General features: G+C 36.7%; 1 pseudogene; it reads left to right on the plus strand.

Moving 5' to 3' along the window:
• Positions 1-24,769: 24,769 nt before the first annotated feature.
• Positions 24,770-25,959, plus strand: LOC112826365 (glutaredoxin-3 pseudogene; annotated as a pseudogene).
• Positions 25,960-72,089: the final 46,130 nt, after the last annotated feature.

The following is a 72,089-nucleotide window of genomic DNA, read 5'->3' on the forward strand; positions in this document are numbered from 1 at the left end:
CAGGTATACCCTTTGGCGTTAAAATGCTGGATCAGGAGAATATGTAAGTTCAGCCTTAGTGCACACTGACAAATAATATTCCAAAGTGATTTTACCTATTTACACTTCCACATTCTGGTCAATACTGGTTGTTTTATCCTTTTCTTTTTTTCCATTCTGATAAGGATGTATTTTTGCATTAGATTGTGGATTTAAACTGTGTTTCCCTGACTAACAAAACTAAGCACCTTTTCAGGGTTACTTGATTACTTTCTTTCGTAAAAAATATCTTCAGTTCTTTTGCCTACATTTGCATTGGTCATCTGTATTTTTCTTATGGATTTGAAGGTATCTTTTATATATTTCAGATAAGAGGACTTTTTCAGGTAGATGTCATTGCAAACATCCCTTCCCATTCATACATTATTTTCTCACTCTCTTAATGGTGTCCTTTAATGAACAGAAAGTTCTGGTTTTTAATATTCTAGTTTATTGATTTATCTCTTTTATGGTTAGTTATTTTTGTGCTATGTTTAAGAATTTATTTCTTTTATGGTTAGTTATCTTTTGTGCCATGTTTAAGAAATCTTATCTACTCCAAGACAATGAAGATATTCTTACTAAATTTAATACTAAAATATTTGTTTTGCCTTTTGTATTTAGATCTGCAGTCCATTTGGAATGTGTGCATATCTGTGTGTGTCTGTGTGTGTCTGAGTGTGTTTTATGGGATAGGAGCCAAGGTACATTTTTTTCTATATGAACATTCAGTGAACTCAGCACCTTTTACCAAAAAGGCCATACCATTTTCTTTACATTTACATGAAGTATTTTAAGTAGATTCACTTAGGTTTGGACAGTCCAAAGCAGATTTTTACCAAAGAACTTTCAAGGAAGGTGATTCAATAATTGATTAAATGTTACAGTGATAATTTCCTCAGGAGGAAATATTTGAAAGAACTGGGAGAATCTGGATGTCTAGAAACAAATTGTAACTTTTTTGCTGTGTGTTCAACTTGCATATAACTAGATAAAGTAGTTTTACAATATTTCTATGTCCAGGCATTTAGATTTATTCAGGAATATTTACTGTGTCTAATAATTACCAATACCTTCAGATCAGTAGCTCTTTCAAACTAACTCTACTATTACAGAGAATAGGTAAGGCTAATTTCCCAACATTGTCTCCTTTGATAATGATCTCACATTTGCTACGTATGTGCTTTATGAGGTATTAATATTTCATCAAATACAATTTTCTTCTCTTTAGAATATCACTATAGAGGAAGTAGCGTTGACTACAGATTTAGCCAGGTTTGTTTCCACAATGAATTTGGAGGAAAACAAGTACTTTCTGAGGACAGGTTTTCTACTCTTGTAAAAATGGAAGCAGTAATAATACCCATTCCATACCATTACTGTGATAATCAAGTGAGATAATGTTTGTAAAACACCTTGCCAAATAAGTGATGCTAAGGAAATGATCTTTTTGAAAGAGAGAGAATGTGGAGAAATGCAAATTGCTTGAGCTTAATAGTCAAATTGATCAAATCCAAATGCTGCTCTGAATTTTCAGTTTAAAATAGATTTGGCTATTCAGTCATAATGTACCTTGCTCCCCCTCTCCAAAATATCTGCAAAAATGTTGCAAATGACACAACTTGAAATAGTGACTAAAACTAAAATTATCAATTTACCAGAGTCACTGGAATTTGGTTAAGAAAAGCAAGAATTTTATTTATGTTTACATCATAAAAGAAAGCTGGGAAAATACTTCTCCATCTCATACTCCCCCTCTGCTCAAGACTCAGAAATCAAGAGAGTAGGTATCAGTCGAAAAGCTGGACAGCTATCCTTCAACATCTTTGGTATTTTATTGTATTGTGTGTGTCATGTTGTGTTGTGTTGTGTTGTGTTGTGTTGTGTTGTGTTGTGTCCCATCACATCCCACGTCAGTGCATCACATTCTATCCTGCATGGTATCATACGGTAGTATATTATTTTGTACAAAATGGCCAGAAAATAGTCTTGTCTCCACATGTCTTTATATATCATTCTGTTTTGGTCTTTTTGGTCTCCCAGAACAAGACAGAATGACACCTGACTACATTTGGCACTGGGACTAGCTTTAAATTGGGTTTCTACGTAGAGTCAAATAGAGTCAGCCAGTTTCATGATTCTAGTGTGAAGAAGGGCTCCTAGATCACTCAAGTAGGTTAGCGTACTATCCCCATCATCTATGTAAGTTGTTTGACACCACTGAGCTCTAACTGTTGGATAGATATTTAACAGCAAAAATAAATAATGCAAATGTCCTTGAGCAAGATCAAGGACAATCCAAATCTCAATGTTGTGTATCAATAGAGTCATCATTTTTAAAGTAAGAGTAACTGAAGAAAAAAAATATAATTCATCCTATAGCATAAGCAAAAGGAAACACCATCTTGGATAATTAAAAGAGAAAAAAATGCACCTCAAAATCATGGTGAAATCTAGGCATAGGAAATCTATAATACTTTCTGGAATGCTCAACATGATATAATCATAAATGACCATAAGGAAAAAAGAGCAATATATCATAAGAACAGATCAGGATAATAGTCTATATTACTAGGATGAGATAGGAAAACAGGATAATATGCAAGATAATTCTTCAATGACAACATTAAATCATCCATTGGAAGCAATCAAGGAACAGAAATATTACTAAATGAAATCAAAACAAGATACACTGAATATATTTGCAAAGTATTCTCAGAATACAGAGGAAAGGCACAAAAGAGTTACAATGATGAGAAAGATGTTGATAGAGAGAGGTAAGATACGGTGTATTAGATATTACTAAATTAATATTGACTTTGTTAAGTGTGCTATTGACATTATAGTTACATCAGAAGATGCCATTATTCTCATAAAATATCCCAAAGTACTTATGGGAAAAATGCCAAGCCTGTAACTTACTTCCAACTGACCAAGCCTACATATGCACACAGAAGTGTGTGTATACACATACACATATACATTAACTATATACATCTGTCTCTTGATCAATGTATTGATCAATATATATGTCATCTATCTCTTTCTTTCTCTGTCTCTCTCTGAAGCAAATGTGCAATCTATTACCAATATGTGAAAGGCACACAGGTGTTTGTTGTCTTATTCTATCCACTTTTTTATAGGTTTTATAGTTTTTAAATTAAAATATGGAGGGAAATAGTATGTTGTAAAAGGAGCTAATGTTTCAGCAAAAATTAAAGGAACATAATTTACATAATGAGAACAAAAGTTTGAATCATAAATAATTTTTTTTTAAATTTCACAGATATGAAAGGGTAACAAAACACATTGTAAATAATGAAACTTGGTTGAGCTCAGATTCTCCTAATGTGGCATCAAAGGCCAGATGATAGTGGAAATATCAACAAATATTTTATGGAAAATATTGCAACACACGATAGCTTCTATAGCCTATTATTTTTTGGTGAAGTAAATGAAAGCCATTCACATGTAAAAAATTAAACACTTGTTCTTCTTGGGAAAAAGAAGAATTCAAACCGACTGGGCAAGAAATCACAAGTAAGAGAAGGAATGACATAAAACAAAAGAATTAGGAATGGTTGTAACTATTACATAAAACATTGTTATAACTGCCAATAAAGTGCTGGACACCATGGTTAAAAGAAATATTTATAACAAAAATTATAAGAAAAAAACTTAGATCCATGTGTAGATTCTATTAAGAAAGACTGAAAAGCTGAAGGAGAGAGGAAAAGTGCATAAAGTATAAAAGTCAGAAGGTGCCATTTTTCCTTGAGTTTGATAATCAATAAAGTATCACTGAAGGGCTGTTATATTAAATGTTTGTGATAATGGTAAATAGTGTTAAAATCTAAAAGTGCTTACTCTCCAAATCAATACAGAACATAAAAAGCAAAGAAAACACAATCCAAAGACAGAAGAACAAAGAGAAAATGCATGTGTTAAAAAAACGAAGGTGCAAGCCAAGATTATAGAATTAGGACAAAGCATGATGTTGAATGTTCAGTGGAGAAGAGGGATAGATGGAACATGACAGTCTGTGTAGCAGGATCCTCACATTCACAGGAGAGCAGTATGTGGCTCAGAGCAGAGGAAGAGAAATGAAACACATCACTGTCTGAACAGGAAGTGGAAACTGACTTTCTGAGACCCAGTACTCTTATGCAAACTGCCCTTCTTTGGGTCTTCTTATCTAGATATTTCTCCATCCCTTTTGAAATGTAATTTCATCAGAGCCTAGAAGCTCTATCTTCTTTTATGTATACCAACTTAATAAAAGCTGTTCCTTTTAGCTAGTCATTTATCTTCCAGCTCTCAGACGAGATTTCGTTCTTCCCATGCCTGAATATCTGCAAAGAGCAAGCATCAACTTCAAAGGGAGGTGTCTCTCCCATAAAGGTGGGCAGTTCACTGAGAGTAAGAGCATAGCTGCTTGCGATCATTTTAAGCAAAGCTACTTCCCCATTTCCTCTATTTATATGGTTTTTTTTTAAACACTATATCTCATGTTTTAACAAAGGCAACACAGAAACAACCACTACCGAAGTAAGGAGAAAAGCATACATATATGAACTTTTAGATTTCTTAAAGATAACAATGGACCTGCTAAAAATGTCTGATTATGTTCCCTGTTCAAAATTACTCTATATGTGTACCAAATTTTAACTCTCAGAATCAAATTTCGCCCTAAAATTTTTGTTTAGAAGCCCATATTTATGATTATTCACAGCTTGATATTACCTTATCACCAATATAGAATTTAGTGCAAACACATTTGTATTAAGATAAAAGATTGCGGGGCACCTGGGTGGCTCAGTCAGTTAAGCATCTACCTTCAGCTCAGGTCATAATTTCAGAGCTCTGGGATCCAACACCAAGCCCTGCATTGGGCTCCCTGCCCTGCTCAGCGGGTATTGTTTTTCCAAAATGTATCATCATAGTTTGGCCATAGTCTGATTACCTTGGAAGATCAAGTCAATGCATACTTTTATATGAATAATTCATACAACATATGGTAAAATCTCTCAAAATACAGTCTTCTACATGTTTGTGCCACTGTTCATCCAAGTTCAGACTCTTCTTGAAAATACAGGCATTGTTTTCATTCAAACTTGTATGTGAAATCTGTCTGTAACTGTAACAACTGCAACAACATCATGGTTTGAATGCATGATCTTGAGAGGTAATATTGGATTATATATGAATTCTGCTTCAAGATTTTTATTTTTTTTATTTTTTTTATTTATTTATTTGAGAGAGCGAGAATGAGAGAGAGAGTACATGAGAGGGGAGAGGGTCAGAGGGAGAAGCAGGCTCCTCGCCGAGCAAGGAGCAAGATGCGGGACTCGATCCCGGGCCTCCGGGATCATGACCTGAGCCAAAGGCAGTCACTTAACCAACTGAGCCACCCAGGCGCCCTGCTTCAAGATTTTTATTTCAAGACACTTTGCCAGCATATTATTTTATGTGCAGCATTCATTTTTTGATGCATTTATCTACCCTGCCTATTTTAATTAAATCATCATTGCACTCTGATGTTTTTGCTAATTTTGGATGATGGATCCACCACTGTTTGTTTATACAGGCTGATTGGAAACAAGGCATTCATTATGTTGTGCCCGATAATTTGTTCACTTCATTATCACAGGGCACTTGCTGTAGTTGCATCTTTGTTATCATCAAGTTTTTATAAATACTGTGTTCTCTCTCGATTGATTTGTATCAGCAGCATAGTCTTTATGCCTGGAGTCACCAAATTCTTGTCATTTCTGCTCCCTTACAAAATGTTTGCCTAATATACAGAAAATTATATTTTCAAGAAAACCTGCATCTCAGACATTTCTTTAATAGATCTTTGATCCACAGATATGCTATTTGGGTAAATTAACAAACAGGCCGCTATTCCCACAGTGTATTGCATTCACTACTACAATCAGCTTCCCCAATGAACTGCTTTACATTTGTTGGCTTGTTGAGATCTAGTTATTTTGAAAACCTTCCCCATTCTTTACACCATCGCAAATCCTATTGTGGAAAATAAATCCCTACACACAGCTCATGAGCATTTAAAAAAGAGAGAAATGTTAATTTTAAAATAGACCTTTTGAGTTGACTGTCATTTCAGAAAACGTACTGGAGAGGCAGGTAAAAGAAATCATAGAGCTGTGATTTTATTAGTTCTATCTTGCAGTTATACCAATGGAATTGATATTGATTCTTTTGAATGATACACGAGGAAAACAGTCAAAATCTGGAGAGTCTGCATAAGACACTGGAAAGTAATAAATTGCTTTTCCCCTTAAACCATATGTATATATCAAAGCTGGGCCTCCGGAAACATCCAGATATCTCCTAAATAACCATCCTCACAAGAAGTCAGGGCCCTTTGCAGTGTTAATGGCATGTAGTCTGAGCTACAGGCATGGTGCTTGAGTCCTCATATCCATACAGCCAATTCATTCGATTCACATTCATTAGGAATTTGAAAGATATCTGACTCAAAGACCTTATATCATTTTATTTATTTTATTTTTTTAAGATTTTATTTATTTATTTGACAGAGAGAGACACAGCGAGAGAGGGAACACAAGCAGGGGAGTGGGAGAGGGAGAAGCAGGCTTCCCGCAGAGCAGGGAGCCCAATGTGGGGCTCAATCCCAGGACTCTGGGATCATGACCTGAGCCGAAGGCAGCCGCTTAACCACTGAGCCACCCAGGTGCCCCAGACCTTGTATCATTTTATTTGAGAAGACATTACCTACTGACAAATTCTACACTGCCAAAGATGCATGAACTTGGCAATTCTAAGTTATCACTCTGTGAGTACTGCAATCAGAATCACTGACACTATTATCCAAAATATTTACAGAGTATCAATTTGTGCAGACACTTGTGCTGGGCATTGCACAAAATAAATTACGGATGATTTAATTTACTGATGATTTTAAGTTACCTAATAACTTACTTGCTACTCATTAGGATAACTGAGACCCTATGCATAGAGAGGGTCTTTAAAAAGCCAGGAAAAAAAGGAATGACTTCCTTTCTACACTTTAGAAACTGCCAAAATTGTAACTCCTCTTTCTGGCTTAGCCTTTACATAAAGTCTTCATTTTAAAAACAATTAAATATTCCAAACATCCAAACAGGTTCTCATCACACAAGTGTACACATATTAATATTTTGTAATGTTTCCTTCCATTCGGTATTTTAAGAAGTAAATTAAACTTCACAGGTTAAGTGTCACTCTCGTCCTTGGTCTCTCAAATTCTCCTTGGACATAATCATTTATCCACAGTTAGTGTGTAAGATTTTCATGCATGCAGTATTTTTATAAATTTACCAACTGTACATCTATCTATAAACAACATAAATACTGTGTTTTACATTTCTATTTTAACGGTAGTATATTCTGCATATTATTTTGTCATCTGTTTCCACCATGATAACTTTAGATCCAGTTAATTCTTTTACATGCTACATGATTGAGCCACATTTTTATATCCAACTCCCTCATTTTGAGGGACAGATAAGTTGTTTTTACATTTTTGCTGTTAGAAAACTATTACTGTAATGCCATTCTTGTACATAATTGGAAGGGTTTCTCTATGGAGAGAGCTAGAAGTGGAACTTTCGAGTTTTATATAATATTCACCTCGATATCACCACATTTCTTTACTCAAGCTCTCTGGATACAATGTTTTCTCATATCATTGTCAAATGTGGTATTATTAGATTTTTTTTAACTTTTTCCAACTTGGTGGACATAAAATATTATAGATGCTTTATTTTAATTTGCGTTATTCTATTAGTGTGTCTAGGCATTTTATTGACCTTGATGCTTCCTTTCCAGTAAATTGTACTGTTATCTTCATTGTCCATTTTTCCACTGGTCATCATTTTTGTATTGATTCATAGGGGTCCACCATGTATTCTCTGCACGAATCTCTTACCGTTTTATATCAAGTGCAAATGTTTTCTTCCCATCTGTTATGCTCTCACATTGTGATATCTTTTGTCATATAAATGATCTCTCCCATGTTATTTTGAGGATATGATAAAAAATGGGGATACTTTTCCCCCCAGTGGCCTAAGAACTGTTCAGATTTTTTTTCACACTTGGTATTGCCACCTGTGTCACACAATAAGTCCCCTTTATATGTCAGGCCTTTCAGGTTTACATTCTGTTCTACTGGCTTACTTTTATCTGCCTCGACCAATATACCACTGTTTTAACTACTATGTCTTTATAACTATAGAGAAGAGTCCCATCGTACTGATATTCTTTAATATTATCTAGAGGTTCATATGCATTCTGTGTTAAGTCAAGCTTCATGGTAAATCACAATATGCACATGCTATACCTCATACTAATAAAATCTAATTTTATGCCATTAAATAAATATTAAAATGTTCTCCATAACATTTGCCATATTTTTGTCACATTTTATCTCTGTAATTATAGTTTTACCAGTTATCATCTGAGCGATTTTATCTATGTTTTCTAGCTGTTGTTTGTGTTTAGGAACACCTGCTTTGGGAATGGTAATTTTGTATTCGGCAAACTTGCTCAGGTTTTTTATTGGTTTGGATATTTTGTAGATTCCCTTGGATTTTTTTATGTAGACAAGTACATCATCTACAAATAATTTGTGTAAGATTATATTTGTGCTTTTAATGTTTTGGAGAGCCTACCAGCCCATATGGACATGGTTATTTTACTGTGGGAAGGTTTTTCGCTATTGATTCAGTGGCTTGGTGGATAGAAATCTATTCAGATATTTTTGTTTATACTTGATCCAATTTTTTTCAGTAATATATTTCTAAGATAGTATCCATTTTTTTCTCAAGTGGTCAAGTTTATTAACACAAATTTGTACAGAGTATTTGGGTAGTTATCTATAATTAGGTCTTCTACTTCCTTCCTTATATTTTGCTTCTTTTCCCTCATCTCTGCATTTTCTTGAACACCTTATCAGATGATGTGTCAGTATGATTAGATTTCCCAAAGATTCTCTTTATTGTAACTGCATTCTATTTCATTGGCTTTAACACCTTCTTTATCATAGCCCTTTACCGACATTCCTTGGATTTATTTTGTTGTGTTTTTCATAACTGCTCATCAATTTTCAACTTTCATTTTCTAACTAAACATTTAAGGCTGAAAATCACCCTCTGAGTACAGTTTTAACCCTAACTTATGTGTTAATATGCAGTATTTTTCGTTTGTATTCAGCTCAAAGCATTTTCTGGCTTTCATTATGATTACTTATTTTATCCAAGAGCTATTTAGAAGGATGTTCTTAAATTTACCAAAGATTTCTTCCTTTCTTTGCTTTCACTTAATGATCAGAAAACACAGTCTCCGTTTCTTGTTCTTGGCCAATTACCGTGTTTCACATTTCCTAGATCCTAACTAGTTCTCTCTTTGTCCAATAAAGTTATTGTTAAGAACATTGTCTTATATTTTCCTACTATGCCAGGAAATTAGTTTCTCCTGCTCCAAGTCTGCCCTTAGGATAAAGTCTTAAATGCTTGCCAGGCTCTGCATGGTCTTGCCACCACTTTCCTCCCCAGCTCCATCTCGGTCCTCTGGTTTGGGGTGTACACGGTAAACATTGCACCCTTTCCATTTCCAAATCATACCATACTCTTCCCTGCCTCTACAGCTTTATTCATGAAGTGTCCCCACCACTGTCATCTAGTTAAACTTCTTCATTTAGTGACCTCCAAGAAGCCCTATGTCTGTGGAAGGGGACCCCAGTCATACCACGTATTCCCTCTGGCGTTATATTCAGCACTGTGTTTTAGCTCGCTTCTCTATGTGTTTCTGCAAGGCTAGGACAAATTCCATCTTGGGCACTGTTGTACCCCAGGACATAAAATCCGATACATAGGGGTTCCACGCGTGCGCGCGCGCGCGCACACACACACACACACACACACACACACACACTTGAATTGCAACACTGGAATCAGCAGATAAATACAAGAATGCAGAGATCCAATTTCTCATTTTTAAAATAATCACATGTTTTTTTGACAAAAAACAAAGAACTTTTCTTGGAGGAGAAAGAAATCCCTTCTCAAAACGCAGGATTTTAATTACACTACAGCTTCTCTGGTATCGGCAAGGCGATAGCCACCAAATCCGGAAAGACATGTGAGAAGGAATATTTTCATCTCTGAAGTGGTACTTCTCCTGAGCACTGACTGATCTCTTTTACATTTTTAAGATTCTCACCTTTGCTGCTCATTAGAAAGAAAAAAATAATTCTAAGACCGCGAGTGTGTTTTCTGCATTATCTTGCGGGACTGAAAACTCTTTGCTGTTGGTAATTTTCTTAAATCTAATGGTCTCTTTATGTATATATTAAAAATTGACAAACACCTCTCTGTACAGTGTTTCATCTCCATAAGAGCCTAAGCCTTGAGAAAGGCTGGGGCCCTAACAGTGTACTATTATAACACACAAAAAAAGATGACAAGAAATCTCATTGCTGACCTCAGCCAGTCAGCTGACAGTACATCATCTTTCTTTTAATTCAGGAACTACTCAGATACTGTTTTCCATGTGTCTTATTTTGAGTCATTCTCAGTAATTTACTGCCATAATTTATAATCACTTTAGAGCCCCACAGGTTAATTACAGAATCTTCTGTGTAAAAAATGTATTTCTCTTTCTTTCGGGTCAATAACATAGCCTTTATTTCCCCTAGCATTCTCTGAATTTTCTACTATAGAACTGGTAAATGGACTGGCCCAGGGTGACCTATCCGTAATTTTATAGGCCTATTTCTCAACTCTCACCTAATTCCTTTCCAAACTGATGAAATTAGTTCTCATATCTTCTGTATTATATTGCAGTTTCAGTGACCCTCAATCATCTTGCTGTTGATGGGAAAAAAAAGTCTAACATTTTACATTCATAAAAATCTTCTAACCTTTTGCATAAAGAACAAAGTTCCACAACACTGAATGGGTGGGAAATGTGTGTATTTTGTAATTACTCCACTGGACACACACATACATACATAATCACTGCTTTCCCATAAAGTTATAATTATATTCTTATTAAATGGAAACCGTCTATAAAAATATCTTCATTATTAGTAGTACACAAATACATTCTTGTAATAATTGAAAATAAGTGCTTTAATGGCAACTCTTCCAAGGGGGGAAAAACACATTCTTGGAAGTTGAGATCATAAACTAGTATCTCTCAAGGAGTGAAAAATAGAATATAATTGAAATGACTTTTTAAAATTTATTTATATTTTATTATAACAGGTGATAATGGATTTTTAATCACTCTAGTTTTGATGATAGGAAAATTGAGGCCATTACTCTTCCAATAAAGCTAGATGCAAATACTGGATTTGCTTAGTGATATTTAGGTTTTATAACTTTCTTGTAGACTATTAAAAATAAAAGCAAATCCCTTTATTGTTAAAATTCTTCTAATGTAAAATAATGTTGTTAATGTGAGCCTGAATCAAGAAATTAATCACTACCACCCCTTATGTTTTCAATGAATAAAGAAACAAGAGATTTCTTAGAAAGCAACTCTCACAGTACCAACAGTACTGGCTGTGTGTGTGCTGTAAGGCTTAGTGATTAGAATACCGGCTCTGGAACAGATTGCCTGGTTTCAAATCCAAGCTTTGTTACATATAAGCTATGCAGTATTGGGCATGTTACTTGCCCTCCCTCAGCTTCATATTCACCTGTGAAGGAGGGATAATAATAATCTATATGCTCACAGAGGTGTTGGGGCTATTAAATGAGCTAAGTACTGAGTATAGTATCTAGCATACAAGGATACAACAGTCTTAGTTAGGGCACCTGGGTGGCTCAGTTGGTTAAGCGACTGCCTTCAGCTCAGGTCATGATCCTGGAGTCCTGGGATCGAGTCCTGCATCAGCCTCCCTGCTCAGCAGGGAGTCTGCTTCTCCCTCTTCCCTCTCATGTTCTCATTCTCTCAAATAAATAAAATCCTTAAAAAAAAAATCTTAGTTAATTACCTCTATTACAAAATTCTTAAATTGCATTTTTAATATAGTTTCTCACGTCAAAAATATCTAATCACCACTTACTTAATAACCACAGCATTTTAAAGAAAATGTCACCTATCAATTCTGATAAAATTTAAAATGAGCTCCTATAATTTGTTTAGCTGTTGTTTCTTTCCTATATTTCAATCCTCTTTAAAAAAAAAAAAAAAAAACTAATGGAGAGCTTAATCTCCAATGATGCTACTGCAAAATACAATGTTAATAGAGAAGAGGAAATAAATTACTATTAAAAATCTAGTTGTTGTGGACACCCTGCAGAATAGTGATGGCCCTTCCCAATGCCCCCCTGCCCAAATTCGGTTCAGATGTTGACTGAATGCCATACATGTACCAAGAAGGTTTGAAACATGAAACTTTCTGAGAAGAGCAGGGCAGGCTTCCCAAGCAGGCCCCAAAATGTCTTGAGAAAGCAGAGAAAGGAGACTGGCTTGGGTTGTTGTGATTAGTGGGTAAAGCTAGGTGAGGATTCCTACATTTATTATCGGAACTTCCCACCAGGCTCTAAAGGAGGGAGCACCAGGCTTTCTTATCAGCCCTCCCAGATATGGAGCAAAGGGGAAAGAGTTGCAGTGGGGCTTCAAACCCTCAGCAGTGAAATAACAAAAATGGAGTCAGTCTATTACATCAGTAACTGTAGACCCTAATTTTGCAGGGGAAAAAACAAAAACAATGAATAAAATTTACTCAATTTCATTTTTATGCTCTAATTTTTCATAAATGATGTCCTCTACTATGTTAAAAACCAATCCATTTTCTAAAAATATAGAACAAAGTTATATATGTGGCTAATGTAAGTTGGATATGTCAGGATTTATGGGATTCTATGAGGTGTGCCATATTTCTCACATGCTCTGCCATTTAAATAGAATTGAGAATCATCGAACCAGGTAAACTACTAAGCAAATTCCTCCTAATTTATTTACTTAGTCATTTGCTAAAATTAAAAATAAAGCAAAAGTTGAGGAAATGCTGAAAAGAGAATGGAGCTCAGTCCAAATAAGAGTTGGGGATTTTAAAAAAGCATTGTCTTCATTGTTTTTCCTGAAATGACTAGAGTTAGGGATCAGTGTGGGTGCACTGAAGAAGCCAGGCCAGAGAATTCTCTTTCTGTATTAAAATATGGGAAGAACCTACACTGGGTTAGAGCTCCACATCCTTATATAGTGGGTAAAATGGCTGGAAAAATCCAAGTGTTCATTCTATTCTGCCCCAGCACGGCACAGGTTACACACAGAGATGGAAGCTGGCACATTTCAGCAGTCTTAGAGACTTTCATTGGTTAAGAAGGTGTTGCTAGAACATAATGACACTGTGGAAAGAGCCAGCCCCACAGACCAGAATGTAATGGAAACTGAAAGATTTGGGTTTGCAATTTAACAGACATTTATGAATGGATTCATACAAAAAATAAGGCAATATTATAAAGATTACCTGGCCTTCTGTAAATTGGCATGATACAGTTTCTCTAGGAGTTATAAAAGTTTGATACAATTCTATTTTGATATTTTAGAAGATTGTGTCTTCCAGCATTCTAATTTTACCTTTTTTTTTGAAGAGTTCTAGCAATGTAAAATAAAAAAATCTACATAGGAATGGTTTGTGAATAAAATGTGAGGCAGGCAAAAAAGATTATGACTGATAGCCAAGCCTGAAACAATTCTTTTTCTCTTTGCCAGTGGTTTGATCCAAGCTATCTAATTATTCTAAAAAAAAAAAAGGTATCATGTTATAATTACCTATGGCATCTATTTTGAATCCAAGAACTGCTAAGAAATGAGCTTTATGTGCATGTCCTTCTGTTCTCCATTTGAGCCTGTTATCCTTGATGAACCAGAGGGATCAAGGTTTTGATATGAAGGCCGACTTTATATCTTGGAAAAGGAATGTGGGAGGGTGCCAAAAGAAAAGGAACGGGAGACAGAATTGTCCAGAAAGCAATTGTGACCAAAGGGTAAACCTTGGCAGGAAGGAAAAATAAGCTGTTGGAGATACATGAAGTCTATCTCAGTTATCAAGGAATGTCTATACATACGATTCAATAAATATCAGGGATAAAAGGGGGGAGTCTGGAGGGAAATCCAACAAAAGCAGCAGTGGACCTGAATGCAAGGCTTAATTTCTCTACTCTACGTTGGCCCATATGAAAGAGTTTGAATAAGATCCTGTCCACATTCTGAAGCCAATATTTGTATTTTTGCTTGTATTTTCCTACAACTGCCTATTTAGAGGATGATCACCTGTTATTTATCCTCTTTAATTCTATTTGGCTATCATATCTGTCTGATGCTTCAGCAACATCTAGCATCTTGGAACCAATTCCAGGATTTTGAACCCAAAGACAAGAAGAATACCTAGCAACTGCACTATCTCCTTCCCTTTGATATGCTATTTCTTTCCTATTGCATTCTGAATTGCTTCTCTGAAGCCCTGAATAGGTTGGTGTGTGATTAATGAGGTAGAAATGTATTGGTTCCACCATAAAGACTATTTAGCACCATAGGGAAAGAAATTGGGGCTTAACCAAATATAGAGCGATAAAAAAACCAATACTTATATGTATTTATTTATACTAGATTGTTAAGGGGAAAAAAGAAATCCAGTCAAAACAAGAAAGAGAGGGAAGCAATTACCAATGCACAGTACTTCAGTGTTCAGATTTGTCAAGGGATGAAGAAAACCAACCGTGACAAGTCAAAATGTCTTGCTGAATTTTTCTGAGCTCTGGTATGAAGATATTCTTGGCAGAATTAAAGGCATGCCATAATGGAGGGGGCAGGCAGAGGAAGATGTTCCTGACACAAAGATCAAGTGTATTAATTAAAGGTAAACCAAGGAGATACCATTTGTAAAAGCGGTTTTAAAAAAATAATACCCCAGAATAGCCTGGAGTATAGACGAAATGGCAGTTTAGTGTCTTGCTCATAAACCAACTGCATGACATTTTGCTATAAATATTCAGTGATTTAAAAATGTACATATACCTTGAACCAGTAATTCTACTCGTAGGAAATTTTCCTGAGGAAATTATAATAAATAGCAAAAAAGATTCATCTACTAGAATGATCACCACAGCACTATTTAAATAGCGAAAAATTGGATACAACACAAATGCTGAACGATAAGTGATTGGTTCAACAGATTATGACACATAATTATGCACAGTTTTGGCATATAATTCATTGCCACATCCATAAAATGGACTACTATGGAACAATTAAAAATTTCACTGGAGGAAATTATTGAATCATATAAAAATATTCCAGATATCATATGAAATGAGTTATAATATAAAATAACCAGAATTATTTAATTTTTATCTATAAAAAGTAATTCTCATACACACTTAAAATAGATAGCTATAAAATACAATTTTAAGCAATTACTTCTGGGAGCTTGGAGTACAGTTTTTTGGTTTTTTTTTTTTTTTTTCATTTATCTTCTCCATGTGTTAGTATACTTCATATAATGCTACAATAAATATATGAGTTTTATTAGCATAAAAATTTTAACGAGCATTATTAAAAAGTTACCAAAGAACAATACTGCATGATTCCACTCATATGAGGTATCTAAAACTGTCAGTCTCTTGAAGCAGAAAGAAGAACATGGTTACCAGGGCCTGGGGTTGGGGGAGAAGTTGCTGTTCAACAGGTATTAACTTTCAGTTATGCAAGACGAGTAAATGCTAGAGATCTGCTATATAACATGTGCTTAACAATACTGTACACTTAAAATTTTGTTAAGAGTAAATCTCATATTACTTGTTCTTATCACACACGCACTCACACATACACACACACAAAATGTTATGGAGAGGATTTCTGTTTCTAGCAAAGGTAGAGTAAGAGGAAACAGACAAATTCCCCTGCCTGCAACAACTAAAAATAAATACAAACAGGAAATACAATACGTAAAACAACAGTTCTCAAGATATGAGCTATCAAGTAATAAAAAGCAGGGATTCCCGAGAAAAGGGAAACAAAGGAGCTGAACCGTACATTGTTCTGGATTGCTATATGCAGGGAGTGTCTAGGCCATGGGGCAGAGAGGCAAACCAGGCAGAGCACAGCAGACATCCAGAGGTGAGGAAATGAAGATAAGGTGTCTAGGGTTCATAGGATGAATACTGGAGAGGACAGAGCTGCAGGAGAAGTCCTAAGATCTTCAGAGCATTCAGAGCAATACCTTTAAGTATTCAGCCAAGGACTGCTCAGCCCATGCATGTAAAGACATGGCACAAGCCTGGGAAATAACCACACAAAAAGGTTAGAAGTAATCATCCCTGGTGCCCACCCAGGAAAGGAAAAAGTGCCAGTTCCTGCAAGCAGAAGAGAAAACTTCTTAATTCATGAGGAATTGGAAAAAGTCCTCAGACATATTTTGCCACAATGATAGGGCAAGTTGCAGGCTAGACTAAAGGTTATTCTTGTCCCTTCTACTAAAGCTTAAAAGCAAGACCCCAAAGGATCAAACTGTTTTCTAGTAACTTAAATGTGTCTCAGAACAAAGCTGAACAATATTTATAAAAATACAAAAATAGTAATCAACTAGGTAAAATTCAAAATGTTAGGTGCGTAATCAAACACTGGCAGGTATGCAAACATATAGGAAAAAATGACCAATAAGAAGTAAAAAATAAATTAATCAAACAGGCCCTAAAATGAAACAGATGATAGAGTTAGAGGAAAATCATTATGATGGTATTCCATGTGCTCAAGAAGCTAGAGAAGGAAAACATAAGTAGAGTCATGGCAAGTATAAAAAGAAACAAATCAGACTTCTAGAGGTATAAACTACAACATCTGGTACAAAAAAATAATAATAACTGGGTGGGATTAACATTATCTTAGACATAGCGATACATCCATTAACTTGAGAATATGGAACAAAAATTATATAAAATAAAATACCAAGAGAATAAAGACTAAAAATAAAAATGAGCAGAGTATCAGCAAGCTATAGAACAACTGCAAGCAACCTAATATAAGTCTGATTAGAGTCCCGAAAAGAGAGTAGAAAAAAGGACAAACAAAAAGAGTTGAAGAAATAAGGGCTTACATGTTTTAAATTTGATGAGGAATATAAATCAATATATAAGAGAAGTTCAAGAAATCCCAAACTCAAGAAACATGAAGAAAACTATACTAAGCCACATAAAAAATCAAGCTGCTTAAAACCAGTGATAAAGAGAAAATCTTAAAGGCATCCATGGAAAAAAGGCACATCACCTACCTTTTATAAAAATTTTAACAGTATATTATGGAGCTTATAACATGTATCATAGTACAATGTATTACAACAACAGCATAATAGGTCTGGAGGGGAAAAATGGAAGTATATAGTTCAAAGTTTCTTGGAGTTGAAATGACATAAGATCACTTGTAGATAGACTGTGATAAGTTGAAGAAATCACTAAAATTGAGCACACACACACACACACACACACACACACACCTCCCCCCAACCCCCATACAAGAGACTCTTAACTCTAGGAAACAAACCAAGGGTTGATGGAGGGGAGGGGGGGTAGGGGGTGGGGTAACTGGATGATGGGCATTAATGAGGGCACTTGATGTAATGAGCACTGGGTATTATAGGCAATTGATGAATCACTGAACTCTACCTCTGAGACTAGTAATACACTAGATGTTAATTAATTGAATTTAAATAAAATAAATTTAAAAAAGAGTTATAGCTTATCAGGCAAAACCAGTGATTAATGACATCATAAAAAGTACTAGACTAATCTGAAAGTAAACAAAAAAAAAGAGGAAAAAGGGAACAAAGAACGGATAGGACTTAAACTCAAATAACAGGATAGACAAACTCAGTCATATCAGAAATCACATGTTCTCACCACACACACACACACAAAGCTAACTACATAAGGTCATGGACCTGTTAATTAACTTGATTTTTGTAGCTATTTCACAATGTATATGTACATCAAATCTTCATATTTTACACATTAAATATAGATAGTCTTTATTTGTTAATTATATTTCAATAAAGCTGGAAAAAATTTAAAAATCATAGCTACATGCAAATGGTCTGAAGATACCAATTGTAAGGCATAAAGTATCAAAATGTATGAAAGGGGAAAATCCAACTATATGCTGTGTTGTTGGGTATAAGAAAACATATTTTTAAATATAAAGACAAATAATCTGAAAGTAAAAAGATGTAAAAAAAGGTATGATACGCTAAAAAAAATTTTTCTTTAAGCTGGTGGTGCTATTTAACAACAGAGAAAGTTGATTTTAGTCAAAAGAATATTAGCGAGACTAAAGAAAGTCAATTCATAATTATAAAAGGGTCAATTCATCTAGAAAACATAACCTTCTAAACATTTGTGATCTCATAACAGAGCTTCAAAATACATAAGATAAAAACTGATGAAATTCCAAGGGAAAATAGACAAATCCATTATTATAGTCAGAGACTTAAATACTAGTGTCTCAACAATTAATAGAACAAATAAACAGAAAATCAATAAAGACATAGAAATCTTGAATAGCGACAGACAACTTGATCTAACTTATTGACACTAATAAAACGCTCCACCCAATAAAAACATACCTTTTTTCAAGAGCACATAGAACATTTATGAAGGTGGAACATATTTGAAGCAATAAACAGGTATCAGTGAATTTAAAATGATTTAATTCATATACAAAGCATATTCTCTGATCACAATGAAATTAAATTATTAATCCATAACAGAAAGATAACTTAAAATCCTCACAGATTTGGAAACCATATAACACTTTTAAATAACTATATATAAAAAAAGAAAAAAGTGAGAAAGTATTTTAAATTAAATTAAAATGACCAGAGAATGAATCAGAACTTCAGAGATGCAGCAGCAGCAGTAAATGGCTCTAATAACTACAAAGTTATACACAAAATTCTGTTATCAAAGAAGACAGGTCTCAATTCAGAGAGCTTCTCTTCCATTCAAAAAATATAAAAAAGGTAAAGCAAGTTAAACCTAACCCAAGCAGAAGAAAGAAAATATAAAAAAAAAAAAAAATCAGAGCCGAAAATCAGTAGAATAGGAAAAAAAAAATACCAGTGAAACCCAAAACTGGTTATCTCAGAGAATCAATAAAATTGAGAAATCTCTGCTACACTGATCAGTAAAAAAAGAGAAAGCACAAAAAATTGGTCACCTGTATCTACTTATGTTAAATTTAGAGTTAAAAACCTTTCCAAGAAGAAAACTCCAGGCTAATTTCCCTCACAGACATAGATACAAAAAACTTAACCAAAATTTTAGCAAATTGACTTTTAAAATGTAAAAGGATCATAAGCAAGTGGGGTTTATTCTAGGGATGCAAAATTATTTGAATGTTCAAAAAGTACTGTTGATTCTCAACAAGGATGGAAAAGCAATTGACCGAGAAAAGGATAATATTTTCAACAAATTGTATCGGAAAAACTGAATATCCATATAAAAAATAGGAAAAAAACAACAACTTTGACCCATGTCTGGTATCATATCCAAAAATTAACTTAAAATTGATTGTAGACCTAAATGTGAAACCTAAGACTATAAACCTTCAGAAGAAAACTAGCACACAAATTACTAATGGAAGAGATAAAAGAGGTGATATGACTACTGAGACTACAGATATTAAAAGGATAATCATGGAATAGTATGAACAACTTTAAGACAGTAAATTTGACAATGCTAATGAAATTGACAAAAGTCTTTGAAAGACAGAAACAACCAAAGCTCAATGAAGAAGAAATAGATTATCTATCAGGTCACTCGCAATGTGGCTGGCAGAGGTCAAATGTAGACACACAATATACTGAGGCCAGTTCTACAGAAGAGGCCTGCAGGAACTGAGAGAGGAGGGAGAAAGGAAACATGGGAGTCAGCCAGACAAGGCTTCCAGGAAGAGGAGATGCTCAGGTATCATGATCTCAGAAGGTCAGGATGAATCTGCTAAAAATAGGGGAACTATACGAACTAAGGCACAGAATCATAAACAAGCATAATGCAGTGAGAGAGTGAGAGAGAGAGAGAAAGGTTGTGAGAGAGAGAGAGAGAGAGAGAGAGAGGAGTCCACAGAGAGAGATGAAACTGAAGAGTAGGCCCCATCAGAAAGGCTTTTGTGTGCTGGCCTAAGGAAATGCAGTTGTATCCAGCTGGTTGGCAGGAGCTAGTTAAGGATTCTAAGAGGGAGACAATGACATTTTCAAGTTTGAATTTCAGAAAAATCACTTTGGAAGCAGTGTGGAGAGCAGTTAGGAGGAAAATAAGACTGGATGCAGTTAGATCAGGTGGAGAACACTACTTAGTCTCCACACACAGTGGTGACTTCTTCAACCAAAGAGAGCATGGAAGAGAGTTTGGATTCCACCAACAATTTGGAAGTAGAGTCTATAGACATTCAGACACTGTTAGTGAAGGAAATGAAGGAAGCTTTGCTACAACGAGGCACCTGATGTGGGCAATCAGGTGAATGGTGATACCATTCATTTAAGTGAGGACAAAAAACAGGTTCAGAAGGAAAGAAAGTTAGTTCAGTTTTGGAAACGTTGCATTCAGTGCACCTTTGGGATATCTATATGGATGTATTTCAATAAGCAGGATTCTAGGTAGATCTTAGAGCTCCTAGAACTCAGCAAAACTGATGTGTCACATTAGAAACTTTACTCACTCCTATAGACGATATTCATATTCTAGCAAAAGAAATAATAGTTATCATTTGCTGAGCACTTCTTTATATGAGTTATTGGGCTAAGAACCTCACACACATTACACTATGTAATCTGCAAAGAAAATCGATGTCAGTATTTTATACTTGTGTTATGTATGAGAAAAGTGAGGTCTGCCGATGTTATGCAATTTGCCCAGGAACACGTTATGCTGCAGCTGGGTTTCAATAATGCAATGCTCTTAATGACTATAGAATGCCAGAACCCTATATTTTGGGGCACCTGGGTGGCTCAGTCAGTTAGGCGTCTGCCTTCAGCTCAGCTCATGATCCTGGAGTGCTGGGATGGAGCCCAACATCGGGCTCCTTACTCAGTAGGGAGTCTGCTTCTCCCTCTCCCTCTGCCTGCCGCTCCCCCTGCTTGTGCTCTCTCTCTCTCTGTCAAATAAATAAATAAAATCTTAAAAAAAAAGAACCCTATATTTTAAAGGTGTTCCGAAAAATGCAGAATGCAGCTGTGTCCCTAACTCACCCCATGGATTGCCTCCAAAGAGCCTAGGAGTAAAAATAATCCTGAGAAAAAGCCCCTTGTCTTTAGAAAATAAAGGGAAACAAAGTAAGGAGCAACCGTAACATTAATCTAACATCCAAGTGGAGGTTCCCAGGAGGCAATCACTTGTCTCCAAGTTCCCTCATTATCCATGTTTTCTACTTTGTATCTTCAGATATGACTCCTAGCCTGACTGGTTTAACATTTAGTTCCAACTTTCTTTCCTGCATTGAATTGTGGACTCATGGCAAGTTATGACTTAGCAATTCAGCACTTTCATGAGAGAGGTGACACATGAGCAACAGTCTTGCATCTGTCTCTTACAGGGTGTATGATCTTAGGCAAGTCATTTAACCTGAGAGTGACTGTTCTCATAATTTAATGGGAATAATACATCCAAGCTCTCTACTTCAGCAAAATCTCCTTCAAAACTATATATTAAAATACATTGAAAACTATAAAACACAAGTAGAACTGTAGATGAGCACCTAAGATTTTTTTGTTTCCTCCTCTATAGTGTCTCAGTAACCTTCTATGTATAGTTTTCAAGGACAAACACCAGACTCAAAATTATCTGGTGTGATTTATTCCCTAATTTTGCTTTTCCTTGAAAAGACTCTCAGAAATTGCCTGTACTTTACAAAACAAAGAAAATACTATTTTCTTTTGCCTACTAAATTGCATAGCTTCCATCTTTCAAACTATTGCTCACAATCCAGTTATCAGTCTGTCTTCTCTGTTAAGTTTCTTGAATAAAAATGAATTTGATACACTGCTCCATAAAACAAAAACACTGGTATATTTCTCTATATACTTCATTACTATTTTTGGTAATAAAATGTAATGTTAAGCTACTGAGCTCTTAGTTGATTCATCGAACCTTGGTTCATTAATAGCTCCATTTATTAGTGACATAACTTTCATCAAATGATATCACTTCAGCACTCCATTCCCTTGTCTATAAAATGAAGCTAACAGTGACATTTGACGCATAAGGTGCTGAAGACTAAATAAGATAAAGAACATACGAAAGTCATTATGATGTCTGCCATAAATAACAGGTCAACAAATATCAGATAGTATTGTTCGTTAATATCATTGGTATGTACTTTATATGTGCACAGCAAAGTGCTAGCATACTACATGTTCCGCTTTTTTAAATCTCTATTTTTTCTTGCTTCTCTTATCTTCCTTATATCCCATAACCTCATTTCATCATTCAGTAATAATGTCTTCTTGTTGCCATGTCTAGTCTGAAAATAAATGAGTTTCCAGCAGCCTCCCCCCAAATATGCAAGCATTCTGTAATCAGACTATTCTTTACATGGAACTCATTAGCAATTACCTTTGTGCATCATACCTCCATTAATATAGGGATATCATGTCTGTTTAGCCTTCTCAACAATTCTGAGATAGCTGCGAATGATCTCTAGTTCTTCAGATTTTTAACTGATGTCCTTATGTTCCTTCAATTTGCATGACCAGATCATGCTTCCTTATTTTCCTCTAATTTGTTGTAGCAACAACATCAAGTGTATATTTTATTTTTTTTTAATTTTATTTATTTATTTCAGAGAGAGAGAGAATGAGAGAGATAGAAAGCACGAGAGGGAAGAGGGTCAGAGGGAGAAGCAGACTCCCTGCCGAGCAGGGAGCCCGATGTGGGACTCGATCCCAGGACTCTAGGATCATGACCTGAGCCGAAGGCAGTCGCTTAACCAACTGAGCCACCCAGGCGCCCCTCGAGTGTATATTTTAGAAGTTTTAGTAAATTTTATGGAATTGGGCCCATGCAATTATGCAGCTATATTCCTATAATCATTGTATAATTCAATCTTTTATACGTCATTTTCCCACAGTCTAATCTTTGCTTCAATCATGTGGCCTACTTTGACACCACTTTCTCCCTCAGCCTTGCATGCACAGAAATATTACTTGGTCAGTATATCCATACTGAATCTACTTATCAGGAGCAGGTTCACCTTATCCAGGCTCACAGGAAAGAATCTATAAAACTGAAGTCATAATTTACTAGTTTCCAAGGAAAATAGCACTATGACATAATTCGGGATACTGGCATTAACACAATCATCACATTCTCTGGTTGACATTATACATAGTGAACAGAAAATCAGATGCCATGGAGAAATTATTTTCACAGCTACTGAACAAACATGAAGTTTCATGAGCAGAACACTATCTCGCTCAGCAGACTTACATAGACAGCAACATCCAAAGTTGCCTCAAGCAAGGGATCAAAGTAATAAAAATCAGAGAAATCAAATGGTTAAAAAGAACAGAGGAAAACCTTTATAAATGGGACTTGAGTTTCTGACAGTCAGCTGACAAAGGTTTCCTCCTCCATGGACAGTGTTTTAATGAGCCCAGCTAAAGAATCCTCTCTCTCTCTCATTCTGTCTCTCTTTCAGTCTCTTTCTGTCTCTCTTTCAGTCTCTTTCCTTAGTTAGTCCTCCTACTGTAGGTGGACTTAATTCTTTCTTTAATTGTATTAAAATATTCAACTCAGAGTATCATTGTCTCCTTATGGCAATTTGGCATTTTTTTACTCTGATTTGACATCTGCCTGTTGATTTTATTGTTCATCCCCATAAATGTAATCTTACTTCCTTCTTATAAATTCCTGGGGAAAGTATTATTTAAATTTTGGTAAGGATTCCAAACTCACAAGAGTTTAGTCTGAGAATATTAGACATCTCATAGGAATGTTTTCTTTCATAAGAAAAAAATTACACACACACATACACACACACACACACACACACACACACCACATGAATGCTTTGGCATTATAAACAACTCAAAGACTGAACTGTAAAAGGAATCCACTTTGGGTTGGGGACATTTGTCTAAGCACGTTCCTGGCCTCTGTCTGTCTTTGACTCATCTTACTCCTAGGGAAGTGGCCTTTTTCAATTGGTAGTTTACAAAAGAATAACTATTTAGGCATACTCAGCCCAGCATTATCTTTCCTCGTTTGGGGAACAACCTTGCCTCCATGTCTAAGTGTTTGGTCTAGCTAACTAGGAGTGTGGTGGTAGGCATATGCCTAATTCTGGTAGGAGAAATTTGGCAGGAGAAACCACTTTACTAACAAATTCAGTCCTGCCCTCAAAGTTGGCCACAATGAATGTGCTCTTTTACCCTTACTTACTTTTAATATCTCAACTTACTCATAAACCGGGTGGGAGATGGGTATACAATTGGGTAGCCCAACCCTTGGAATTTCCAGATCCAGGGAAGGCTAAATTATTAGTACTCAATCCACAAGCCTATCAACTTCAGGTGACTTAGCAGCAAACTTTGGATCAGCAATTTACTATTCAGCCTAGAGAAGATTCTAAATTATTTGTTTAAGTATGTTTTATAGGGCGGCTTCCGCGCGCAACGGCCCGAGGCCCCGCCCCCGCCGGCTGCCCACGCTCCTTTGCTCCTGTCTGGCGGCGGCAGCATGGCGGTGGGGGCGGCTGAGGCGGCGGCGGCTGTGGTGGAGGTTGGCTCAGCCCAGCAGTTTGAGGAGCTGCTGCGCCTCAGAGCCAAGTCCCTCCTTGTGGTCCATTTTTGGGCGCCATGGGCTCCACAGTGTGCTCAGATGAACGACGTGATGGCAGCATTAGCCAAAGAACAGCCTCAAGTTTCGTTGTGACGTTGGAAGCTGAAGCCGTTCCTGAAGTATCTGAAAAATAGGAAATTCGTTCTGTTCCCACCTTTCTGTTTTTCAAGAATTCCCAGAAAATCGACCGATTAGATGGCGCACATGCCCCAGAGTTGACCAAAAATGTTCAGCGCCATGCATCTAGCGGCTCCTTCCCACCCAGTGGTAACGAGCACCTTAAAGAAGATCTCAACCTTTGCCTGAAGAAATTAACTCACGCCGCCCCTTGCACGTGGTTTAGGAAGGGAACTCCTCAGGAGCCGCGCTGCGGTTTCAGCAAGCAGAGGGTGGAAATCCTTAACAAACATAATATTCAGTTTGGCAGTTTTGATATCTTCTCAGATGAAGAAGTTCGTCAGGGCCGCAAAACCTATTCCAACTGGCCCACCTATCGCCAGCTCTATGTTTCTGGAGAGCTCATAGGAGGACTTGATATAATTAAGGAACTTGAAGCATCTGATGAACTAGACACAATTTGCCCTAAAGCTCCCAAATTAGAGGAAAGGCTCAAAGTACTGACGAATAAAGCTTCTGTGATGCTCTTTGTGAAAGGAAACAAACAGGAAGCAAATGTGGATTCAGCAAACAAATTCTGGAAATACTAAATAATACTGGTGTTGAATACGAGACATTTGATGTATTGGAGGATGAAGAAGTTCGGCAGGGGTTAAAAACTTACTCAAATTGGCCCACGTACCCTCAGCTGTATGTGAAAGGGGAGCTCGTTGGAGGTCTGGATATTGTTAAGGAACCGAGAGACAACGATGAGGGGCTGCCCGTGCGAAAGGAGAGAACTGGGGACTGGTTAACGCTTGGTGCCTGACTGCTGCAGGAAACCATCACAGCGGGGCCGCTCACGACTCCGTTCTCGGACTGCTGCGCACCCAGTTAGGCTCGGTGTATCCCGCCAGCTCGTGCTAAATACATGTATGTTTTGTTCGTTTTTCATCAAACCAGAATGCAATAAACATCTTCAAATCCGATTAAAAAAAATGTTTTATAGGCCAGTGCACACATTTTTTTTTTTTGAAGTTGGAGCACTGCAAAGCTCTCCACATGCCGTTTTAAGCACTAGTATGTTTCTGAGATCACACAGGTCTGAAGGACGCACTTTCCCTTCCCAAAGATATCCTTAAGCCAGACACTTTAATTAATTCTTTAGGGGCAATGTATTGAGGGAAGACTCCTGGGACCATTTTCACTTACACCACCGGCTTTTGTGTGAAGGGTGAGATGTGTTTATCTCCAAGACTCAATTACTCCTGCCTTTGCTCCGGTTGCCCACGTCAGGTCGTGCTGCTGGTAACAAAATTGTTTCAGGACCCTCGTGCAACAGTGAAGATAAAGTATGATAGAATTTTCTTCTTTTTAATGAGAAAGCTTTTCCAAGCTTGACAAAACAGTACTGTATGACCACTTTATTTTAGTCTTTATGAAGTAAATCTATTCCCAATCAATTCCCTCTGTTCACAGGTAGATTTAGCTTTTCATTAAGATTTGTTAGGATAGTGATAGTCAGTATTTGCCGAGTCTCCCAGTAAGACACTGAATTTATTGGCTATCTTTCCATCTTCTTTCAAGGCTGTTCAGCTTCAGCAAACAAATTTTAAAAAGTCATTTTTTCACTAAGAGATTGGTGTTGACTCCTTGTTAGAATTCTGATTACACAATACACCCTTTAAAGGTAAATTTCAGAAGTAGATACAGTTGCCAAAATCTTTGTCATTTAATTTGATTAAGGTATTATTTTAAAAAAAGACTAATTCCACCTCCTCAGATCTCTTTGACATTCAGAGAACTCCCATACAACCGGTCAAGTGGTCGAACGAATGCTTTGAGTGGCAACCTCATCAAAAGAATATAATCAGGAAAATCATCACCGAATATTTCCCTTCAGAATATTCTGTAAAGAATGGGAGGATTGTGGAAAGTGAGGCATATGACTAGACTTTCCAGATGGTGATGAGGACCCTCGTTCATTGTTGACATTAATCAAGCATATAATAGCCTATTCAACTCCCCAAAATTAAATAAACTGTTATTTATTCCCAAGAACTCAAGCGTCCTTTACAACCCAATCTTTTCCCACTTAGAATCAAACCACAGAGGATGTGTTTAAGACAATTCTCTTTATACTGCTTCCCAGCTACGAAGGCAGCTTGCATGAGGGAAATGTGGTATGCATGTGCGCTGCATTCACCCATCACATCTTCTGTATCATACTGACTAGTTGTGGCATCTCCTGAGTCAGGTTCTTTCAGGGGTTAGGCTATGTGCATAAAAACAGGGGCTCAGGAAGTCGCAGACCACAGAGCCTCTACTTCAAGATTCCAGACATCTTCTAACAGTCATCAATTAAAAATCTCTCCATATCCTCAGTTAGTGTAACTTTGGGGAAATAACCAGTCTAAAAAAGGACTAAGAAAGTAAGCTATCATGTGCAATATTGTTGTAACTTTAGACTGACCTTTATAATAGAAGAAGCAAATCATGTGTGGTGGTAAGGCTTGGGAGTAAAAAAAAAGTGAAGGTAATCTGTAAGGAAGGAGGACAGCATAAACTTCAACTGGGGGTGAAGTCCACAAGAGATAAACTCTCAAAATGCCTTCCCCTGCAGGGCAGCTCTACCCCTATATCACCAACATTGATTCTAAGACAGCTGTTTTGTTTTGTTTTGTTTTGTTTTTTTTACTCAGGAGTCCACTTCTTTCAGGCTCTTTGAAATCTTGGAGATAGCACTGTCAGCAGTAGATGAGATGAAGATTTACAGCTGGTGTCAGCAGCATATTAATGCCTTTGTGGTCTGTCGTGTCTTACGAGTTTCCACAGTGGTTCCACATAAATTTTGACTTAAGACATATTAGGATGGAGCAGTCTTTGGGGATACTGGACATAAGTCCCTGAAGTCAGATGGAGAAGGTGGGCAATGGGCAAAACATAGGGTTCCATAGTAGTCATTATAACTTCTTAGTGGTTAGGATCCAATAGCAGCTTAATCTACAAGAGTGCATGTTCCATAGAGTCATCTAAAGTTTCTCATAGCAGCACACTGACATTTTGGATTAGATCATTCTTTGTTGTGTGGGGATGTCCTGCGCACTGCAGGATTTTTTGGATCATCCCTGACCTCTGCCACTCAATGTCAGTAGCACTTACCTCTCCAATTGTAACAATCAAAAATGTCTCAAATGTTCCCTGAGTGGCAAAATCACCTCCATTTGAGAACCACTGCACTGAAGCAGCACTAGTTCATCCCACTAAATTTCCCATCATTTTATCCAGCAAAAAATATGCCCTCTATATCTATATCTACATATAGGTATGCCTATCTATATCTATATATATCTCTATATGTAGATGAACTGCTTTAAACTACTTTTTAGTGATCAGTTTTTAAAAAAGTGTTCTACAGGGTAAAAAAAATTCTCAAAGTATAAAAATTCTTTGTTTGATTTTCAGATGCAATTAATAGAGTCAGCCAGGAGGTCTGTAAAACCCTTGCTTATAGTCTCTGATTCAGTTTTTTGGAAGGAAATTTCAGGGGACTTTAAGTTATGTTTACAAAGTTACAGAAGAGTAATTAACATACTTATAGGGCAATTTTAAAAGGACTTCTGTTTTCCTTCTTTCATTTAAACCTCACAATTATCCTAAGCAAGCATTGTTTTGAATCTGTATAGAAAAGTCTAAGTGACTTGTCTAAGAGCATATAAAAGAATTCTGGAGGAGCCAGAGAGCAAGCAAGCTCATGTCCTTTGACTTTAAAACCAGGCATCTTCCAACAGAATACTAGGTGCCTCTGCTAATGAAACTTGAGGCAGCAAGCAAAATGTTATCACTAGGATCAGAAAGCTCAGAGAGAAGGAGGGGATCGGTGTCTCTGAATTCATATGCCAGGTTGGGTAAGTTTGCTGGTTTCTTTTTAGTTGTGGTACAAAACATATAACATAAAATGTACCATCTTAGCCATTTTTAAGCACACAGTACAATAGACTTAATATACGCACATTGTTGTGCAAGAGATCTCTAGAGTTTTTTCATCTTGCAAAATAGGAACTCTCTATCCACTGAGTGACAACTCTCTTTTGTCCCCCTACCCTGCTCCTGGCAACCACAATTCTGTTTTCTGTTTCTGAGAGTATGATGACTTTAGATACATCTTATAAATGGACTCATGAAGTATTTGTCTATTTGTGATTGGCTTATTTCACTTCACGTAAGGTCCTCAAGTTTGTTCCATGATGTAGCAAATGGCAGGATTTCCCTCCTAATGGATGAATAATATTCCATTGTACACATATACACCACATCTATCCATTGATAAACATGGGTGGTTTCCATATATCTTAGCTACCATGTTTGCTGCTGCAATGAATATGGGAGTGCAAATATCTCTACAAGATCAAGTTTTCAATTATTTTAGATATATGCCCAGAATTGGGACTGCTGAATCATATGGTAATTATATTTTTAGGTTTTTTATTTTGTTTTGTTTTGTTTTGTTTTTTGAGGAAGCTCCGTATTATCTCCCATAGGAGTTGTACCATTTTACATTCCTACCAATAGTACACAAAGCCTATAAGTTCTACATCCTAGCCAACACTTTGTTAGTTTCTGGTGTTTTGATACTGGTTATCCATTTTCTATTTTTTGATAGTGAAGTCATATCTCATTATGGTTTTGATTTGCATTTCCCTGATGATTAGTGATGTTGAGCATCTTTTCATGTGTTCCTTGGCCATTTCTAAATCTTCCTTGGAGACATGTTTATTCAATCCATTGCCTATTTCTAAATAAAAATATTTGGGTTTTTTGATGAGTTGTAGGAGCTCTTAATATATTGTAGAGATTAGGGGTGCCTGGGTGGCTCAGTCAGTTAAGCTTCTAACTTCAGCTCAGGTCCTAATCCCCAGGTCCTGAGATCGAGCCCCGACTCGGGCTCCCTGCTCCCTGGAGAGCCTGCTTCTCCCTCTCCTTCTGCTTCTCCCCCTGCTTATGCTCTCTCTCTCTCATGAATAGACAAAATCTTTTTAAAAATATATTGTAGATATTAACCCAATATCAGACAAATGGCTTGCAGATATTTTCTTCCATTATGTAGTTTGCCTTTCCACTCTTTTGATTGTTTCATATGCTACACAGAAGTTTTTAAGTTTGATGTAGTCTCATTTGTCTATTATTTTTCTTGTCTGTGGTTTTATTGTCATATCTAAGAGCTCATTGCCAAATTCAATCTCATGAAGATTTTTTCCTGTTTTCTTCTATGAGTTTTATGTTTTTTAGGTTTTACATTTAGGTCTTTATTCCATTTTGAGTTAATTTTTATTTATGGTTTAAGGTAAAGATCCAACTTCATGCTTTTGCATGTTAATATACAATTTTTTAACACCATTTATTAAAGAGATAATTATTTCCCCATTGTGTACCCTTGGCCTCCTTTCCAAAGATCATTTGACCAATATATGAAAGTTTATTTCTGGGCTATTTTGTCTTCACACCAGTACCATACTGTTTAGATTATGCTAGCTTTGTAGTATGTTTTGAAATCAGCATTGATGTTCTTTCTCAAGTTTGGCTATTTGGGGTCCTTTGAGATTCCATATGAATTTTAGGATTTTTTTTTCTATTTCTAAAATAATGTCATTAAGATTTATTTTGATAAGGATTTCATTGACTCTGCAGATCACTTCGAGGAGTATGCACATTTTAATAATGTTAAGCTTTCCAATCCATGAACCTGAGATATATTTTCTTTTATTTGTGTTTTCAATATCTTGCAGAAATTCTTTGTAGTTTTCAGTGCACAAGTTTTTTGAATCCTTAGTTAAGTTTATGTCTAAATATTTTATTCCTTTTGATGCTATTGTAAAGTGAATTGTTTTCTTAATTTCCTTTTGGGATTATTCATTGTTAGTATACACAAACACAAATGATATTGTGTGTTGATTTTGTATCCTGCAGCTTTGCTAAATTTCTTTATTAGTTCTAGAAGTTTTTTAATGGAATCTCCTGGGTTTTATACATATGTCATCCAGCACAGATAATTTTATTTCTTCTTTTTCAACTTGGATGCCTTTTATTTCTTTCTGTTGCCTGAGTGCTGTGGCTAGGACTTCCAGTACCGTGTCAAATAGAATGGCAAGAGTGTACATCCGTGCCTTGTTCCCGATGTTAGGCAGAAAGCTTTCAGTTTTTCACCACTGAGTATGATATTAGTTGTGGGCTTCTCATATATGGCTTTTATTTTCCCGAGGTAATTTTCTTCTACTACTAGTTTCTTGAGTCTTTTTATTATGGAAAGGTGTTGAATGTTGTCAAGGGCTCTTTCTATATTAACTGAAATACAGATCCTATGGTTTTTATCCTTATTCTGTTAATATGGTATATCACATTGATTGATTTTTATATGTTGAAGTAGCTTTGCATTCAAGAAATAAATCCTGTGTGATTATGGTATATGACCCTCTAAAAGTGCTACTGAGTTCAGTTTGCTAGTATTTGTTGAGGATTTTTACATCGATACTCATCAGGAACAATGGTCTATAGTTCCCTTTCCTTGTAATATCTTTGTCTGATTTTGGTATCAGGGTGATGCTGGTCTCACAGAATGAATTTCAAAGTGTTTTCTCCTCTTCAACTTTTTGGAAGAGTTGGAAAAAGATTAGTGTTAATTCTTCCTTAAATATTTGGTAGAATTCTCCAGTGAAGCCATCTGGTCTTGGATTTTCTTTACTGGGAGCTTTTTGATTATGGATTCAATCCTCTTACTCATTATATATCTGTTCAGATTATTTATTTCTTCTTGATTCAATCTTGGTAGATTGCCTGTTTCTAAAACTTACCCATTCTTTCCCAGGTTATTCAATTTGTTGGCATATAAATGTTCATAGTACTCTCATGATCCTTTTTATTTCTATGGCATGAATTTTAATGTAATCCCTTATATTTCTCATTTTATTTACTTGAATCTTCTCTTTTTGTTCTGACTCTAGCTAAGGGGTTTGTCAATTCTGTTAGTCTTTACAAAAAAAAAGCAACTCTTAATTTCATTGATTTTTCTACTATTTTTCTGCTTTCTATTCCATTTATTTCTGCTCTAATAGTTATTACTTTATTCCTTCTGCTAACTTTGGATTTAGCTTGTCCTTTTTCTAGCTCCTTAAGGAAAGTTAGGTTACTTTTTTATTCTTTTTTAATGTAGGCATTTACCACTATAAACTTTGCTCTTAATACTCTTTTAGCTATGACACATAAGCTTTGGTATGCTATATTTTTGTTTTCATCTGTCTCAAGGTATTTTTTTTAATTTCCTATGTGATTTCTTTTTTAACCTATTGCTTGTTCAAGAGTACGTTGTTTAATTTCCACATATTTGTGAATTTTCCAGTTTTCCTTTTGCTATTGATTTCTAGTTTCATTCCACTGCAGTCAGAAAATATACTTGGTATCATGTCAAACTTCTCAAATTTTCTTGTTTTGTGGCCTAGTATGTGATCTATCCAGAGGAATGTTCCAGGTACACTTGAGAAGAACGTGTATTCAGCTATTGGATGGCATGTTGTTTGTGTGTGAGGTCTACCAGTTTTTGACTTAAAGCCTCTTTTTTCTGATAGAAGTATGGGCATCCCTGCTATGTTTTGGTTACCATTCACATGAAATATCTTTTGCTATCCTTTCAGTTTTAGCCTAGGTATGTCCCTGTATCTAAAGTGAGTCTTTTGTAAACAACATATAGATGTTTCTCGTTGTTTTTTGACTGCAGAGTTTAATCCATTTATATTCAAAGTAATTATTGATAGGGAAGGACTTATTATTGCCATTTGTTTCTGACTTGCAGCTATTTTGTCCCTATTTTCCTCTCTTGCTGCTTTCCTCTGTGTATGTTGCATGTGCGTGTGCGTGCGTGCACGTGTGTAGCAGCATGCTTTGATTCAGTCCCATTTTCTTGTGTGCATCTTCTATAAGGGTTTTCTTTATGGTTACCATTGGGGATTTCATAAGACATCTTATGGTTACAAATATATACTTCTAACTGATAAAAACCTCACTTCAATCATATACAAACATATTACACCTTTACGTCTCCACCCACTTTTTGTTATCAACATCACAAATTAAATCTTTTACATTTCATAGTGATCTCCAGTTTTATAGTTATAGTTATTTTTATGCTTTCATCTTATATATTCTATATCTGAATTAAAAGTGATTTACACACCACTATTATAGTACCACATGACTTTGTATCTGTCTCTATATTTACTTTTAGTAAAGAGCTTCATATTTTTATATGTTTTTATGTTGTGGTGTAGTGTCCTTCTATTTGAACTTGAAGGATTCTCTTTGTCAGTTCTTTCAAGGCAGGTATAGTGGTGATAAACTCCCTTAGGTTTTGATTATCTGGGAAAGTCCATATTTCTCATTCTTTTTAAAGATTTTATTTATTTATTTGACAGAGAGAGAGAGAGAGAGAGAGAGAGAGCAGGGGGAGCAGGAGAGGGAGAAGCAGGCTCCCCCCTGAGCAGGGAGCCTGATGTGGGGCTCCATCCCATGGCCCTGGGATCATGACCTGAGCCAAAGGCAGCTGTTTAATGGACTGAGCCACCCAGGAGCCCCTCTCCTCATTTTTGAAAACCAGTTTTATTGGATATAGTGTTCTTGGTTAACTGTTCTTTTCTTTTAGCACTTTGAATATAATATCCCATTCTCTTCTGGTCTGTAATGTTTTTGCTGAGAAATCCACTGTTTATGAAAACTCTTTCATACATGGAGATATTTTCCCTTGCTTCTTTCAAGATTCTCTCTGACTTTTCATAGTGAGATTAGATTACAGTGTTTCTTCATGTGGGCAGTCCTGTAAACTTTTTATTTATTTGTATATTTTTAAGTAAAATTGTATATATTATATGTAATACATGATGATGTGAAATATATATACATAGTAAAATGATTGCTACAGTCAAGCTAACTAACATATCACCTCCTGACATAGTTAACTTCTGTGTGTGAATGAAGAAGAACCTGAAAGCTACTCTCTTAGCATATTTTCAGTATCCAATACAGTGTTATTAATGATATTCATCATGCCAGGGCTTTAGATCTCTAGTATTCTCTTATGATCCTTTGTATTTCTATTGTATCAGTTGTAACATCTCCTCTTGCATTTCTGTTTTTATTCATTTAAGTTATCACATTTTTCTTAGTCTAGTTAAATGTTTGTCAATTTTTTAAATCTTTTCAAAATGCCAACTCTTAGTTTCACTGATCTTTTCTACTGTTCTGCTAGTCTCTAATTTATTTCTGTTCTGGTCTTTATTATTTCTTTCCTTTTTCTAACTTTGGGCTTAATGTATTCTTTTTTAGTCCCCTGAGTGAAAAGTTAAGTTGTTAATTTGAGATCTTTCTTTTTTCTTACTGTAGGTATTTATCACTATAAAATTATCTCTTAAACCTGCTTTTGCTGCATCCCATAAGTTTTATATGTTGTTTTTCCATTTTCATTTGTCTCAAGGTATCTTTTGATTTCCTTGTAATTTCTTCTTTGACCCACTGGTTACTTAAGAATCTGCTATTTAATCTCCACCTACTTATGAATTTTCTTCCCATTATTAATTTCTAATTTCATATCTTTCAAGTCAGAAAAGGTATTTAATATGATTCAATCTCCTTAAATTTGCAAACGTTTATTTTGTGGCCTAATATTCATTTTTATGGTTTCTATCTCTTTGTTGAACTTCTCATTTTGTTCATGTATTATTTTCCTGATTTTGTTTAGTTGCCTATATGTGTCCTCTTGTAGCTCACTGAGCTTCATTTGCATGATTACTCTGAAATCTTTGTCAGGCAGTTCGTAGATCTCCATTTCTTTGAGGCTGGTTACTGGTAGTTCATTTATTCCTTTGATGGTGTTATGTCTCCTTTATTATTTGTGATCTTTGTGGCCTTGAGTTGATGTCTGTGCACTGGGGCATGCCAGGAGCCTTTGTCCATAGGCTTCAGACTGGGACCAAGGGTCCCAGGCTGATGCTGGGGCAGGCTATCAACTTAGGGGCATAGTAGACAGCCTAGCACTTGAGACTGCGGGAGCTGGCCTGGGTTGTTACTTTTCCTCATTCCTTTTTTATTTTCTTCTCACTCAATCATTCTAAATGACTTGTCTTTGAGTTTACTAATTCTTTCTTCCACTTGATCATATCTTATATTGAACCTCTCTGGTGAATTTTTTAATTCAGTTCTATTCTTCAACTCCAGGATGTTTGCTTCTTTTTTATGCTTCCTATTGACATGTTCATTTTGTTGATATGTTCATTTTGTTCATGTATCTTTTTCCTGATTTTGTTTAGTTATCTGTGTTCTCTCATAGTGCATTGAGATTTTCAAGGTGGTTATTTTGAATTCTTTATCAATTAACTCATAGATCTTTCTTTCTTTAGGATCAGTTTCTAGAGATTTATTTTGCTCCTTTGATTGGGCCATGTTTCTGGTTCTTTGTGCCTTGTGACTTATTTGCAATGATTTGTGCATTTGCAAAAAGGCCACCTCTCCCAGTCTTTGTGGACTGTCATCATACTGGGGTAGAACTTCACCAATCATCTGGCTAGAGATTCCTGGAGCCTTTCAAGCCATATTTGATGAGGAGTATGGGGTTGTGTCTTTCAGTGCTTGTATTTCCCTATTTTTTTTTTTTTTGGAGAAAGGACTTCTTTTCTTTTTTTTTTTAAGATTTTATTTATTTATTTGACAGAGAGATGCACAGTGAGAGAGGGAACACAAGCAGGGGGAGTGGGAGAGGGAGAAGCAGGCTTCCCGTGGAGCAGGGAGTGTGATGCAGGGCTCGATCCCAGGACCCTGGGATCATGACCTGAGCCGAAGGCAGACGCTTGACGACTGAGCCACCCAGGCACCCTGTATTTCCCTATTTAAGAGGTTGCTGGTTACTTTTTAGGAGCTTATACTTTCTTGCTGATTCTGGTATCTGTCTGTGGTTCTGAAGGCTCTCTGGGGCTTCAAGGAGCCAATGAGCTCTCTTTTATCCTCTCTGACCCCCAAATATCCAAAGTATGCCAGCTCCATCAGCACTCTGAGTCAAATGAGACAGAAACCAATTCTTCAAGAAGTCCCCCGAAAGCTGAACTGTTGGAAATACACATTCCAGTCTTCTCTTTCCCTCCTGAGGTAGAAGCCATAAACTGGGCAATTTTTCCTAATCCCTTTGAACTGTGCTAGCTTCTGTCTGAAGTGGTTGGAGGTACTCTGGTGCTGCAACAAGCCAATGAGCTCTCTTGTTTTCATCTGCCCCTCAGATCCAAAGTATACTGGCTCCTGGTCAGCGTTCTGAGTCAGGTGGGCAGCAACCAGTCCCTTGCGCAACCCCTCAAAAGCCAAAATGCTGGAAAAATATTAGGTTCTTCTTTCTCCCCTCAAGAAAGAAGCTGTAAGTTGGGTTTTTTTCTCCTGACTGCAGTGAGCTATGCCACCTTGGGGTAAGGGCTGATGTGGCTGAATCAAAATGGTTTTCCGTACCAGTTAAAATGCAGCTGTTCTTGGCCTTGAACTTGCTTGAAGTACTGATATTTCTTTTTTGTTTTAAGATTTTATTTATTTATTTATTTGAGAGAGTGAGAATGAGAGACGAAGAGAGAGCACATGAGAGGGGGAAGGGTCAGAGGGAGAAGCAGACTCCCTGCTGAGCAGGGAGCCTGATGCGGGACTCGATCCCGGGACTCCAGGATCATGACCTGAGCCGAAGGCAGTCGCTTAACCAACTGAGCCACCCAGATGCCCCGAAGTACTGATATTTCTTAACTAGTTCCTGGAATTCTAATAAGAGCTTTTTGGACCATATACTTTTGTCAAGTCAGTATCTCTGTGGCGGAATGACATCTGGGGCTTCTTATTCCTCCACCTTGCAGATGTTACTCCCCAGCTTGCTGGTTTTTTAAAAGAGCATATTGTTGTATTTAAAAGAATAACTTAATTTTTAATTTTTTGTCTTAAAAGATGGATGTGATTTCACATGGTATATACTCCCTGGTCTCAGAGCATATAATTCTGTTTCTTTTACCCTCTATCCAGAAGGAAATCAGATCAACACTTTTTCAGATATAAAGATATGATTGATCAACAGAAATCTCATTTAATGGACTCAGCTCACCTAGAATAGAACAAATGTGGAAATGAAAAGAGGATTACAGTCCTATTCTAAATAATTACAGAAGACTCCAGTTACTATGAATTCAATCAAAATCTACTTTAGCTTTTGTGTACCCAAAGAGAACAGGAAAAAGAGGTTTGAGCACTTTCTCTGCAACTTACTGTGTGATCTTAACACAAGTTATTTCACTTTTCCTAATCTCCATTTCCTCATCTATAGAATGAAGATGATGACAGCATCTGCCTCACAAGTTTATTGTTTATTGTGGAGATTAACTATGATAATGAATAAGAAGTAATAGATGTTCAAAAATATTATCTATTACTATTAACTATGCTATGTAAATATCACTAACTTCACTACCAGATTCCCCCACTTATGCCACCATGATAAGAATAATTTCCAATGCAACAATTCTCCTTTCTACTAACCTGCATGATCATGTGTGTCCTATCTCAGGCTTAGGCTAATTAACACATGTTTACCCAAATGACTCTCCAGGTAATTCTGCTCACTAAAGCCTTTACCTTTGAAAATTTTTGTGTGTTTTAATATTAAAATGTGTCTTATACAAAATATACAAGTGACACTGCATCTCTTTTAGTACCCCTTCAAATAGTCTTTGCTAGCATTGCTAAAAAAAACTTTTTTTTTCTAAATAAACAAACTAAAGGAAAAGAAATGGATTCTGAATTATATAGCCTCTGTACATTAGCCATAAGAAAGTAAAGCAGGGAATTTGGCTATCATTAGGTTAACTTAATCAATGACAACAGTGAAACTGAGTGATATTAAAAAGAGCATTTTCTCTGAAGCTGAATAATCTAGCCTATTTAAACTGATTAAATTATCTGGAGATCTTGCCTGTTCTTCATTTTTGTGCCAGGTAGAAGCAAATACATTGAGTTTTTTGGAAAAATTTGTTACATTACATAACATACATTAATTATCTTACCACTAAATAAAAAATTACCCCTGAACAGCTTTAAATGACAAATATTTATCTCACAGTTTCCGTTGGTCAGAAGTTCAGGCACAGCTTGGCTGGGTCTTCTCCCTAAGGATATTTCACAAGGTTACAATCCAGGTGTCGACTGAAGCTGCAGTCATCTCATGGCTTGATGGGCAGTAGGACACATTCCTGACCTCCCTCATGAGACTGTCAACAGGTCTCAAGTCTTTGCCAGCTGTTGACCAGAGATGCCAATTCCTTGCCATGTCAGCTTCTCCATAGGGAAGCTTAGAATGCAGCAGCTGGCTTCCCTTTTGAGCCAGTAAAAGAAGGAGAGAGGGTGCTTCAGCTGGAAACCACAGACCTTTTGCAACTTCATCTTGGAAGTGACAACCCATTGCTTTTGCCACATGCTTTTCACTGGAAAAAAGTCATAAGATCCAGTCTCCTCACAAGGGTAGGGAAGTACCCAAGGGTGTTTATACCAGGAGGCAAGATCACTGGGGACCTTTAGGAGGCTCTCACACATAGATCAATAGGAAATGAGCAGGAAAGAACAACTGAAAATACTGGGTAAGTAAGGTAAATTAGGTTCTTTGCTTTCTGGATCTTTTATTCCTAATGCCAGTCAGATAGTAAGAGAATATAAATTGTTTTCAAGTGAAGAGTTTCCACTGCCTTTTATGATGCCAAGTTTAGAAGTGCAGGATTTTAAGAGGGATTCTTCAAGAGGAAGAGCTCAGCACCAGCCAAGGCTAATGAGCGAACACCATGATACTATTTCTAGAAGTGTCACCTTTCTGGTGATCTTTTTCTTTAAAATCCCCCTGGAGGTCTGCATTTATGTCCTTTGACTAGGGAATGTGCAGTAGCTCACTACAAAAAGATGGAGTCCCACAGGAGGAAAACTTCTACAAAATATTATTTATTCTCTTCCTCCCTACTTATTCTAAAAGGAAGGGAAATTGAAATAGAAGAAACTTTTGAACACAGCATGAATGCAGAGCTTGTAACTGTCGTGTTACTTTTAGTTTAAACTTAAGCCTCTCTTATTCTTCCAGTAGACCCTTTGAAACTGCTGCTGTCAATGCAGAGGAGACCACGTCATTTCAGAGTGACTACTTTTCAAGCAACACCGCATCTAAGTTAATTAAAATGCCTACATTGTTTTCCTTCTTGAGCCTTAACAGCTTTGAGGAAAAAGCAGACAATTCAACTGCCAGGGGAAAAAAGTAAAGTCAAACAAATTGACCAAAAAAATCATGGGCTGAATGTAATCATCACCACATCCTTCAAACTGTACATTTCTTTAACTGGGCCATTGTTTTCAACTTGTTCCTTCTTGTAGCATGCTGATGACCAACTGTCCTATTTACTTCTGGATTTTAATGACCATGTCATTATCAATTACAATGCTTCAGGGCTCACTCCCCTTCTATGAGGCCACTGGGCTGCTGCTGTGAGCTTTGTTGGGTCTGGAAGTGAGATGAGTGAGCCCTACCAGCCTAGCCCCATGCATAGGCAGGGCAGACAGTCACATGCTGTGACAGAAGCAAAGCAACCTATTAAAGTATTTAAATTCATAGTGTTTAAAGTGTTAAATTCATATATTCAGGACTCCTGCTTGCTGTCTGCTAGTCTCCTACTTTGCAAACACTGTAGAGAGAGATTAACTCCTGTAGATACAAGTAATTGGAATGTGAATTCACTAACCAGGTTGCTTTTCTTTGGCATTGTAAGGACAAAGAAATCGAAAGATCACAGACCATTTATAGAGACAGTACCTTCAATCCTAGTTCTCTCTCCTCTCCCTTTACCCCCGCCCCCCTCAGGACAACCGGTAAGAATCTATTAGACATGATAACATGGTAACAAATCTGTGCTGGAACCTGAACTATTTTCACTTGGGATGATTAGTCTTATGTGTCAACCTGGATAGGCTATAGTACTCAGTTACTTAATCAAACACTAATCTAGGTATTTTGCTGATGTAATTAACATCTACAGCCAATCAACTGTACATAACGGAGATTAGACTCTATACTCTGGGTGGGCCTCATCCAGTCAGTTGAAAGGATACAAAAGCAAAAACTAACATTTCCCAGAAAAGAAATTCTGCCTCAAGATTTCAGCACAAAGGCAGAATATATATATATATTTGGAAGTCACTTTAGAAATGTTTCTTCTCTTTCATTCCCTTGTCCAATCCAATCAGCTCTACTTCATATATATTTCCGAAATGAGGGTAAGAGGAAAGTAGAAAGACACAAAAGAGTTTGAGTCTATAAAATTTGGTCACCAACCAAATGTGTTAAATGGGGGAAGAGGAACACAGGGTAATTCCCGGGTTCTTCTATTAGCTGAGTTTGCCGTGATGTCTCTCATTGAGACAAAAAAATACAGAGGAAAATACATTTTTCAGAGAAGATGGGTTTAATTCTGAAATTCTGATTTTGAGATATCTGTGAGACTGCCAGGAGAAAATGTGCAAGACTTGCTAGACTTAGGAGCTTCGTACTCAGAGCACTCTTGGTCAGGAATAGAGAGAGATGACAGCCTCTCAGCCTACATGTGCACTCACCCGGGAAATTCAGGAGGCAAAAAAAATGATGACGGGATGCTAGGAAAGAGGAAACATGCTGTCAAGATGATCAGAAGACATAAAGGAAATCAAGAAGGAGCAGTTCAGATGACCTAGAAAGTACTTCATTTTCTTCTTTTCTTTCTTCCCACAGAAAGGCCCAATGCTGAGAAGAAAAACTGAGGTAAAGATTTAAAAAGTACCCAATAGTATCAAAAACTAGGAAGTTATTTGGTGACCTGACCAAGAGCAATTTCAACAGAACAGAAGCCAGAAGGCAGCAGACTGCATAATCGATGAGATGTGGGAAACTGGAGAAAGTGATTATACCCCTGAAGGGAAGAAAAGAAATAGAGTAGTAGCTGGAAGATAATGAATGTTGAAAGAGGAATGCATTTTTTAACTATGCAAGAATCTAAAGCCTTCAAATTAAGGGGTATTTCTGTGTTGTTTGTTTTAACTAAGGGAGAGTCACTCTATAATATATTTACATGCTGAGAAAAAAGAAGAAATAGAACAGGTGTTCTTAATTTGAGAAATGCCTGGATGGTCTGAAGAGGCTCCATAAATCCCAGAAATTGTAGATAAAGACTGTATATACTATTCTGTGCAAGTTAGTTTTTCTGTGGACCCAGTTTTGAAGGTCTCTTGAAAACATACATGTTTAAAAAATTGGTTGAATGAGTGGATGAATCAAATAATCATGGGGAGCTGTGATCCCAAAAATGGCCAACAGAATCCTTAAAGATAAAATCAAGAGAAAACCTAAGAAGTATTTTATACCAAGTGAAATAATATTTACATTAAAAAACAGAAGGTTTGAAAGATCCCAAAGTGTACTTCACTGGATACGGCAAGCAATTCTTAGCTGTGAGACATCTAAGCTGCAGGGGGGTATGGCCGAAGCAAATCTGGTGTTCTGGTATATTTTCCAGTGCCTAAAGTACCAGACAAACTATATATGCCTTGAAGACAGCCTCTTATTTTTGACAAATAGAACTTTATTGATATTATCGATTTCTAACCCTTTCTCTCTCTCTTTTTACACGACTTTGTATCCCAACCAAAAGTCTTTTGTTAAATAAACATTAAATAAATTTTCTTTCTCTAGGAATGGCTTTAGATAGGGCAGCTCATCTTAGCTCAGTGTTAGGTCTCAGTCTCTGAGAAGGTCATGAGCAGAGGAGATGAGTTGCACTCACTTTGAAAGAAATGCTCACAAGTGTTTCTTTTAATGAGAGTCTGGAGAAACAGCTGGGGAGATACTCAAATGGGAGGTGTTCCATCTTGGAAGGTTAACATTGAAGCAAATGCTACACACAAAACAAACCACAAATATTTAAACTGTAAAATGAAAGGAAAGAAAAGATATATTCTAAATCTGTATTAAAAGTAATGCCCTGTAGTTGTATAAAACTCTAGCGAGGGTTATGGAATGAATCTTTAATGGTATAATTTATGCTTGTCCCAATGCACTATGTTCACAGTGAGAACTGCCTACAAATCTTGATGTACCATTTTATTGCACAGAAAACTGCCCATCATCTCACAGAACAGCAATTGTAAATTAGAAATATATTCTGTTTGGTTTGAGCCAACAACACATTTGGAAATTTATGAAGTTACATAAAAGTACACAGAAGCATTTCTGAGACAGTTGTGCCTTTTCTTCTGGTCTTGGGATTCCGAGAAGGGGAGTCCAGGCTGCTTCATCAGCAGAGCAGCTCTACCTGAGTGTGGCCCCCAACTCCTCTGAATCCAGCTGGTAATGATCCCTACATTCCCCAACCCCAACCCTGGGGCCTAGCAGAGATTACTCAATGACCATGAAAGTTTCTGAATCCTGAGAAAAAGTAACTTACATGGCATGAGCGTGGTTGGGTATGCTCCTGTCTCTCATGTTACTCGGTTACATTGTAAGTAAACAAGACTTTAATATATAGGTATGAAATGCATGTCATGGCAATTTCAGACATTAGAAACTGCTGAATCCAAGTTTTCGAGACCAAAAAAAAAAAAAATACTTGTATAAAAACTTACTATATTTTAGGTGGTTTTCTTTTTTTATCCTGTTTTATCAAATTTGGGCTTTTTAAAAAATTAGTAAAACAAGAGATTACTCTTTCCCTAGCTCCATTTTGTTGGGACTGCTGTTTAGTCCCAAATTAAATATTGATAAAAATCTTAAAGAATGAGTTTAACTTTCATTTAGTCTTTGAATATTCTTTGGGTTAATATTGTTTCATGTCAAAATCAAATGCCAAATTTAGCAACCAATTTCCAGATTTATGTTGATCACATGAACTAAGTTTCCAAAAGACAGAGAGCATGAGGTAGACAGGACTGATAATTACATTTTGCTTTTACAAAGTTAAATCCAAATTCTATATGAAAGATGTATCTAGATCTAAACAGACTCAAGCCCTCACTTTCTTCTCATAGAGAATAGTTTCAAATAAATAATTAGAAAGTTCAAGAGGACAGAAAAATTCTTAGCAATGAAGAAAATAATTTAAAGGTAGGACTGGAAACATAGAGTAAATTTTAGCAGATATTTACAGTGCTCTGGAAGAATTATGTCTACACATAGCCTGTACTAACTTGAGAGCTAGTGAGGAAATGATACAGAAAACATAAGCTGATTTGAACAAAAAAATTAACTAATAATTTCTTATTCTATGTACACAAAACAGGTACTCATGCTAATTGCAAATAATATAGCCAAAATATGCCTGGCTACTAGGGTGACCTTACTGAAACAAAGGAGAATTAGTCATCAAATAACATCACAGGAAGAAGTTGCTTATAATTATCAAATGAAACATATCTGAATATAATACAATATAGCATAGGTAACATTAAAACATTCTTGAAGTCTTGAGAACTCTGAAGATTTCCACTAACAGAAATCTAGTAAAGATGTTTGAATAAAACTACAGATATGTTTTGGATATCATACTAAATAATGGCTGACAAAGCAGGTTTTATTTGTTTGTAACAGATTACAAACACTCTTGTCCTATTACACTGATTACTCTTTTGAAGGTTAATCCTTCTTCAAAATACAGGATTTTTGACTATCAAACATTTACTTATCATTGTCTATTCTTTCAGAATTACTATGGTCACTCAGTTTCTTATGCAGAAGGACAAAGAATATTTATTTCTGAGCAATTTTATTGTAAATTGAGAAATTATTTAAGAATGGAAAAGACAGGAAATTTCTTTTCCGGTGACTGAAAAACAGGAAGAAAAAAATGGAAAACCAATTGAAGCAGGTTATAAGATGAAGTTAGCTGACAAACAAAATTCCCTATTACTTTAAGTGAATTTGTTTTAAAATGCCCAAATCCTTAAAAGTTACATATTTAATTTTGAATAAAAATCCCAGAATAAACAGACTTGATTTTTTTCCACAAATAAAACCCCATTTAACATTACTTTAAGTAAAATTATGGAATTTCTTTGTCCTGCTTGTACTTGACAAAAATGTCTCCTACATCCAAATGAATTGTTGAATTAGATAATCTACTTCCCAAAGGCTTCAATTAGCTCTAATACACGAAATAATCAAAGGAGCATTGATTCTCCTATAATGCTGAAAAAATAATCCATTAGAATAAAAAGTCTAAATAAATTGCTGCTTTAAGATGTAGTACATATCTTCTGTAGTAGACAACTTCTAAGATGGCCTCATTGAGTCTTCCATGCTCTGTGTCACCCTTTTCCTTTGTATGTAGACTGCACCTAGTGACTCCCTTCTAATACACAGAATACAGCAAAAGTGATATGAGACATTTCTGACATTAGATTTCAAAAGGTCTGTGGCTTCTGTCTTGTTTGCCCTCCCTCACTCTCTTGCTGTCTTGCTCTGAGGCAAGCCAGCTGCCATGGAACCACCTTCTGGAAAGGCCCACATGGCAAGGAACTGGCCAACAGCCAGTGAACACCTGAGGCGTGTCAGTAACCACTGAGTGAACATGGCAGCGGATCTTTCCCCAAATGGGCCTTGAGATGACTACAACCTGGTCAACACCTGTGAGGAAACCTGAACCACAGACACCTACATGCTCTTAGATTCTTGACCCATAGAAATCTTGACCTAATAAATCTTTGTCATTTTAAGCCACTAAGTTTTGGGGTCATTTGTTATGCAGCAATACATACCTAATACATCATCTAAAATTGAACTCAATTTGGGCTCATGCCTAGGAAGTTTTGGTATCTGGCAGAAATTATATTCCTCAGTGGAAACATTCTTACAAAACATTTGCGTACAAGTGGCACCGGGGTAGTCATAATCAAAGATATTCTTAAGAAAAAAATATGCAGTCAAAGGGGTCTTCTTTTTTTTACAAATTATTTTGATAATTGTTAACATAATTTGGCAATAATTTTATTTTTACCTTTTTTAACCACTCAGACCTTTTTCATAATTAAGTGATATCTTAATAGTACATGGAAGGTTTTGAAGGAAAAATGACACTGATGTCTTATATCATCAATAAATAAATTAAAATTTCTAGAAAATATAAAGAAATTCATGTCATCCAAATACCACTGTTAATTCCCCTATTGGAATATCCTCCCACAAAAGACATTTCCACATAGCTCCAAATCAGGTTTCCTCATCAATTTTTCCTCTTCTCTGTTAGGGATTTAATAGGAAATGAAAAGGGAAAGCAATCAGATCAGTGGGATAACAGGGTTGGCAGATCTAATAATCAAAGGGCTCCACAGTCTCAGTACCACACACTACCCCTGAGCTTGCTGTGTTACACGTGCCTACAATGAATGTTTCCACATATTCGGTTCTCTTTCTTACACAAGTTTTTGGTTATAATCTTCCCATTGTAAATAAACAACGGCACATGTGTTTTAATTCGTATGTCAAGTATCAATTATTGGTATTGTCTGTGTTAAGGAGTCTGAAGCTCAGCAACAAAGAAAGTTAAGACCTTTTTAAAAATCACTGCCATTTTCCTAGGAGGGGACTGTGGACTTGAGTAACACATTGTCATTTATTTGTTATCTCTACTGTGTGCTGTCCACCCTAAAATTTTATAATGATTCAGGTGCAGTAAATGTTCCAGTCTTGTTTGATGATGTTTGGATGCCAAGTACAGAGAATAATTATAATTAATTTTTAATGGCTGAAGTTACTTGGACCTTTGCTTGTCCAAATGGATGAATTTTTTTTACCCTCATCAAGTGTATCTAATCATCTAACCCAGATACAAAAAAAAAAAGTGTGTTACACTAAGAAAGGACTTCCTTCATAAATCACTAATGAGAGGTCTAAGTGGGAGAGAAAAGACTTGAAACCTAAAATGTAGGAAGGTAACTAATGCAGGATGAACCAACATTTTGTGTCAAGATAATAACTCTTTCCATTTTCACCTTGCTGTGCTTTTAATATAAGTTTAACATGAAAATCTCCAGACATAAAATAAAATAAAGTAAAAGGGCAGTGGGCACTTCAAAACTTCCAATATCTAACTGAAAAATCTTTGTCCTAATTAGCCATCTGCTATTATATTGCAGAGATTCATAGGATATAATAATGACCCTTACATCTTTTCACTCCTTGTACTCTAGTATCATATTGTCCCATTAGAGGGAGAGAGGCTGTTTAAGGTCTCTTAATAGCCAGGTATGCTCCATCTGGAGAAGCAGCTATTAATTCTAATGTCTTTTGTATTAACGCATCAAATCAAAGGAATCTGATAGATTGGAACTAATGGAGCCTGCACCCCCTGCTTCCCTAGAATATGTCAATATACCCTGCATTTCCAAAATACTCTTCAAAAGTTTTTTTTTTAATTCATATTGAATATAGGAAGAAGTTTAAGAAAACTTTCTCAAAGTACACAATGCTCACAATATTCACAGAATCCCCTCATTTTAAACTTCAAGTTAATTAAATATCTGCTGCTGCAGAGCCCGATTTTATTTTCTTCCAATATTGCAAAGCTCACAGAACTCCCTCTCACTACGATTTCCTGGACTATTCATTTATTTACTCATTTTTTTTTTTAACTTAAGACTTTCTGTTGACTCATAGTCTCAGCGTCTCTTCAGAGATTCAGAGTAACATGGGTATTTTATAAGGAAAGCTTTGGAAATCTTCCATAATGTTTGTGATGCAACACTGATGAGAGACACAACACCATAACCCTCAAAAATACTATTCCATCTCCACCTCCAATCTCAAAGTTCTGGGGCTTTAGATCCACCCATCAGCATTCCATGACAGGCAGTGGAACATACCATTCCATGGTGACCTTCAACCAGCTACTCCAGAGCCCAAATGCCCTTTCTCCCTCGTAAAAAAGAGGAGAGCTTCTTCCTTCACTTTTATGCAACTGTATGGAGGTACTGATTAAGGTCAAACTCTCAGAAGTCCAAAGAAAAAGATATTCTAAAAAAAGTAACAATAATAATCATCATCAAAAACTAATGATGCCATGAATGGTGATTAACATAACATAATAATAAAAAATAATAATAATAATCAGGGAAAAGGAACTGTGAAGATTGTACATGTGCTGGATCTTTCTCTTGAGATGCATCTCTGGGTGGGACAGACTTTTATATGATTAAAAAGAGTACTTAAAGTTCATGCAAACCCGTAAGTTAGAGGACAGACTTTTCAGGATATAAAATAATTCCTCATTTTATTAAAAAAACTAAAAAATTAAAAAATAAAATCTTAAGTCCCTTTAAGTGTTTGTTTATAGACTATTAAGAACTTCATATAGTGAGAAACTCAATACTGAAGTGTTTCAAATTACGTTTTTAAAAAGATTTTATTTATTTATTTGAGAGAGTGAGAGAGCACTAGAAGGTGGGAGGGGCAGAGCGAGAAGCAGAGTCCCCACTGAGCAGGGAGCCCAATGTGAGGCTAGATCCCAGGACCCTGGGATCATGACCTGAGCTGAAGGCAGATGTTCAACCCACTGAGACAGCCAGGTGCCCTCAAATTACTCTTGATTAAGTATCAGAAATTATAAGGAATGCAACTGATGAGTTGTTGAACACTACATCTGAAACTAATAATGTACTATATGTTGACTAACTGAATTTAAGTTAAAAAAAGAAAAGAAATTATAAGGAAAATTAAAAGTTATAATAATAAAAGAATATTTACATGTCCATTTTCAGTTTTTAACTTACTAGGCAATTACAAACCTACTTGATTAAAATGCTGAATACTCCACTTACCTTCCATGGCCTTGCCCTTCATCACCATGACAATCATTTCCTCTTGGATGTATGTGTGGATGGATGGATGGATGGATGGATGGATGGATGGATGGATACATAGATAGATAGATAGATAGATAGATAGATAGATAGATAGATAGATAGATAGATCGATCTCCATTTATCTTTTCTTCATTTATATGCCACCAACCTAGTCCAAGCTCCATCATCTCCTGCTGACCTCCTTCTGCCACGGCCTCAAGGACAGACCCTTCTACCTCTTCTCCACAACACCCTTTCCACCCTCATCTCACTTCCATGCCCAACACTTTTCTTGCTCTCCATGCTCCATCCATACCTTCCTCCCTGCATTTCCACCAATTCTTCATGGTTTCTCCAAATACTAAGTCTTTACAATCCTCTTCCCACTCACTATCTTTCATGCTTTTTCCGGTTCCTTTTCTCATTTGTACCAATTGTTTCTTTAACTCACCAATCCCCAAAAGTGTTGGATTGTACCCACATCAGTAAAATTTTTGCACTTGCAGCCTAGTAAGAGTAGACACACACAAACACACAGAGATACACTCATTAACACATACACATTATATATAGTTATAAATATGCTATGTATGTATGTATATATAGTTATAAATATGCTAACTATGCTATTGTATGTGACAAAAATACATGAAAATAGAAAACGTAAAGGATAGTCTAAGGACGAAATTAAAAAATTGTATTTTTAGTAGTACTTACTAAAGACTTAAAAGCTTCTTTCTTCACTAAAAAATGTTTTCAATAATATTTTTATGAGAAATGCAATTAAATATGTAGTGATTTGAAAGTCTGCTTCTAAATTCTGTTTGTATATATATGTATATATATATGGTTATTTTACATTATATAATATATAATATATATACAAACAGTTATTATAGCTGAAAAAAAGATACCTCACAAAGGCATATAAACAGCAGAATTCAGTAATTGTCCCTAGAGTCAAACTGACCAGATTAACCTGGCTTACCCATGTTCTAGTGGTATGATCTTCAGGAGGGTTACAAACTTCTCTGTACCTATTTCCTTATCTGAGAAAAGACAATAATTGTATCACCTTCCCAAGAGTTTTGATGATTAAATGAGTGAACATGTAAATCATTAAAAAACAGAAACTGGCTCAGAAAAAGTTCTTTATTAATGCCAGCTAACACTATTGTGTTTATAACCTCAGAGATACACCGTAGCACTTTGCATACTTCTGGCTTCACTTCTCTGCTTTGCAATGAATTATCATAGAATGAAAATATTTTAAATGTGATGCTAACTCTGTGCCCTTGCCCCATAATCATTCTTATAAATTTCAGCCAAGCTGCCACTATATGAGTCTATACCTCCATAATTTGTCTGCAAATTGTTTTAATTAAAGCGTAAGTCCAGTACATCATTTTCTTTAGTCAAGTGGCTCACAAAAATAATTACTTTTATATTTCATTATTAAAACAAAATCATGCAAATACCATAAGCTCAGGCATGTTAGAAACATCTGTTCCTTCAACCAACTGTACAGCAAACCTCCCACATTGTCAATTTGTTCTAATACTTGTTTCTTCAAATATTAAACAGTATTTTCTTTGTGCCAGTATTCACTGCCAAAGGAATGTATTTTAGTTTGTATCTTACTGTTCCCTACTATTCTCAGCCATTTTTATTATACCACGAAAACCACGTGGCATTTTGAATTCTGTTAATAAACAGGAAATCTCAGAGGTTTTTAAACATGTGTCTTTATGCTTAGTGAAGACACAGAGTGCCGCGTTAGGTATCACAAAACATTAAGCATAATTGAAAACATTATAGGACTTTGTCCTCCTGCTTTGGTTTCTTAGGTTTCCTAGTATCCCTGGCTAATTTCCTAAGGCATTCTGTGCACTCTCTGAGTGGATCATCATTGCTTTACTTCAGCATGTGTCCTAGGAAGAGCTCAAACAAGGAATGGGAGAGTCAGCTCTACCATTTTCTTGTGCACGCTCCTTGCATTATTATTACTGTGTTCTTCAGTTGTGATCTCCATATAGTCACTATTTTGTCAAGCAATCTGTTCATTTTGTGAGGATTAATGTGGTTGACAATATAATCTTACATGATATGACCTGTGCAAAAGTAGACTGTGATATGTCTCAATATACCCTGAACCAATAGAAGAGTGAACACACCATGGGCAGCCTCTCATTAGAGAGCTTCCCCACCTGAACATGGCTCAGGGCTGACGGAGAGATCAATTTAGGGTGCCCACATGTGTCCACATATTATTAAATAATGGCCAAATGTGTTTTCATTCTAATTTGTAGATAAACATACATATGTAACTTCTCTTACTGTCTTGGTGCTCCACCAATGGAATGCTTTGTATGTTGGTGCTCCAGGGTATGTCACATCTATGTTGTTGGGTTTTTTTTGGGGGGGGGGCTGGGTTTCGTTTTGTTTTGTTGTTGTTTTTCTCTGTTGCCATTCTGATTTTGTTTATTTATTTGAGTATAGTTGACACACATCACCTCCACTTCTGAGGGCCATTCATTATCTCTTTTCTCAATCATCACTTCTTCAGGAGTGCATATCAGGGCCATGAGTGACTGAGAAGTGAAAGCCTTATCTGTTGACTCTCTATGGCAATATATCTTTTTGAGGAGTCATCATGTTGCTTTTATACTCTTGACAGAAACAAAGTCAACATGAAAATTGGGTAGACTGGTCTAGCAATGTACCTTACTCCATATGGTAGAGCAGGAAATAAAGATGAATTGGTTTTAATATGTCATTCTAGCCACTCAGGAGTACAAATAGTCCCTGATTTTGATCTAGTGGCAACATACATTCTTTATTTTTATTTCATTTTTTAAATTGGCTTTGATGTTTTCTAAATTATATCTCTTGGCTTCATTTTGAGTCTCTTATTCTAAAATTCACAAGTTTCCCTCAAATTGAATTGGAAGATGCCCAGAAAACTGGGTCTGAAAAGAGATGGCCACAGAATATAAAACCTAAAAATAAAACTTAAAAACAATTCAGCGAAGAAGACAATTTACAGAAATAGGTTTCATTTATGAATCCTTCAAAGAGAAGTAATACACACACACACACACACACACACACACACACACACACACACACACACACAAAGAAACAGAAGTTTGGCTAAGTAGTGATTAAGGTTGACAGACATGAGAATATCTACAAACGTTGTAAGGCATGCACATTAAGGAGTGAGAAAATTTTTCAAGTAGAATTCTATACATGAAGTCAAGAGATGGTAAAATGCATGCTTTTGGAAATACTTTTGAGAGTAGAAACTTTTAGAATAAGAAATAAAGGTTCCTCAAGGGGAAGGATAAAGAAATAATAATCACCTGTTGCTCCTAATTACATGGGAAAAAACATTCTGGAGGGTGTGTGGTGAAGAAAGTTTCTAAAACCTCAAAACAAGCTATTGGATTGGTTGAATTACTTGATTTTTCCACATCTGATTTTTCAAATTCAATCAATTTCCTACCAGTTTTTCTACTTTGCCATCTGTTTCTAAAGCAAAACTCAACACAAGTCTGTGGAGGATGAGTTTTGTTTTGTTTCTTTTCTATCTAAGTTTTAGTGACTCATGTCTAGGCTAAATTCCAGGTTGAATGGATCATCAAAATCCAGCATCGCACCCACATGTTTTCTAAAATTCGGGCAGAGCATGTTGTCTTTCTTGATACATTACATTTGAGCCACGGAAATAGATTTACTATGCTAAAAGGCATCCAAATAGCACACGCAGTAGTGCTTCTTAAGTAAAGAGATAGTTAACAAGCATTTCAATACTGTTCATCTCTACTGAGTACCAAATTCTTCGCTGTTCTTAATGCATTTTTAAACTGTTTATTCTAAATCTGATAGTTCTTATGCAAATGAATTTGACATACACTGTGTAGGATAATCTGGCACATGTTGACATGTAAGGATAAACAACCTGCACACATTTACCGTTCTGATTATGTTATGGATGATCCTGAGTTCAAATTTGTATAAGAACTCATTATTATATCACAATAAATTTCCATACAACAGTAATTCTTTCATTCTTCCTGTGGATAAAGAATGCATTTGCCCTTGAGCTTTGGAAGAAAATAAATAAAAAATACTGTGCATAAATAAAGACCAAAAACCTATGTCAACATAACAATCCCTAACAACTGGGGCAAAAATAATATGAGGCTCAATTGAGAAACAATGCATGAGAAATGGTTGGTATACACAAGTTACTCAATAAATAGTGGTTATTGTTATGAGACTTAAAACAACTCTATAAAACTCTGATTTTTAGTTTTTAAAGGAACACATGAGGCAACGAAATGCTGTTCTTTTTCACACTAAAGTCATGACTCATTCAGGAAAAAAGAAAATCCATTTCAAGGCTATCTAATATAAAGACTTACACAGAAGTGTGCACAAGAAATGACAGGTTTGCACTGAGGTGCAGGAAAAGATCCTTGGGTGTCAATTCAGTGTTTACTGAGTTCCCACTCAAGTGCTGAGCAAGTTATTTACTTGGTGTACTTAGTGGAGACCTGAGAGTCCACAGGTACAAAGTTTTGCTACAAGAGGAAAATACTTCTACAAACCACCTCACAAAAATGTGAACTCAGCCGATTACCATTAAAATCTGCATCCCTTCAGGTACTGAATTTGTTTCACTTCGAATTATTTGCATATGATTAAATAGTTGTTGATTTCTAGAAATGCATTCTGAAATTTTAAATGTAAATTGGTGCTCTTCAATAGATTCTAAACTTCTTAAGGGCAGAGGTTATTTCCTTGACCACCTTTGTTAAATACAAATGGTTTATGAACTTACAGATTTTATTCTTCATAACTGTAATGATAATGTTCAAAATAAGACATGTGGGGGAAAATTATGTGATTTGATACCATTTTACAGCTTCAATTTTTACTTTATTTTTAACAGCCTTACTGATATAATTGACATACAATTTGATAAGATTTAAACATGTACACAACCATGAAACTGTCATGGCCATCAAGATAATTAACATACCCATCACCCCTGAGTGTTTGCTCACGCCTCCTGTAATCCCACCCTCTGGCCTCTCTTCATTGCTCCCTCCCTGTCCAGTCAACGGATCTTTGTTTTGCTAATATTAATTAGTTTGCATTTATAAGAAGTTTATATAAATGGATTCATATATAAGCTCTTATATCTCTTTACATATGGCAATAATGCAAAGATTCATCTCTGTTGTATCATATATAGTTCATTCCTTTTTATGCCTGAGTAGTATTTCATAAAAATCAATTACCACAATTTGATAATCCTTTCACCTGTGGATGGTTAGCTGAGCTGTTTCCACTTTTTAGCTATTACAAACAAAGCTACTATGAACATTTATGTGCATGTCTTTATATGGACCTATGCTATCATTTCTTTTAGGTAAATACATAGGAGTAGAATGGGTGGGTCAAATGTCTGATGAATGTTCAACTTTAAAGAAACTATCAGACTGTCCTCCAAAGTGGTTGTACCTTTTACATTCCCAGCAACATTGTATAAGTTCTAGTTGTTTCACACCCTCACCACTGTATACGGTCAGGGTGTTTGTTTTTATTATTTATTTATTTATTTTTAAAGATTTCTGTCTTTATTTTGAGAGGGTGGGGGAGAGGCAGAGGGTGAGGGAAAGAGAGTCCTAAGCAGACTCAGCGTTGAGCAGGGAGCCTGATGTGGGGTTCAATCCCACGACCCTGAGCTCACAACCTGAGGCGAAACCAAGAGTCAGACATTCAACTGACTGAGACACCCAGGCGCCCCTATTTTTTATTTTTAGCCATTCTTATTGAGATGTAGTGATAACTTCATTAGGTTTTAATTTTTCATTTCCCTAATAACTAGCAATGTAGACTAGACAACATTTTCATATTTTCTTTTTTTTTCTTAAGACTTCATTTATTCGACAGAGAGAGACACAGCGAGAGAGGGAACACAAGCAGGGGCAGTGGGAGAGGGAGAAGCAGGCTTCCTGCGGAGCAGGGAGCCTGATGCGGGGCTCGATCCCAGGACCCTGGGACCACGACCTGAGCCGAAGGCAGACACCCAACAACTGAGTCACCCAGACACCCCCATATTTTCTTTTTGCCATCTATAATCTCTTCTTGCTGAAGTGGACTTCTTTGCCCATTTTTATTGGACTCTTTTCTTAATATTGGGTTTTGAGGGTCATCTATATATTTTATATACAAGTCATTTATCAGATAGATGATTTTCAAGTAATTTGCCAAGGCCTATAGATAGCTTGTCTTTTTATTCTTTTAGCATTGTCTTTTGAAAAGCAGAGCTGTACATTTTGATGAGGTTTGATTTATCAATTTATTCTTTCCTCTATCATGTTTTGGGGGGTTGTACCTAAGAAGACTTACTTAAGGGGCACCTGGGTGGCTCAGTCGGTTGGCATCTGACTCTTGATTTCTGCTCAGGTCATGATCTCAGGGTTGTGAGATTGAGCCCCACATCAGGCTCTGTGCCAAGCAGGGAGACTGCTTAGGATTCTCTTTCTCCCTCCCCTGCCCCCTGCCTCGCGCTCTGTATCCCTCTCTTTCTAAAAAAATAAATAAATAAAAGAAATTGAAAAAAAAAAGAAATCTTACTTAACCCAAGGTCACAAAATTTTCTCCTATGTTTCTCCTAAAAATTTTATAGTTTGGGGAATTACACTTAGGCCTGCAACCAATTTTGATTTATTTTTATATACAGTGTAAGTTATGTGGAGAGGTTAATTTTTTGCATATAAATTTTTTGCATATAAATGTTCAATTTTTCTAGCTCCATTTGTTGAAAAAAAAATTTTTCTCTCTATTGAATTGCCTTTTAACTTTTGTCAGAAATCAATGACCACATATACCTGGCTGTGTTTTAGGACTTTCCATTTTTTGTTGTGTCAATCTATTTGTCTCTGTTGACATGAATACCAGATTTTAAAGTAAGTCATAAAATCATCTACCATTCATTCATCCTACTGTTTTGTTCTTTTTCAATGTTGTTTTGGTTATTCTATGCATTCAAATATGAATTTTAGAATTAGTTTGTCAACTTCTATCCAAAAAGTCAGCTCAGATTTTGGTAGATTTCATTGAATCTATAAGTCAACTGGAAAATACTGGTATCTTAACAGTATAGAAGATTTCGACCAATGAATACAATAATCTCTCCATATTGTCAATTATTCTTTAATTTTTCTCAACAGTATTTTCCAGTTTTCAGGGTACAGGTCTTTCACATATTCAAATTTATCCCTATTTCTTTTTTTTTCTACTTCATAAATGGCACTCTTAAAAAATTTCAGGTCATTTCTTGCTTACATATAGAAATACTATTTATTTTGGCATATAAATCGTGTATACTGAGAACTCGTAAAACTCATTTACTAGTTCTAATGACATTTTTATAGGTTCTGTTGGATTTTCTACATAGATGATTATGTCACATAGAAATAAAGATTGGTTTACTTCTTCCTTTCCATTCCATATGCCTTTTATTTCCTTTTCTTACATTACATGGCTAGAACTTAAAGTACAATAATGAATGAAAGTGAATAACCATGTTTTTTCTAATTTTAGGGGGAAATTATTCACTCTTTCAACATTAAGTATTATGTTAGTTGTACATTTTTTATAGATGTCCTTTCTCAGATTTGTCTATTCCTAATTTACTCAGTTATATCACAAATGGGTGTTGAATTTTGATTAATGATTTTCTTTTTTTTTAATATTTTATTTATTTATTTGAGAGAGAGAGAGAATGAGAGATAGAGAGCACGAGAGGGAAGAGGGTCAGAGGGAGAAGCAGACTCCCCACTGAGCAGGGAGCCCAATTTGGGACTCGATCCCGGGACTCCAGGATCATGACCTGAGCCGAAGGCAGTCGCTTAACCAACTGAGCCACCCAGGCGCCCTTGATTAATGATTTTCTGCAACTACTGAGATGATCATGTTTTCTTCTCTTTTACTGTTAACATGATGAATTGTTTTGATTACTTGTTTAAAAGTTAATCCAACCTCAAATCCAAATAGAGTCCAGAAATAGATATACACATATATAGAACAATTGATTGTGCCAAGAAAATTCATTTATTAAAGCATGATCTTTTAAATAAATAAGGATGGAACAAATGGATATCTATATTCCACATGGAAAAAAAATCCTTGACCCGTACCTCATGCCATACATAAAAATCAACCCAAAATAGTAAAAGGCTTAAATGTAAATGGTAAAGCCATTCATCATTTTGAAGAATACATAGGAAAGAAGTTTCATGACTTTGACATTTCTTAGATATAAAACAAATAGTTTGAACCATTTAAAAGTATATTTGAGACTTTATCATTTAAGAATGTGTAGCTCTTTCAAAAACACTGTTAAGGTAATTCATAGGTGGGCCATAGATTGGAAAAATATATTTAAAAATATATATTTCAAAAGCCTTGTATTCAGGATAAATTAAAACTTTTACAACACAATAATGTGAGAAAAATTACTAGTTAAAAATATGGGAAAAATCTGAACAGACACTTCAGGAAAAAAAAGATATGCAAGTAGGCAAAAATCGCATTAAAAGACATCCAACATGGGACGCCTGGGTGGCTCAGTCGTTAAGAGACTGCCTTAGGCTTAGGTCATGATCCCAGGGTCCTGGGATCAAGCCCCACATCTGTCTCTCTGCTCAGTGGGAGGCCTGCCTTCTCCCTCTCCTACTCCCCCTGCTTGTGTTCCCTCTCTTGCTGTCTCTCTCTCTGTCAAATAAATAAAATATTTTTTAAAAAATAAAAATAAAATAAAATAAAAGACATCCAACATCATTAGTCATCAAGGAAATGCAAATTAAAGCCACATTGAAACTTCACAAGATCCAAATTGATCTATAGTTTTAATGCCATCATAATTAAAGCAGGAGTTTTTTTTCCGTAGAAAGTGATGAGTTAATTCTAAAATTTATACATAAATACAAATGATCTAGATAATCTAAAAACTTTTGAAACAACAAAGTTAGAAGACTTACAATACCAAACTGAAGACCTACAGTAAAGCTACAGTAACCAAGTCCATAAGATTTGAATAATAATAAATATAAATTAATAATAGCACAAAATAGAATCCAGAAACAGACTCACACATCTCTGATCAATTAATTCTCAACAAAAGCACAAAGGCAATTCAATGGATAAAAAATATTCTTTTAAAAAAATTGTGCTAGAAAAAATGGATATCCATGTGGGAAAAAAAATGAATCTTGATTAAGGTATGTAACTTTTATCATTTCCAAAACTTAATTCAAAATGATTCAAACAAATAAGCAATAAACAAATAAACAAAAAAACAGAATCATACTTATAAATATAGAGAACAAACTGATGGTTGCCAGACGGGAGAGGAGTGAGGGATGAGCAAAATGGGTGAGGGGGAGTGGGAGGTACAGGCTTCCAGTTATGGAACGAAAAGTCATGAGAGTAAAAGGCATAGCATAGGGAACAATGATATTGTAATAGCATTATATAGTGACAGATGGTAGCTACACTTGTGAGCATAACTGATAAAGAAGTTGAATCATACCACGTCATACACCTGAAACTAATGTAACATTCTGTGTCAACTATTCTCAAAATTTTAAGAATCACAAAACCATTCTAAAAGTAAAACCTAAAATTAAAAATGTTTTATAGAAAAACATGGGAGAAAATCTTTGTAACCTTAACTTTGGCAAAGATTATTTAGATAAGACATCAAAAGCATAAGCCATAAAAGAAAGTAAGTGATAAGTTGAATTTCATCAAGATTTTTAAAAATTAAGGTCATTATTAAGAAAACGAAAAGATAAATGGAGGGGGAAAAAAGTCATTTTTTTCTGATTTTGCCTATTTTATTTCTCAAGTCTAGAATTTTTTTTATTTAAGTTCAATTAGCCAACATATAGTACATCATCAGTTTTTGGTGTGGTGTTCAACGATTCATTAGTTGCATATAACACCCAGTGCTCATCACAGCACATGCCCTCCTTAATGCCCATCACCCAGTTATTTCTGCCAAAGGATTTGTACTGAAAAATATATCTATATATGATAAGAGATGACATGCATTATAATGTGTATGTGTGTGTGTGCATGTGTGTGTCTGTGTACATAAAGACAAACTATAGTAAAACACCAGGATAACAACCATCTAACTTTGCTTGTTCTAAGCCGTTGCCTAATCCCTATTTACTCAAAGTTACTCTTTGAACCAACACCACTGATAGCACTTGGAGCTTATCAGAAACAGCATCTTACACCCCATCCTAGAGCAACTAAATTAGGATCTGTATTTTTAATGATATCAATATTTGAGAAATCCCAGAATCCTTTTCCAAGCTGGAGTCTTCCTATGCTGCTCAGAGCTTGTCTTAGGATCCTTCATCTATCTCACAAGGTGTCAGGGTCCCTGAGGTCTTTACTCTCCAACAAAAGCATCTTCTCCATGAATATTTTCAATTCTAAGACAAGTTACTGTTCTTCACTGAATCTTTATGTCGTTGTGGGTATTTTCAGGAATCTGTCTCTCTCTCTCTTACTTTTAAACCATGACAATAGTGGAAATCTATCCAAATTCCACTTGCCCTTTAGATGCCATTATAACCCTGTGACTGTCCTTTCTCCTAATCAGGAAGGAATCACTTTGTTACCTGCCTGCCTGCCCTCACCTAAGCTCTTTGTCCTTTGAAGCTATAGTTTTCACATGTATCATCTGCAATGAATAATTACTGGTTATACCTTAAGCACTTCCTTTAGTACCCCTCAAGTTTTACAAACTAATTTTTTGAAACTAATCCCATTCTGCTCTGGTCCCGGAAAATACAATTTGATAATCATTTAGAGGTATCATAAACATGCTTTGATACAAAATTGCAACGTGACTTATTCAATGTATAGTACTCTGGTTATCATTTAGCCACATTTTAAAAAAAGAAAACATACATCCTAAATGAAAAGATATAAAGATGTTTTTAATTGTCAATATGCTATCTGCATTCTATATAACTGGAAGATAAAGTAAAGAATAAAGGAATTCTTGTTCTTTTTTCCATTGCTTTAAAGTCATGAGAGGTTAAAGATAGAAAGAGTTGGGAAAAGAACAAAATCAGAAATAATATACATTTAACTCTCATTAAAATTACACTTAAAAGTAGATGCGAGGCGCCTGGGTGGCCGAGTTGGTTAAACGCCCCACTCTCGATTTCGGCTCAGGTCATGATCTCAGGGTCCTGGAATCGACTGAGCCCAGTGTTGGGCTCTGTGTCAGTAGGGAGTCTCCTTATGATTCTCTCTCTCCCTCCCCCTCTTCTCCTCTCCCTGCTCTTTCTCTTTCTCTCTCTCAAAAAAAAAAAAAATAGATGAGACTATTGATACCATACACGTGAAAACATCATACTGTATATAACATCTACATGAAAGCAAGACGTAATGTAAAAGTTCACTTGGCATTGATAAACCAATGAATAATTAGAGATCATTTATTCATACCTAGGTATAAAATTACCTGAGATTTACACTGAAATTGTGAATGTATCACAGTTAGACAGTTTTTTCACTCCAGATCACATAAGGTCCTTATTCTGTATATTTTCTCTATGCCTTACTAATTTTGAAAGTGAAAATACTAACGATGCATATTTTTCAAAATGATGCCCAACTCACGACACTGACATTACAACTATTCCTTTTAATATATCTCAAATTAGATGCTAGTTATATAGAGTTTTATGTGCTTTTGTAGGGGTTGTCAAATCCCACAGAAAAACTGGTTAAATTTAACTCATCACCCCAAGAATTTTTTTCCTATTTCAGGCCAACATTCGACATGGCTCAAATATAATGAGCTCGTATGCCAAAGCCTGCATTTCAATGAATCTATCTCTCATTTAAAACATGAGCTATTGTGCCAAAGCCTGCATTTAAGATGAATAGATTTCTCATTTGAAGCAGCAGTAGGATATAAAGTTTGCTGAAATAATAAAACCAAGTTTCTAAGTGAAAAACAAATAATTAAGAAGTAGTGAGAAATGCTTCACAAATAGAAATGTAATAAAGACACATCATTGGCTCACTTCTGGTTTCTTAGAAATATCATCTCCTGACCTTTTCTCTACTTGATTCTCTGAAGTTCCTTCTAACTACATTTTCCATTGATACAATTCAGTTCTCTTTTAACCCACTGGTGTCATTCCTGCTTTTGTACCTACTCTTAGCCTTCCTCATCTTCTATGGATTTCTGTAACCGCTCTGAATAAGCAGGGCTTGGAAAACAAGAGAAAAGAGATCAACTGGTTAGGCAACAAGCTTTTGCTTTCACTTCTCTGTTGCTCACAGAGGATTTAGCTGGTTTTGTCATTTCCCCCTACCCTACAAACATAAAAACAAAACCTTTAAAGTTTAAATGCACAAGCTTGGCCAGAGAAGCAACAAATTGGCCAGTCTCAGCAATGTAAGGTTGATGGGTACCTCAAAGGTTCCGTTTTCACTAGAAAGACCTTGGCACTGATTCTTTCCGGGGGAAAAAACAAAAAAAAAGTTTCATCAGGACATTAGCTAAAAGAGAGAGCATACTAAGCTCTTGGATTGGTTAGAGAAAAGTTCAAATCTTCTTTCTAGTATTAGTTCACAGACAGATGACTCCCTGGGCTTTCATATGTCGGGAGGGAATTTTCCAAGGGTCTCTTGTATTTCTGCACATTTTGCAAGTAGATGCACTGACAAGTTCTGTAGCGGACTATCTTTTCAAGGATATTTTTACAGAGAATAGGCATAGGAAAATGAGAACTGTCTCGTTTGTCACATTGTCTCATTTGTCACAAATGAGAATTTGTCTCATTCTCACCCTCAGAGAAGGTGGATTTGTTTGCTCACCAGTGTAATAAAGATAGTATCTTCTTCTGGGACAAGGGCTAAACAGGTTTGCATATGGCTTATTATAAAAGACTGGGGTTTCCTAAACTTGGGGTTCCTCATGGAGACACAAACACCCTGCCTGAACAGCATTCATCTATATCAATCTGTGTTGCCCTGTGGATGTTGGGGAGCATGAGGAACCAGTGGAAACAGGAAGATTATGCAGCTTGTTGCATGGTGAGTAATCAAGTCCTCTGTCTCTGGCTCAGGAGTCTCATGTTCTCTGTCAGTATCTATGAATCTTTGGCAAACTAACTGGTTAACTTGCAAGCGGGTAGAATCTCAGACCCTTCCCATTTCCATATTCCAAGTCATTTCTGAACATTCAATGCACTTGCCTTCCTCAAACTCACTGATATTTCAAATGTGTCCATACGCCGGTGCTGACCGCAAATGTGTGGGCCAAAACGTGCATTTATTCTTTAGTTGTTCCTATTATTTAATCCACATAAAGGACACCAACAAAACACTTTTAAGGGCAAGAAACCTTTGAAACAGTTGTGGTATCTTTATGGCAGACGTGTTTTATATAGCAGTCTCTTCTGGTTTCTGTGGAAATACTGGTTCACCAGCAGACGAGTCTTGAACTGGTATATAAAAGTAATCAACGAGTCCCACCAGGAAAAGTATCTGAGTGGGGTTTATCACAGTTGTTAATAACCTCTTCCCATTTATAAATAGGCCAGAGGGAAGGCAAAGAAGTAACTGGCCACCAGGCTGACCCTTAGCTGGTATGCAGATATATGGATGTCCCAGTTGCATATGACTGCATTAGTTACATTACGGGTACCAATGGTATAAGGCTGGCATCTCCTCCGACCAGTCATACATCCATATTTGCTTTTGTCTCTGCCACCACAGTACATTTTTTCTTGTCCTGGGTAGGACAATCAGGATAAAGCATACATAATGCTGGGATTGCTTACAACAATATTTTATCCAAATCAGTTTGTGCCAAACTGATCAATTATTTCTAGTATTCATTGACTCAAAGAACGAAATGATCTTAAACATAGAAATAACAACTAAAAGGTACAAGCTATGTGATAGACAGAGATGAATGGCATTCACAACGTTCTTTGAGAAACTTCTCATTAACCCAATCTGCCAATGAAGACTGGTGCCTCACAAAGCTCAAAGAGCTAACAAGGGACAAGGCACAGGTTTTGACTCTGTTTTCTCTGACTCAAAAGTTTTAGTCCAAATATCCACAGAATTGTGAGGATTTCAAGAGATGACAGGCTAAATGCTCAGCACAGTGCCAGACACAAAATAAATCACTGAATGCTATGATTGTTGGTAGTTTTAATAAACTAGGAAAATGTCAGCAGGATTCAAGAGTCAGATTTTGTTTTATCACAAGAAGTCTGGCTCATTAATTCAACAAATAGTTTTCAAACGCTTACTCCCATACAGACATGGGAATGTTGTGTCCTGGTTAAACAAAACTAAGTCTCTACTGTCAGGGAGCTTACAGTTTAGTTGGAGACAGGCAATTGCACTGGCCATTGCAAAGCCGTATTTTAAGGGAAGTTTTGGTGAGGTTAGTGCAAGTGTTGCAGGACAGAGAAGACACACCTTCCTGGTATACGGGATTTTAGGATCAAGACATTTTCCCCCGTGGCTTCATTTTAGTTAGACACACTGACTGAGAAGAATCGGTTCCTACACCTGCCACTTTGTTCTACAGAAGTATCTGCCTTCTGGGGCACATTACTGTCTCTGAGATCTTTGTAGACTTAATACTTGGGAGCAGCAATGTCCAGAGAAATCAGCAACATCAGTGCGTGTGTGAAGTCCTTTTATCTGACACCACCGAAGTCAGAAGTAACTTCTATAGCTGATGTAGTGTCTCCTTATGCTGGTCTCCAGCAATGACCCAAATGTGCTATTCTCCTCCCTGAGTGTGTCAAAGGTCAGGAATGAAAGGACAAGCTCTACTATTATTCCTAAATTATCATCTGTATATCCACAATGAACTACAAAAGAATAGTTTCAAGGAATGTACTCCCTGTACAATCAGATTTGAAGCAAAGCAAATTTTGACTTCAAAAACTTCCTGATTCTTTTAGTACTAAGAACACATGTTGTAAATAAGATAGCTTAAGCTACTTATTATGCTCTGAAGGTACATTTCAAATTCCCTTGAGCTTTTCTGCCTGTAATACCTGCATATAGTTTGGAGCCAACCCACATAGACCAAATTCCCCAGAGACCAATGAATTTGAAGCGAATGCTAATTATCAGGGGGAAGAAAAGTTTCCAAAGCTACATCTCATCCTCTCTGATTCTGTACAATCTTTCCTAAAAGAGAGATTTGAAAATGAGCACTTCCTTGTACTTTGTCCACTTCTTGAACTGGAATGACTGCTGGAGCTTGCTGAGGATTGAAATAGCAAGAAACGGAAGAAGGATAAGCAGACCGTTAAGTCTTTTATTGCTACAAAAGCCACTGTGGGAAGCCCCATCCCTCATCCCGGCAGCATACAACTGCAAGTTCAGGAAATCAAAACACACAGGTAGACTAAAGCTGAGCCTCTGCGGATACCCAACGCCAGTCCCATCCTTCCCCAAACAAGTAAGTACCCAAGTCTATAAACACATCACGGTCCTGGGGCTTGGGCCAGTGTTGACTTTGCTTCTGCAGACACCCAAAACTTCTACCAACAGAGAGGTAACTAAAGAAGGTGGGTCCACAGATGTTCAAACTGTTAGCAGCAAGTGACTTGACCATTTTAGAAATAATTTTCTTACAACTCTAGAATAGCAATGAATGGAGGTTTTTAGAAGCAGCAAAACTAGACACCCAGATAATGCTCTCTGTATTTCTTATATCTAATTCCCCCCTCTTTTAAAAAAAGAAACAAAATCGAGGCTTGTTCTGTCTGCTTGTAGGCAGTAAAAATTCTAAACATCTGCTCATTTGGTCTCGTATCTCAGAGTAAAGCATTTGCTCTTGTGAGCATGAGGAGAGGCTGAAGGGAAGTCTCTGCTTTGGACAGGGGAGATGAATTGTGCCCAAATCAGTGCATACGCATCCCTTCCAATGATTTACGTTCCTGAATATCTGGCTCTTCAAAACAGGTGAGTAGATGAATATCTGTGTTTACCTTCGAGGTTTATACCACAGAATTCCTGAAGGGAAATGGGACATTGGAAATGAAACCTGATTAATTCTGATGTGAGAGGCATTCTGTGCAATGGAAATTAAATTTGGAGCCTTGGGGATTGCCAGTTTCTTTAGCTCTTGAATAAAATTGGAAGTTGCAGAAGCTTTTGTGAAGTACAGTCTTTAACTTCTCGGGAAAAAGGTTAAACACTTTGTTTCTTCTTTTCTCAACAGTTATTCCTTTAATAATCTTAGACTTTTCACAGGAATTTTCTTGAAAAGCTTTCATTTCCTTGATAGGTATGGAAATGTGCTCTTTAAAAAAGTAAAATGCTCTCTGCATGCTTGTCTAGAGAAGAGAAACACACCCTTTCAGGGGAGAACAGGATGGGCTGTCTGCTTAAAGAAAAGAAACTAGCACTCACGAGAAGATATGTCCTAGATATTCACATTAACATTGTGTCCTAGATACTCATACTGTATGTCCTAGACACTCATATTAACATTGTGTCCTAGGTACGTATATTAACCTTGATAACCTCAAGAATTTAATATCAAAATGTATATATTGATATAGTAGAATATACCAGCAGGCTAATTTCTGGCTATCGCTATTATTTTCATGATTGCTATCGTTAGTTGTAGTAGGAATGGTGGTAATGGTGGCAGTGCTTGGATATCTATGGTATCTCAACCCTGTAGAATAGGCACATTATAGAAATCACTTCTAATCTTTACAAGGGCCCTGATATATATTATTCTCACTTTATAGATGGGGACACAGAGTTGAAGCAATGGTTTGAGATCTTCTTGAAAAGTTCAACTTGAGGATTCGTGCTTCACAAAGAGACAAAGTCAGGAGGGAGGGCAGTTGGCAGAATGGGAAGAAGACTATCTCCCAAGATGGCACAGCAGTTATAGTCCTATAAATGTTAAGTCTCTACACTTAAGTATGCAGGCAGCAGAATTGTATTTTTCCAAAACTAAGATGAATTTTTACTAAAAATACAGAAAAATACTCTCTTCCACCGGTGCCAGATATTTAATCTCTATGAAGTAGAGCTTCAGCTAGAATTTGGGAAAGAGGCTTCTGTGGTGAGAAAGCCTAAGAGGGAGGGGAGGTGCCCAGGCCCTGGCAGATCACCCATCTGAGCTGGTATTCACTAAGACACGCCTATTCCTTCCAGTGTTTGACTACAGGGCCACATGGGCATAGCTTTAACATACTGGCCTGCGCAGCCAAGGTCTGCTGGTTCTCTGGGCCATGTCCCCCATTCTACTGCTGGGTGAACGTAAATTATCCTTTTTTGCCCTTCACGTGATGCATAGACTCTGTGAGGCTATTTTAGGCCTGCCTCCACAGATTCCCCATAGGACATTTCTGCCAAGCTCCACAACGTAAATGATCTCAGATGCAAGTTCTCAGGGCAAGGTGATTAAGGAAAACCAGTATCATCATGGGTAAGCTCCTGGCCTGGCCTCCTCTGTGAACCTCATCCAGGTGCAAGACACCAACTGATAACAGAAACAGTCCTCCTCCCCCAGGCCCTGCAAATAAAATTAAAAAAATATATCTCTGTTCTGGCTAGAACTAGTATAGAATGGAATGAGAATAAGAATGCAGGTATAATGCCTCATACTGACTTGCTCTAGGAAATGAAGAAAGGACATAAAGAGGCTTTGAGGAAGACTTTGTAGAATCTTCTAGCAAGTGCCAGCTTTGAGGTAAGAGTCAAGACCAATTCCTGCACCTACTACCGTCTAGCTGGTCTGCCTATGAAAAGTTTCTCAATTCACCTCTTGATGGTGCAGCGTCCTCATTACAAAGCGGCATAAGGACAGCTTCATTACAAGAGTTTTGTGAAGATTTAGTATGAACCAAACCTAAGGCTGTTACAGAGCTTTCATAGGTCGGGCACCATTGGTAGGGCTTTGTGCCTAGTAACTCGTAATCCTCACCCCAGCCACAGGAATAGATGTTACTATTATCCCCACTTTGCCGTAACCACAACCCAGAGATATCGAAGAATTTATCCATCACGTGACGACGAAGTGGCAGAGCTGAGATTTTTCCCTCGGGGAGCTCTGTGCTAGAGCCCATCTTGCTAGCCTCTCTACCATGTTGCCCTCCCACTGTGACAGGAAGTGGGTTGCCACATAACGAATTGTCCAAATCAGGATCCTTTGGAGTAAAAGCGGCACTAAAATAATGACACCTAGGACAAGATGTGTAAACAGAGATTCTCCCGGGGAAACTAGAACATGGGAGCACGTTAATCACGTGGCCCTCAGCACTTCACATAGAGAGCCCTACTCGCCAAAACAGAGAAGAGAATACTTTAACATGACCTAGAGCATGAGCCACATTTCCATGTACTCCACCGAAGCCGAAACATGGCAAAGTTTTCATCAAGAGAGTGGCAAAAACAAAATTAAGCAATATCTTTGTGTGAATCATGTCTCACCACAGTATCAAATTTCTCTTCTATTCCAACTGGCAATCACCTCCCCCGATCCCATTCTCTCTCACTGTCAGTCTAGTTGGAGGCTGTCTCAGCATCTTTGCAAATCACACCACTAATCTCCCTGTAGAGAAATCAGTCCAGGTCCTCACTTGAAACTGAGAGCAACTGGTTAGGCTCCTCTGCCAAAGGCTTTGCCATTGAAGACTCTCCTTCATTTCTCCCTGAAGCGTTACTCATCTTCCACCCAGGAAGCTCCTTTCTCTCAGTAATTGGAGGTCTGCAGCAGGTGGGACAAGGAAAGCGGCCCAGGGAGAGGCTGAATGGTTCTTTATGGTCCTCACTGCTGAATTGCTATTTTTCCAGGCACAACTCACATTTGTTTAAGCTATACTGCAACACTGATGACTCACAGTCTGTCTGGCATTCAAAATAAATCAACCAACATCAATCAATGTATACGTATTGAACACCTATTTTAAGCTCACAGGGAGCCTGACCTTCGTTCTCACACAGCCAATTATGCCCCATAATGCTGATGAAGGGTTTGCTTTTCTTTCTAGGCCTGCTGCTCTGTCCTTGCCCGCATTGACCTTCATTTGGGTTGTTTTGACATCCTGCCCAGATCAACGAGGGCACTTCAAATTTTGATCCAGGCTTACTGAATGTTGGCCACTCTCCCATATCTTGGTGCAAATAGAAAATGAAATGAAAATTTTCCTTACTGATTCTCGGTACCTCCCCGTAACCATTCACCATCCTGAGTCCAGGAATGAAGGGTCCAGAATAATGCAATGGACTCAACATAGGCATATGAGTTATCCCGCTGCAAAACAAAGTACTCTACAACATAATAGCTTGAAAACAAAAAACATTTATTTCATCTACTGTCTATGGCTTAAGAATCTGGGAGCAGCTTTGTTGAATGGTTCTGGTTCAGGATCTTTCATGAAGTCGCAATGATGATGTCAGTCAGGGTTTCCGTCTTCTGGAGGCCCGGTGGGCTGGAGGGTCCACTTCCAAGATGGCTCACATGGCTGTGGGCTGGAAGCCTCAGTTCCTCAACACGTGAACATCTTCATACATGGCACTTGCTTCCCTTAGAGAAAGTGATCTGAGAGAGGAAATAAGAAGAAAGCTATAGGACCTTTTATCACCTTGCCACACACTGTCTCTTGTATTGCATTCCATTCCTTAGAAGCAAGTCACTAGGTTCAAGCGAGAGCAGAACCAGGCTCCACCTTTTGGAGGGAAGAATGTCAAAGAACTGTGACCATATTTCAAGATCACCTCAGTAGGTATATTAGTCAGGGTTCTGCAGAGAAACAGAACCAATATGACATCTATCTATCTATCTGATGTCTATCTGTCTATCTAAGAAATTGGCTCACACAATTACAGAGGCTGGCAAGTTCAAAATTGGAAGAGCCAATGTCCCAGTTCTGGTCCAAAGGTCAGAAAGTGCTGTAGAACCAGGAAGAGCTGATGTCCCAGTTCGAAGACCATCAGGCAGAATTTTCATTTACTCAGAGGTGGGTCAGCCTTTTATTCCATTCAGGCCTTCAACTGATGGGCTCACCCACATTATGGGGGACAATCTCCTTTACTCAAGTCCACTGATTTAAATGTTAATGTCATCCAAAAAAAGTCCTCACAGAAACACAAGAATAAAGTTTGATCAACTATCTGGGGACCCTGTGGCCCAGCTTGCTTGACACATAAAATGAACGATCATAGCCGCCATTCAAAACTGTTCATTAATAATGACATATTTGTGTTGTTACTCCAGAATTTCATCAGTTGACGACCCATTCTCTGGAAAACAATGACTCTTGTTCCAATGGAATATTGCAACTTGCAAACCGCTTCTTCAACGCTTTAGTAATTTTAAATTTCACAACATCCCTGATGAAAAAACTAAGGTCCAGAGAGGTTAAGTAACTTGTTCAAGAACTCACAGCTAATTGGAAGAACAAAATCAAAAATCAAAGGAGAGGTTCTCTGAGTCCAGATCTATGGAATTTTCCTTCACACAGCTTTTTCTGCAACTGCATATTCTCTGTTGCCACTGTTGTTTTTACCTTCAGGCAGATGAGCGTCTAGCTCTAGTGTTCTAGTGTTTCCAAGAGGAAAAACTTGAGTTTAGGTTTGTAAGGTAAGGTATTAGATTATGATTTATCTTGAGCCACTTATACTCCCACCTTTAAATTTGTTCAGAGTTATACTGTTTCTGAAGTTAGCCTCTCCTCAGTTTCCTCGGTTTTCTGTGTTGTAAAAAGAGTATTACAAAAAGAAAGATGCCAGAGCAAAAAGGTTTGAAAAGGCACTTGGCGAAGTGAATTGGAACATAATTTAGAATGTCTGACTACATTACTTTTTATAATTAGAACATTTCATGATTATAAATGGTTGATTATAAAATCAACCTTCAGCCAACCTGTCAGCCAGATACCTTTGGAAGGTCTAAAAAGAGCATTTTTTACTCCTGGAAAAAGCCCCACCTCCACAATAAAGTAAGATAAAATTACATTCCCGAGTCCCAAATGAGGGGAAAAAACAAAACAAAACAAAAAAACAAAAAACAAAAAACAGTGGTCATTGAAGAGTCAAGCTAAATGTATACCCTCAGCTCCTATTGGATACCGCAGATATGGAGGGGCACTCTGTACTAGCTCTAACTTCGCCCAGCTCAGACTCACTGAATTATAGCATGTCTCTGCAAGTCTCCCAATGCACAACTCTCCATCACCTGCAGGACAACGTTTCAATTCCTGACCCAGCATATGAGACCCATCAAGAAATGCCATAGTTCTATGTATTTGCATACTTCAATTCAATTAAAATACATTTGACAAATATTAGTTGAGAGTTAATAGGTCCAATGCTAGTCGAGAAGATAAACAAACAAGAAAAGGTGCAACGTTGAGAAGCTCTCAACTTTTTTTTTTTTTAATTTTTTTTTTCGATTTTGTTTATTTGAGAGAGAGAGACAGAGATAGTGAGAGAGCACAAGTGGGGAGGAGAGGAAGAAGCAGGCTCCCCAAAGAGCAGGGAGCCCGATGCGGGACTCGATCCCAGGACCCCAGGATCATGACCTGAGCCGAAGGCAGACGCTTAACCGACTGAGCCACCCAGGCGCCCGAGAAGCTCTCAACTTAAAGAGGGTAGGCTGACAAGTACACAGGTAACGTACACCATGACACTGCGATCATAGACATGATCCAAGGGACAGGAACGGGTATGATAAAGTTGGAGACTTCCACATGTAACAATCTTGTGCTAGATGTTGAAAAGCACACTGATTTTTTTTTTTTTTTTAGAAATAGGAAAGATAGCCAAGTGGAGGACAGGGCAGTGGGATGTCAGGTACAGAAGAGGAAGGGTGAGTTCCAAGGACAGCGAATAGCCTATCTAGAGCTTTGTAGAGAGACTGCCAGAGGTTTTCATCCCCAGCAGCTTCTGGGGCAGTTTCGGAGTATCTGTAGGAGAGGAGACTCCTAGGTTCCTGTTCAGTGGCCGTGGCGCGAGGCTAACACTCGCCAAGAGACTGGCAGCTCCCCCTGCACACTGACCGCTAAGTTCCTAGCCTTCAGCCCAACGGGGCAGTAGTTCCCAATTCTGAATAACCACCTGTTTTTCTCTTTTGCTATTTTGATCCTCCCAATATATATTTTCCCCAGTTTTAGTGAGACATAATTCACAGGGAACATTGTATTAGTCCAAAACGCACAACAGAATTTAATATAGGTATATATGGTGAAATGGTCATCACAGTAAGTTTATTTAACAACAGTCCCCTCCCGCAGTTACAAATAATGTTTTTCTTGTGATGAGAACTTTTAAGACTTGCTCTCTTGGCCTTCTGCAAACATACAGTACAGTATCACCAACTATATCACCAACTACGCTATACATTACACCCCCAGAACTTATTTGTGTTATTACTGGAGGTTTGTACCTTTCAACCACATTCACCCATTTCACCTGCCTCCCCTGCTCCACCTCTGGCAACCACCAATCTGTTCTCTGTATCTATGATTTCTGTTTATTCAGATTCTATGGATAAGTGAGATCATAACCGCATCTGTCTTTTTCTGTTTATTTCCTTCAATATAACGTCTTCAAGGTCCCATCCATGTTGTTGCAAATGACAGGCTTTCCTTCCTTTTTACAGCTGAATAATATTCCATTGTGTGTATACACACATATGTATATATGTGTACAGATACATAATATATATATATATACGCCACATTTTCTTTGTCCATTCACCTATGAATGGACACAGGTTGTTTCTACGGATTGGCTTTTGTGAATAATGCTGCAATGAACATCCAACATCGAATATGTTTTTTTTTTTTTTAACTTATTTCCTCTGTTGAATTCTCTCTGCTTGAAATGCCTAGAATAACTCATGTTATCCTGGCTGGACATTGACTAATACAAGCTCTAGTACAGAGTTATTACTGAATAATGAAAGAATTAATGTGGATGTGCTTATTCTCAAATTACCTAGTTTTGGCAAAGAAGTCATGCATTTACCGTGACATCGTGAGAAGAACAGCATCATCAAAGAATGGAGAATTTCCTAAGGTTCTTAAACAGAAAAGGGAATGACCACAGCTTCATTATAACTATATTAAGCTACCCTGGAGATTTTATAATCCTCTATCATCATTCTCCAAAAAATAAGAAGAAAATTAGACATCATTTTGGATTTGGATATTATGAATTACAAAGTACACCCTATATTCTGTTGAAAAATGAAAAGTTCCGAACGACAGGTTTTATACTTTCCTTTATAAGCTTCCTTAATCTCTAGGTTTACTTTGGTTGTATTTTCATACAGCCATTGGAGGTGAAACCAGAGTTATCTGCAAACAGTTTTCATTTTCAATGAGGCCATAAAGTTTAAAATGTACAGAAAATCGTGTATTGACTATACAGCATTTGAGGCTATTAGAGCCCAAGTGAATAGACTATACTTTTCTGCGAGGGGACAATTTTGTCAGTAAGCTCTGGCAAGCAAAGATCAGACAGGGGAATTAGAGGGACAGTTTGATTTCGTAGGGAGATCAATGAATATGACAGGTTAATAGATGGCACACAGCTGGTGTCAGGTGCAGAAGAAGTGATGACAAGGGACAAAGGAGAGGACAAGACAAGCATTTACAGAACCGGAGTCCAGTTCTGTCTGGAAAATCGGAACGCCCTGGGGGAGACACGGGAGTTAGCAGTTATCTTTCCTGGGATAAGCAGAGCAATCAAAACATTTCAGATATTCAGAGGGTCCCCTAGGAACCCAGCTACTTTCTCCTCAAGGCCACAGAGACTTCTCCAAACAGCAGTCTTTGCAGTGAAAATGTCAGCCATGGTTTTTGGATTAGTCTCCCCTGCGTGACATGCTCCCCTCAGGAAGACGGGAAGGTGTTCCCACATGGTGAAGGTCAGAAGCAGGGAAATATTTTTCTTTGTGTTCATTACCCACTTATGGGGGGCAGTGTAACTGAGCAGGAAGAAAATAGTCTTAGAAATCAAATATACCTGCACTGAAATTCAGTCTCTACCTTTCAAGTAATTCAGTGTTGATTAACCTCAATTTCCTTTGCCTCAAAA

This window comes from Callorhinus ursinus, unplaced genomic scaffold (assembly GCF_003265705.2).
Source record: "Callorhinus ursinus isolate GAN/ISIS: 27379988/994484 unplaced genomic scaffold, GSC_fseal_2.0 scaffold7, whole genome shotgun sequence".
Classification (NCBI taxonomy): domain Eukaryota; kingdom Metazoa; phylum Chordata; class Mammalia; order Carnivora; family Otariidae; genus Callorhinus; species Callorhinus ursinus.